Source organism: Phocoena sinus, chromosome 10 (genome assembly GCF_008692025.1).
Source record: "Phocoena sinus isolate mPhoSin1 chromosome 10, mPhoSin1.pri, whole genome shotgun sequence".
In the NCBI taxonomy this organism is placed as follows: domain Eukaryota; kingdom Metazoa; phylum Chordata; class Mammalia; order Artiodactyla; family Phocoenidae; genus Phocoena; species Phocoena sinus.
The window spans coordinates 61,504,786-61,574,349 of record NC_045772.1 but is presented as its reverse complement, the minus strand read 5'-3'; the positions used below and the strand labels follow the sequence as shown (position 1 = coordinate 61,574,349).

General features: G+C 50.8%; 3 protein-coding genes across 15 annotated transcripts; 2 read left to right on the top strand and 1 right to left on the bottom strand.

Moving 5' to 3' along the window:
• Window positions 1–10,081: 10,081 nt before the first annotated feature.
• On the bottom strand, window positions 10,082–26,198 carry KRT8 (keratin 8). 8 transcript variants are annotated; one of them, XM_032645018.1, is made up of 10 exons: window positions 25,736–26,176; window positions 23,163–23,371; window positions 22,476–22,536; window positions 21,852–21,947; window positions 21,103–21,267; window positions 20,702–20,827; window positions 19,899–20,119; window positions 19,702–19,760; window positions 14,260–14,386; window positions 10,082–14,161 (listed from the first exon to the last, which is right to left on the bottom strand). In XM_032645018.1, the coding sequence occupies exons 1-10, from the start codon at window positions 26,078–26,080 to the stop codon at window positions 14,158–14,160; spliced, it is 1,413 nt and encodes a 470-aa protein (XP_032500909.1). In that variant the 5' UTR covers window positions 26,081–26,176; the 3' UTR covers window positions 10,082–14,157. The 8 variants fall into 8 exon arrangements, 7 of the variants coding, with proteins under 7 accessions (XP_032500909.1, XP_032500908.1, XP_032500913.1 ...); XM_032645017.1 differs by having other exon boundaries at window positions 10,082–13,646; XM_032645020.1 differs by lacking the exons at window positions 10,082–14,161; window positions 14,260–14,386 and adding an exon at window positions 19,003–19,406 and having other exon boundaries at window positions 25,736–25,822; window positions 26,048–26,147.
• A 14,105-nt stretch (window positions 26,199–40,303) lies between these two features.
• Window positions 40,304–61,124, top strand: KRT18 (keratin 18). Of its 6 annotated transcripts, XM_032645011.1 has the most exons (11): window positions 40,304–40,474; window positions 41,478–41,613; window positions 54,963–55,151; window positions 57,031–57,071; window positions 57,153–57,955; window positions 58,727–58,809; window positions 59,094–59,250; window positions 59,803–59,967; window positions 60,073–60,198; window positions 60,380–60,603; window positions 60,938–61,124. In XM_032645011.1, the coding sequence occupies exons 5-11, from the start codon at window positions 57,542–57,544 to the stop codon at window positions 61,056–61,058; spliced, it is 1,290 nt and encodes a 429-aa protein (XP_032500902.1). In that variant the 5' UTR covers window positions 40,304–40,474; window positions 41,478–41,613; window positions 54,963–55,151; window positions 57,031–57,071; window positions 57,153–57,541; the 3' UTR covers window positions 61,059–61,124. The 6 variants fall into 6 exon arrangements, with proteins under 6 accessions (XP_032500902.1, XP_032500900.1, XP_032500899.1 ...); XM_032645009.1 differs by lacking the exon at window positions 54,963–55,151 and having other exon boundaries at window positions 40,306–40,474; window positions 57,031–57,955; XM_032645008.1 differs by lacking the exon at window positions 54,963–55,151 and having other exon boundaries at window positions 40,306–40,474; window positions 57,010–57,955.
• On the top strand, window positions 47,541–47,912 carry LOC116760307 (cytochrome c oxidase subunit 6C-like). Its single transcript, XM_032645013.1, has one exon. The coding sequence runs from the start codon at window positions 47,558–47,560 to the stop codon at window positions 47,783–47,785; it is 228 nt and encodes a 75-aa protein (XP_032500904.1). The 5' UTR covers window positions 47,541–47,557; the 3' UTR covers window positions 47,786–47,912.
• Window positions 61,125–69,564: the final 8,440 nt, after the last annotated feature.

Sequence of the window (69,564 nt, the reverse complement as noted above, 5' to 3'; positions counted from 1 at the left end):
GTAAACTCACATCCCTCCCCGCAGCCAGCCAAGACCAAGGGGCAACGGGGATTGTAGCCCAAACACCGGGTAGGAATCTTCGGGAGCTCTGCAAAGTCAGCAACACTCCAGCACCTCTCCTCCAGATACCACTGGATCTGCACTAGTGCCCACCTCGGCTATCACACCCCCATCTTGCAACTCAGGATGGAAGGGCTCGTGGTTTCACTTTTGCAAGAATTTAGGGAACAGAGAGAACTGTGAAGAAGTGGGGAGAAACTCACACCGCCTGTACAGAAGGTGGACCCACCAAGGGGCCCCAGCTCACAGGACTGTAGCTAGCTGGATTGAGTCCAGGCCAGGGAAGGATTTCCCCACAGTAGGTCTCTTTGGGGGCCTCTGGGAGCCACCTAGGTCCCTCCCCATCCAGATCAATTCTGCCCATCCACTTCAGCTGAGAGGGGAACAGGGGAAATGCAGCGACTGCAACATTTGACTAGGGGGAAAAGAATGTCAAAAATGCTCTGAGCCTGCGGTTTGCTTGTTGACAGCCACGTAGGCTCGCAACCCTGCTTTTCCTGTGGGGCTGGCCACCGCCCCTGTCTTGGCTGGGCGTGTGAATGGGGGCAGAAAAAGGGCAGGGCAGAAGGGTGGGTGTGTTAACAAATGAAGTCATTCTCTCTGGGTGGCTCCTTTTAATTCGCACCTGAAAAACCCCCAGCCAGCAAAATTGGGTCTTGCCAAGTGGGAGCCCTACCCTTCTGGCTCACCCAGACCCTGAGGGCAAAAGGGGGCAGGAAAGCTGAAAGCAGGAAAGGAAGGGGTCTGCTTAAGGCCAGAGCATTTGAGAAGCCTTCCTAGTCCTCTGGGGACCCATTGGCAGGACACGGCCACACTCAAGGGCCAGCTGGTCTCCAGGAAGCTTGAACTGGGTTGTGGGCAAGTGGAGGTTGGCAAGGCATTGGTGAACTCATCCCCTCGCCCCCAGCTCCCCCAGGGAGATCAGCCACTGAAGGTGACCAGTGTCCCAGCCCTGGAGGTTACATTACAGGCCATTACATCCACGTCCGGTCCTGGCAAGACATTCTGGCCTCCCTCTGGCCATCTGCAACATTTAAAGCAGAGTCACCTGGTGTCTCATGGCAACCCCCCAAAATCCAGTCCCCACAGTGGGAAGCAGAAATTTACTCCACAAAGGGGACAGAGTAAGCCTCATCAACTCCCCTCAAGACCCCCAGTCCCACGATCCAGAGGCCACCCCCCTGGACTTGCCCATTTTCCTCTTCTCCCTCAAAACCCTCCTCCAGGGGTTTCCTTGGTGGCGCAGTGGTTAAGAATCCACCTGCCAATGCAGGGGACACGGGTTCGAGCCCTGGTCTGGGAAAATCCCACATGCCACGGAGCAACTAAGCCCGTGCACCACAACTACTGAGCCCACGTGCCACAACTACTGGGCCTGCGCTCCAGAGCCTGTGAGCCCCAACTCCTGAGCCCAGGCGCCTAGAGCCTGTGCTCTGCAACAAGAGAAGCCACCGCAATGAGAAGCCCATGCGCCGCAACAAAGAGTAGCCCCCACTCACCGCAACCAGAGAAAGCCCGCGCACAGCAACAAAGACCCAATGCAGCCCAAAAAATAATTAATTAATTAATTAATCCCTCCTCCAGGCAACTGCCTGATAATCTCCCTAAGTCTGTGAGACCTTCCAGTCTGATGGGTTCAGGTCCCACGTATGGCTTGAGCTTCTCTGTTCCCTGGATCTGACACCCTCCTCCCCCATCAGGCTGGAGTCCCTGAGGACAGGGCCCGAGTCCCGTCCTTGCTCGAGTCCCCTCCTTAGCTCCTAGGATCAGACAGCACACAGAAGGGACGCAGCCCTGTGAAAATGGACATGGGGGCTGGGGTGGGGGAGTGGTACAGCCAGCACTGAGACTCGGGCTTTTTTGCCTGAGGAGACAGGAGCCCCAGCTTCAATCCCACTGCTGCTTCTACAGAATCACTGTGTGACCTCAGACATGGGGGCCTCCATCTCGGGTCTTGATTCAGTAACCTTGAGGGTCCCTTCCAGCTCTGACAGCCTATCCTACTAGGGGTATCCTCATGTGTTAATGGGGGGAGGGGATCTGAGGGCAATGAGAACCTGCTTAAGTAGAAGACTAGCTTGCTGTGGCCATGACTTCTCAGAAAAGGACTCTCCCTCCCAGAGCTGGGGGCAGCGTTCCTTCTAGCGTCCCCTGAGACTAGAGAACCACTTACAGATGTCCCCAGCTCTGGGGAGGGCTGAGGGTCTGGCGAGAGCTGGGGTTGGGAAGCACATGACAAAGTAGAGGGTGGTGCAGTTTCCAGATGAGTAAGTTCTAGATGCTACCAACACGGTGCCTGTAGCAATACTATACTGTACACGTAAAGTTTAAGAGGGTAGATCTCGTGTTAAGCGTTCCTACCACAATAAAAATAAAATAGAAAGTAGAGAGAATCTGCCTGAAAGCTGTGTGCAGCCCAGGGGAATCTAAGCCCAGGGGGGATCCCCAGATGCAGGTGGTCCCCTTCTGGCTGCTTCCAGGGCGCAGCAACAAAATCCTCACCATCACTACCCTCCAAAATCCACCGGCCCAGAGAAGCGGTGGGGACAGGGCCACCCTGCCGACCCTCAAGTCCTCCCCAGAGAACCAGGCCGTCATGCGCACCCCTCAGCCACACGGAGCACAAATCATTGGGGGGGCCCACCCTGGGGCTCAGGCTGTTGGGAGAGGATGGAGCCTGATTTCAGGTGACAGTGGAGAGGTGATGGGGTGAGTGCTCTCGGGGACAGAGAGGGGCGTGTTGGAAGAATGAAAGCGTCCTCTCCCAGGGGCTGAGTGGGAGCCCCAGCAGAGCAGGCACCGCCCTATGCGGAGGCCTCCGCCCCTGTCCCACCCTGCTGGGCTGGCTGTTCCCATCACACCCTGGGCAGTAAATTTTGCTTTTATGGTTGTTGCAGAGGTCATGGGTGGAGGGTGGGGCGGGGGGCAGGGGCCGGGGGGAGAGGGGTGCTGTTTGTGTCTGTGTTGCTATGTGCAGACACACCTGGTGCTTGCGTATGTATTGATGTCTGAAGTTTGGGGTGTGTGTGTGTGTGTGTGTGTGTGTGTGTGTGTGTGGGCATCAGTGTGTGTCCATGAGGTGTGTGTGTGGATATATTCTTGTGGGCCTGGGAGATCACTGTAGCTCCCATTTATTGAGTTATTACAATGTACCAGGCACTCTCCAGGTGTTTTTTTTTTTTTTTCTTTAATCCTCACAACAACCCTGTAAGGAAGGGATTCTAGCTATCCCCATTTTACCGAAAAACAGTTGGAGAGATTTGATGATAGACTGAAAGTCAGAAGAGTAGTAAGGGACAGAGCTGGGATGCTTGACTTTCATGCCGAAAATGTGTCTGCATTCCGTGTATATGAGAATCTGGACAGAACATCTGTAGATCTGTCTCTCTGTGTCTGTGTGTTTGCATAATCTCTACCTGCTCAGGTGAGTCTGTGCGTATCTGCCTGTATGTCTGTATCAAGGCCCAGGCTCTGGCCAGGCCGGACTCAGTAGCAGGCAGCACCAGAGTCTTAGGAACAATGACACTCCCAAGGAGTGACTGTATTGTCTGAAGCAGAAGACAGAGCTTGTGATGTGGCTGACTGTGGACAGAGAATTTTTGCCATCAAGACTGTGCAGGAAACACCAGTGTGAAGCCAACACTGTCCGAGAGTCTGAAAAGCAAGGCAGTCTGTCCCCTTCGAGGAAGGGACGATCTGGGAAGAGCTCAGAGGGCAGCAAGAAGGAGGCAATTCCCCCGCCCCCCACCCCATCACTGTCACCCTAACCAGCAGGTGGGAGCGGCAAAGAAGGGGACCCTGGGAGAGGAGCTGAGACTTCCTGGCTGGGAGCTCTGTTCCCTGAGAGCCCCGTGCTCCGTCTCCTGTACCTCCCTCCCCAGGTAGCGACCACGGGCTCCATCTGGCCAGCTGCCAGGTCAGGGGCCGATCAGACTGCCTGGGAGGGGGCCCTGGGAACCGAGAAGCCGGCCGCCCGCTGCAGGGGCGGGGCCAGAGCGCTAGGCCGGGTGGCGGCCGCCGATTGGCTGGGCCCTCGCGCTCCCTCGGCCGCCGTGGGGCCCAGGGCGGCTCCGGCCGGCAGCTTGACGACTGACTCTCCGCCCACCCCTGGAGCTGGAGCGCCGCCCAGCCGCTTCCGCTCAGCCGCTTCCACCCGACGCCCGCCGGCTGAGCGGGGACAGGCTGACTCAGCAGGGGGAGCAGGGGCCTGCCTGCCGCCCTCTGCGCGTCCTCCCCAGGGGCGAGGGGCCGGGGAGTGCGTGTCCATCCCTCTGGGAGAATCGAGCCCTCTGGAGAGGAGGGGAATCTGGTGTCTGGTCTTCCGGGGTCGTCCTTGGGGTGGTGGGGACTTCTGTCCCTCTGAAATGGGAGGCTGTGTGTGTGCCTGTCTTTTTGAGGGTGTCTCTGTCTTCCTCCCCTGGATCTTTGTGTGTGCAGCTGCTGGGCTGTGGCTTTTTGGAGTCTGCATGTTGACTTTTTTGGGGTGTCACTGCATGGCCACCGTTTCAGTATCATCTCTGTGGCCCCCACCCCCTCCACACACACCTTGGATGCCCTACTCTATACCTCCCTCTGAGAGGGGTGCAAGGCCTGAGGCTCTATGAGGCAGTGCAAGGCCAGGTCGGGCCTGACGGGCTACACATTTGGAGAGTTCTCCAGCTCCGCCTTTGCCCACCTCCACACTGCAGGGCCCCTGAAGGTCAGAGACCAGATGCTACCCTGAGATCAGGCTCCAGTTGCCCCTTCCAACCCCTGTGGCCCTTTCCTGCAAGATCTCACAGTGACCTTCAAGTGTTCTCAAAGTGATTCCTTAAATAGGAAAGGACCCCCATTTGTCCAGAGACTACTGCATCTGTTCACCTACTGCTGGGAGCTTTATGTTCACATAGCAACTCCAAAAACAAACAGGAGAAACTGAGGCATAGAGTGCCACTTGTCCAAGGTCTTACAGATGTGAGAGTCTGAATCTGAACCCAGTTCTGCCTGGCTCTGAACATGTGCTCTTTCCACTGGCTGTGGCTGCCCCCTGAGCTCGTAGCTGGTGTGGCCTCCTCCTGGCCCCATTATACTAAAGCAGATTTGGGAGGGGAAAATGCCAACTCCGCAGGAGGTCCTGTTCTCAACTTCACCACCCATGGTTTCCATCTCCAGGGAGGATCCCTGAGGGCTGTGAGAAGGGGTGGGGTGGGGAGCAGAAAGAAGCTGAGTGTCAGCACATGTGGACTTTGGAGGAGGCAACAAGATGTATGTACCAGATCCCCGGGCTGAGGAGGGACGATGTCACGTTGACCCACATACATGCACAGTGATTGTGGGACCCACACACACCAAGGCACATACCCAGTGGCTTGTGGAGTCATCACACAGAGGAACACAGGAGTGTGTGTCACACTTACACTTGCATGTTTCCCATGGTGCACACCTGGTCTTTAGGATTGCTATAAACACAAACATACTGTAAGGGATCAGTGGAATGTTTATACACAGAGTTGCAATGGTTTGGGGGTCATTACACACACACACACTGTCAGAACCATTAAAGGGAGGTGATGGGGGAGTGGAAAGAATATGTGAATTTGTGGCAGGAGCGCGTTGGTCCCAGGGCCTGGCCGAGCCCCAACCCAGGAAGCCCAGACCCCTCCCCTCCCCACATCACCCACCCTGGACAGGCTACTGCCAACCGCTGGCCCTCTGCTGTCTGAGCCCAAGACCTGAACTACTCACTTACACATACACAGAGACCTTCACACACACATACACACACACACACCACACACACACACACAGAGGCCTTGGAGAAAGCCTACACTGACTCACATAGATGTCTGCCACAAACATGACATACAGAAGTCATGTGGGTCTTTCGGACGAGGTGCACACATAGCCATCATGCAAGCACACAGCCTTCTCACAGACACATCCGTGCAAGACCCTTGCACAAACATGCCTGGGTACCAGTCACACACACACAAAACCACCCGTGGCCCTCACACCGACCCATGGATCCATGCATACAACAAGAGAGATAAATGCATAAGCAAATCAATCACATGTACAATAATGAGTAAGCAGGCACAGACACACTGCCCCCATCACACAAGTAATCCCCCGCAGCTGCCCCTCAACCTTCCATCTTGGCCAAACAAGGCCCAGGCTTGCCACATCAGCTCCATCCCCTCCCTGGCCCAAGACATACCTTGCCCTGCCTGCCCTGGCCTGCTTAGGTGGGGCCCTGCCCGCTCCCCGAGCCAGCTGCTGGCTCAACACAGGGCAGGGTGCCCCATGCTTCTGGCTGCCGCTCTGGCTTGTCACCAACCCCACTCCCTCCTCCCAGGCCTGCCTGCCACCTCAGCATCTAGGTCCCAGCCTGGGCTCCACCTAGCCCATTTCTGTCTCTTTTTTTTTTTTAAGTTTTGTTTTTTTTTAATATTTATTTATTTAGACTGCGCTGGGTCTTAGTTGCAGCATGCAGGATCTTTAGTTGCGGCATGCGGGACCTTTTTTTTTTTTAGTTGCGGCATTCGGACTCTTAGTTGCGGCGTGCATGCGGGATCTAGTTCCCCAACTAGGGATCGAACCCGACATTGGGAGTGCGGAGTCTTACCCACTGGACCACCAGGGAAGTCCCCACCTAGCCCACTTCTGCAGGCAGTGGGCAGGGTAACTGACCCCCAAAGCTGGGAGCCAAGAGGAGGGGCCCACAGACAAGACCCTCGGGGGGAAGGGACAGCCCATCCGCAGCCTCCAACAACCACCCCCTTGTTCTTTCTGCTTCTCCAGATTCACCTCTCCTCACCAGCACTGGGTCCCCACAGGAACAGGTGACCTCCTGATTGCAGTGAGCAAACACGCCCAGAGCTACAACTTTCCCCGCACTATCCCCTCACCTGCAGACATCGGTGCGCACACATGGGCTCCCAAGCACGTGGACACAACCAGCCCTTCTCACAGCCCCACACGCACAGCCCTACACACACAGCCACCCAGCCATCCACTCCCGGCCTGTCACACTCAGTGTGCCAGCACCACCAGACACGCCAAACACTGCCACACACACAGGGTTCCAGGCAGTCTCCGTAAAACAGGCACAAACAGTGTCCCTGTGCGTGTCCAGTCACTCAGACCTGCACAGCGTCACTGGGCGTTTATAATTGTCCCAGACACAGTCAAGCCAGCTCCATCCTGGGAGTGCTGGTTTTAGGGGGCAGGTCTTTGTACCCACCTTGTGTTTGCAGTTCTAGGACACTGGGTGGGCTTCATTTATCCGTGTTCTGTCCCTATTCTGTAGTTATAACAAGCCTGGCTGGGGCAGATGTCACTCCAGAAGCCACGCACTCCCACAGTCTGCCCCTTGGGCGTGGGAGAAAAGCACAAACTGGCCATCAGCTGATTTGAGCACAGGGCCATAGGGACCCTAGGGCTCCTGAGGTAGACTGGGAAAAGAAATAGGCCCTGGGCCTGCCGCCCAAGGAGGGGGCCATGCCAGGGCCTGGCAGCCAGGGTGCTGGAGGAGGACGGGCATGACAAAACGGAGGCATTAGGGAGAGGGCCTGTGTTCAAAAAGCAGTCAATCTCCTAGAGCAGCCCAGACCGGAGGGGAGACAGGTGGAAGTCTGAAGGCCCCCAGACTCTCTCCTCCCGCACCCTCTCGCCACCCCCTCCCAGCTTCAGAGTCAAGGCACAGGCCTTTTAAAAGCCCCTACTGTGGACTGCAGGTGCTGGCCCTGCGCTTTCTTGATCTGGGTGCTGGTAGCATGACGTGTTCAGTCTGTGAGAACTCGTCAAGCTGTATACTTTTGACGTAAGTACTTCTCTGTATGTATAGGTACTTCAGCGAAAGTATTTTTAATTTATTTTATTTATTTATTTATTTTTGGCTGCCTTGGGTCTTCGTTGCTGCGCGCGTGCTTTCTCTAGTCGCGGCGAGCGGGGGCTACTCTCCGTTGTGGTGCACGGGCTTCTCATTGCGGTGGCTTCTCTTGTTGCGGAGCACGGGCTCTAGGCGCGCGGGCTTCAGTAGTTGTGGCTCGTGGGCTTCAGTGGTTGTAGCTTGCGGGCTCTAGAGCGCAGACTCAGTAGTTGTGGCGCACGGGCTTAGCTGCTCCGCCACATGTGGGATCTTCCCGGACCAGGGCTCGAGCCCGTGCCCCCTGCGTTGGCAGGCAGATTCTTAACCCCTGCGCCACCAGGGAAGCCCTGTTTTTTTAAAGTAAAGCCCGCGCTGCATATGGAGCTCTGTCTTGCCAGGCCGATGTGCACGGCCTGCCTGCTCCTGCTCACACATTAGCTCCCATGTGAGTTAGTCCTTGTCTCTGCTGCCTGAGGCCCTCTGTATGTGCACTTACCATACACACATATGAGCACACACACACAAACATGCATACACATGCACACCCACACCTGGCTCCCCGCCAGTCTTCTGTGATGACAAGGCTGCAGCTGGAAGGGTGGGAGGGGGGATATAGTCAGGTCTTCCTACCAAGCATAGGGATATAGAATGCATTCCAGGCAGGCTCATGAAGCCCACCATCTGCTGGGGCAAGGGGTGGGGGATGCAACGCAGAGAAAACAGCCACGGGTTGGAGTACAGGGAAACCGGGAACCCAGCCTCGGAAGGGTCAGGAGGACTTAAGATGAGCCAGAGGGAGCCCGCATTGCCTGCAGGGGAAAGCACACACAAAGAGCGAGGGGTGTCAGTGTGTGTGGCTTCCTCCAGGGACCTGCAAGGAGCTGAGCTGCTGGGCCGGGGGAGGGGGGGGGGATGGTGGGGTTGCAGCTGCAGAGGTGGTCTTCAGCCAGGGCAGGCAGGGCCTTGAGTGACAAGCTCAGGGGCTTGGGTGACTCCAAAGAAGGTATTTGGGCTGGGGTGTGACATGATCCGAACCAACCTGAAGGAGTGCTTTGGGGGCAGGAGCACGGACTGGGAGCAAGGGCTCTGGCTCTGCCCAGACGCACGGTGACTTCCCTCTTTGAGCCGCCACAAGAGAGCACCGGCCTCTGCACTGCTGACCCAAGTGCCAGGGGCGGGTGTCCCCTCCTCCAGAACCAGAAATCCCACCCGCCTCCGATGTCCGCTGTGCCCATCCTCCTGGACCCTGTCAAGCTCTCACCGCCCCCTCCCCAGCTTCACCTGCCAGCCCTTGGCAGAGCCTTCTCACCCCAGCCTCAGTCGGCTCTGCCGATGGAGCCTGGAGCCTGCCACCTGCCGGAAAGGCAGGAGCCAGCGACTGGCACCTGGCAGTGTGGGAACCCCTGCCACCTCTCACCTGGAACTCAAAGCACCAGAGCAGCGAACCACACACACCTGCAGGACCGGGGCTGCCCCACTCCAGACCTCGGTCCCCTCAGCCCTCAGCTCCTCCACCACCACAGCAACGCCCCCTGGGTTGCCAGGCGGGTAGGGCATAAGTGGATGGGGACTAAAATCCACCCCAAATTCCACTTATCAAGCCAGACCCTGACCTGGGGCCGCAACCCCCCAGAAGATGAGAGCTTCCTTTGATTTGCATGCAAGCTCTCTGTGGACTTCTGGTGGTCTGCAACGCACCTACCAGGTCTGGCTCCTGGAATGCGGAAGGATGCAGCAGGCCGGCCAGCTCTGCTCTAAGGAGCCGATGGAGCTGCTTCTTCCCTGCTCCTCTGCTGCCCCCCAGTGGACACCTGTTGAACCTCCTATATGCCCACAACCGACCTCCATCCCTCTGAGCGTAGCCCACAATTACTGCCCATCTTTCAGGGGTCCAGACAGACTGAGAAGCAGGCTGCAGGGAAAGAGGAAAATCTGGGGCTCTCTGTGTCCCTTGGGTCCCCACCACTTCACTTCCCCCTAATACCAATGCTGCACTGAGGTGGAAGCTGGTGGTGGAGATTTTGCAGTCCCTTTCATCTGCTTCCCCTCAGTCCTTCTATGGTGATTCGGGCTCCTATGCTATGGGGACTCTGACCTCAGTCTCCCTCCTTTGTTTTGTTTTTTGCTTTTTGGTTTTGTTTTTGTTTTGTTGGTTTGTTTGTTTTTGGCCGCACCATGCAACATGCGGAATGTTAGTTCCCCGCCCAGGGATCACAGAGTCTTAACAACTGGACCGCCAGGGAAGTCCCTCAGTCTCTCTGCTTTGAACCAGAGCCCAAAGATATATTTTCTGTGGCTTGTGAGGTCTTGGCCAGGACAATGTTTTTTCCAAACATTTGAATTAGTTGCCAACGTTTTTAAATCAAGAGATTTCTTGTAAAAATCCAGATTTCCGATTTCTGTTGCAAAGTTGAAAGCTCTGGAATCCCTGCATGTCTTCTACAGCGGGCAGGGGCTGAGGAGAGAGGCCCCCCTGGGCCTGGTCCCAGCATCTGGGGAGCCAGGACGGGTTGCAAAGGGAGACCCACAGCCCCCTGCTCTTCTGACCCAGCTGCATCCTGAATCTCACCCCATATTTGAAGGGCCCTCATGCACAGGCCTGTGGACACCCTAACAAGTCTTCCAAGGGCCCTCTGTACCAGCCCAATAGAAATAGAATGTGAGCTACAAATGCCAGCCCCATATGGAATATTAAATTTTCTAGTAGCTACTTCATAAAGTAAAAAGGAATAGGTGGAATTCATTTTAATAGTACACATATTTAACCCAATACATCCAAAATATTATTTCAACATGTAATCAAATTATGAATATTTTATATTCATTTTTTCTCATACTATCTTCAAGATGTGCTATCTATTTTATACTTACAGCACATCCCAGTTCAGCCTGGCCATGTTTCAAATCCTCCATCGCCGCATGTGGCTGGTGACTGGTGGCTGGTGGCTGCCTGACAGGATGGGCCAGCTCTGGACACCCATCCACCCCCAAATCAACCATCCCATAGCCACTGTCAGAACTAGAGGTTCAAGGGAGAGAGGGCCCAGGGAAGAAGCCCAGCAGTTTCTGGAAGTGAGCTCAGGTCCATCTGGACAGGGACGGGGAGACACAGCTCCGTCTGGGTGGGTACCTCCTTGGCCCCTTGGACTCCTCACTAAGGGTCAAGAGTCAGAGCCGGAGGGTAACAAAGCAGAGCCTGCTAAAACAAGAGCTTCATGGAAGGGGTGCCTCTGGTCCAGGGATTATCAGTAATTCTAGCTGGCCATGGTCCTCACCATTCCCTTTTATTGTCCCAACAATGAAGCCGAATGTCAGATGCCTTTTCTACACTTGGACCACCTTATGATAGAGCTAAAAAGAAAATTAAACCACCCCTGCACCCATCTTTCAATCTACAGTGGGAGAATGAAAGGCCAGCAGGTTTCAAAAAAGACAATGGAAAACACAATTCTTTGTGAGCAGAAGACTATTCCAGCATTTTTCATGTGCAAACAACCTGTGTCTATCCACAGTTTCTTAACCCAGACTCACTTTCCTCTTTTACATTAGTGGTCTGACCCCTGTGGGCATTTGTATTTTGACCTCCTAAACCAAAAAACAAAACTCCAAGTTACCTACATTCTCTGTTCCAATAAGCCCCCAAAATAGACCAGGAGCTGGAAGGAAAGGGAGTGTTAGAGGAAACATCCCGAAGCCAGGAGCAGGCTACAGTGGCGGGAGGTGGATGCACTTCCCAAATCTCCCTCCAGGTGGCGCCAGAAGCCTGAGTAAAGTGACCCCACGGGGACCAACCGTGAACTTATACTGCCCTCCTCTCCACTACCCCAGGCGCACCCACCAGTGGGGTTCACTCCTCCGTCCTTTACTGTAATCCTGCAACTTTCCCCTAGGTTAAAAGAGTCTGGGCAAGTAAAATAATCTGGGAAAAGCTCAGGTTGAGGCCCTTGTTCTGACCCAAGTTCTGCCCCCCGAATAGCCAGGCAACCCTGAGCAAGTGACTCCCTCTCCCCAGCCTTGGGCGTCATTTTTCACCTATAAAATGAGACTTGACGATATTCCAAGTATGTTTCTGAATGAAAGGAGTGACAGTAGAAGGAGACTGAGTTTACAGACTCACTATTGTATTAAATAAAAGAAGCGTCCTGCACAGTATAGTTCTGAGTTGGAAGTATTACTTCATGTAACTAGAGATATTTTTGTAATTAAAACATTTAAGATTTGTAGTTTAAAAAAATTTTTTAATTAAAATAAAATAAAAAGAGACTTGAACCTTCCTCTCAGAGAACATGTGAGAACCAAACGAGGTGAAGCCTTTGTAAGCACTTCGAAAACTGCAAAGCTCAGTACACAGAGAAGTGAGGAGAAAAAAACCTAAGAGAAGTGGGGAAGGGGGCAGGGAGCAGGCAGATGCCTTCGGGCCCCTTTGCCTTCTTCCCAGGGAGGCTCCCTGGTCTTATGCGGAGTGAATGTGGTGCACCAGGGTGGGCGAGAGACACAGAAGGGAAGGTGGGGAATATTCATCCTGAGAGAGATCTGAGGGAAAGAGCAAGTGTCTTCATTTACAGTTCAAAGGACACCTTCACATGCATGACCGGTTCCAGTCTTCACAACCACTCTGGGCCGTGTTGATTGTCCCCGTGTCATGGGCAGCAAACTGAAGTTCAGAGAGGGGAGGCAGCGTGCCCAAGGTCACAGATGCCATGATTGGCAGAGCCAGGGTGTCCACCAGGTCTTCTGACCCTCACCCAGTGCCCGCCCCACTTTAGTCACATGTCCCTGTCAGAACCTGCCAGGTTCATCTTCCTAAAGCACTGCCTCCCATCAATTCACTTCCTGGCCCCCCAACAAAAGAATCTTCAGGGCTTCCCTGGTGGCGCAGTGGTCAAGAGTCCGCCTGCCGATGCAGGGGACACGGATTCGTGCCCCAGTCCGGGAAGATCCCACATGCCGCGGAGCGGCTGGGCCCGTGAGCCATGGCCGCTGAGCCTGCGCGTCCAGAGTCTGTGCTCCACAGGAGAGGCCACAACAGTGAGAGGCCCGCGTACCACAAAAAAAAGAAAAAAAAAAATCTTCAGTGACACCACCACTTCTGAGATCAAGTTCAAATTTCTCAGCTTGGCATTCTGGGCCTCCATGACTCAACAAAATGTCCAGTAGATAAAATGGCAGAGCTAGAAGCTACCATAGCAACCCTAAAGTCTAGCCCTCTTAGTTCAAGAAGAGGGGACTGAGGCCCAGAGAGGGGAGGGGCTTCCCAAACATCCCAGAGCCAGTCAAGAGCAGGAGGCAGGCCGGGGTTGGAAGCCAGTTTGCTTATCCCAGTCAGTGCTCTCTCCGCTCATCCTCCAGGCTCCTCTGGCAGCTACATCCCTGAGACAGGCTGATAGGCTCACTATATTAGAATTAGCTCAGCTGAGAGTACAGGAAAACCCAAAATAAGAGCGGCTCAATCCAGACAGAAGCCTATTTCTCTCTCAACTTTCCAGACATATAAAGATAATCTGTCCAAGGCCAGTATGGCATTTCATGGTGCCATGGACTCAGGTCCCAACTCTCCTTTGCTCTACCAAGGGGAGTTTCCATTCTCCAGGTCACCTCATGGTCCAAGATAGCTGCTGAACTGCAACCATCACATATGCATTCCCACCAGCAGAAAGGAGAGCCAAAAGAAACAGCTCACGCTCTCTCCCTTTAAGAACATTTCCCAGAGATCAGCTCGGTGGTGCTTTGTGACCACCTAGAGGGGTGGGATAGGGAAGATGGGAGGGAGACACAAGAGGAAGGAGATATGGGTATATATGTATAGCTGATTCACTTTGTTATAAAGCAGAAACTAACACACCATTGTAAAGCAATTATACCCCAATAAAGATGTTTTAAAAAAAAGTAAAGTTTGGGCTAAGGTATTGGATAATGCAAAAGTATCAATGCAATTACCGAGCTACCTTAACAATGAAGAATTCTGTAAAAGGAAGTTACCTTCTTCGTGTCCTAGAAGAGAGATAAATGTGCTTTTTACTAGAATAAGCCTTCTTGAGGACAAGGACACTGCTGTATCCCAAAGGCCCCAAATGATGTCTGGAATAAAGTAGGCACTTAAAAAAAAAAAAAAAAGGACACTTCCCAGAAGTTGCACCATCCACTTCCACTTCTATCCCTTTCTCACATGGCCACAACAAACTGCAAAGAAGGCAGAAAAATGTAGTCTTTTTTCCGGGTAGCCAGGTGCCCAACTAAAAAGTGGCATTCTACCTACTGAGGAAAAGAGAGGGAACAGGCATTGGGGGACTAGTAGCAGTCAGTGCTGTACTAAGTCACTGCTAAGCCCACCACACACAACAGCTCCTCACCTTGCCACGTGCCAAGCATCTAGACCTTCTTCCAGAGTCTGGTTCACCCCAGATGGCCAATGAACGTTTCCATGACTGAACACAGCGCCTGGACGTTTCTGGGATGTGTATTGTTTTTCCAGGTAAGCTGGAAGTAGTTTGAGATCAAGGACCCTATGTTAGCTCTTTTGTATTCACCTCTGCCAACCTCCTCCCCAGCGTCCAGGTGCCAGGCACACTGCTAGGCACATTTACGCCAAGCCCGGCTCTAACTCTGCTCTTTCCACTCCTTCCCAGGCCCTTACAGAGGACTGTCTACTGCTAACATGTAGCTAAGTGCACTTGACAGGGAGATGCTTTAAAAGACCAATACATCATCTGCTCCTGGACTAGGCCTGAGCAAATGGATCTATCTTCCCCAAAAGGAAGGAGTTTTAAAAAATTAAAATGGCAGAAAATAAATAAATAATAGATAACCATCAATCTGGAAACAGTTCCCTCATTCTCTTTTTTTTTTTTTTTTGGCTGCACTGCACTTCTTGTGGGATTTTTAGTTCCCCGACGAGGGATCTAACCCAGGCCCTCAACAATGAGAGCATGGAGTCCTAACCACCGGACCGCCAGGGAAATACCCGTTCCTTCATTCTTTGATTTAATTTTTTTTGCGCGCGCGCGCGATACGCAGGCCTCTCACTGCTGTGGCCTCTCCCGCTGCGGAGCACAGGCTCCGGACGTGCAGGCTCAGCGGCCATGGCTCACGGGCTTAGCCACTCCGCGGCATGTGGGATCTTCCCAGACCGGGGCACGAACGCGTGTCCCCTGCATCGGCAGGCGGACTCTCGACCACTGCGCCACCAGGGAAGCCCTATTTAATAATTTTTTTATTGACCACCTGCTATGCACCTGATGCTCTGCTAGGTACCCAAGAATCAGTGGATGGATAAACAAGGTCCTACTGTATAGCACAGGGAACTATATTCAATATCCTGTGATAAACCATAATGGAAGAGAATATTTTAAAAGAATATATAGGGACTTCCCTGGTGACGCAGTGCTTAAGAATCCGCCTGCCAGTGCAGGGGACACGGGTTCGAGCCCTGGTCCTGGAAGATCCCATGCCGCAGAGCAACTAAGCCCATGCGCCACAACTACTGAGCCTGCGCTCTAGAGCCCGCAAGCCACAACTGCTGAGCCCACGTGCCACAACTGCTGAAGCCCGTGTGCCTAGAGCTCCTGCTCAGCAACAAGAGAAGCCACCGCAATGAGAAGCACACTCACCGCAACAAAGTAGCCCCTGCTTGCTCGCCACAACTAGAGAAAGCCCGCACACAGCAACAAAGACCCAACGCAGCCAAAAATAAATAAATAAACATTTTTTTAAAGACTATATATATACACGTATAACTGAATCGCTTTGCTGTACAGAAGAAATTAACACAACACTGTAAATTAACTATACTTCAATTAAAAACAAAAAAGAATCAGTGAAGAGCCAGGCATATGTGAAGGGGTCCTTGCCCCCATGGAGCTTACAGTCTACCAGATAAGGTTAACACTAGTAAAACGCCACTGCAGATGAATAAATGACTGCAATCTACGAGAAATGCCTTGAGAACTTATTCTAGAAGTACCCCACCTGGCCTGTGGATTCCAGGGGCTTTCCTGCAGAAGCTGAATTTGGGCTGCACTCTGCAGAATCCCTAGGAAGCTCGGAAGCCCGCAAAGAAAAGCCGTCACGTTCCAGGCGGACAACAGCATGTGCGATAGAGAGCGCGCGGTGCCGGAGGGGGGGAGGGGGGGCACTGAGGAGGGCGGGGGCTGAGCTGGCCCAGGCTGTGGGCCAAGGCAGGGCTTGGGGCTTTATCCTCGGTGGCAACATTGCGGGGAGTAAGTAGGAGAGTAACTGAATCTGATTTGCATTTTCTTTTTTTTTTTTAATAAAGTGAATGGTTTATTTATTTACTTATTTTTGGCTGCATTGGGTCTCTGTTGCTGCACGTGGGCTTTTCTCTAGTTGCGGTGAGTGGGGGCTACTCTTCCTTGTGGTGCGCAGGCTTCAGTAGCTATGACCCACGGCTCTAGGACGCAGGCTCAGTAGCTGTGACGCACAGGCCCTGTTGCTCCACGGCATGTGGGATCTTCCCAGACTAGGGCTCGAACCCGTGTCCCCTGCACTGGCAGGCGGACTCAACCACTGCACCACCAGGAAGCCCTGCATTTTCTTTTGATTTGCATTTTTAAAAGTGCACCTTGCAGACATAGAAAACAAACTTATGGTTACCAAAGGGGATATGGGAGAGGGGCCAGGGATAAATTAGGAGCTGAGGATTAACAAATGCATACTGCTCTATATAAAACAGATAAACAACAGGTTCTACTGTACAGCACAGGGAACTGGATTTAATATCTTGTAATAACCTAGAATGAAAAAGAATCTAGAAAAGGAGCGAGAGAGAGAGAGAGAGAGAGAGGAATCACTTTGCTGTACACCAGAAATTAACACAACATTGTAAGTCAACTATACTTCAATTTAAAAAAAAAAAAAAGCACCCTGGCAAGGGGCCCAAGGGACTCTTCTGTGACACAGGAAATGTTCTACATTACAGTGTGATTGTAAGTAGAAATCCATCGAGTACTTTCTGCATTCTATTACATTTAGTATTATACCTGAGCAAAAAAATAACAAAGGGGGCTGTGACGGGCCAAGCCTGGCTCCCTCCACACTTGTGGCCCCAGAGAAGAGGTGCTGTGAGGGTCGCACCTACCAAAACCACAGGGTTGGAGCTGGAAAAACAGCTCCTGAAAGAAGAGAGATTTTAATACCTGCCTCACAGGATCCTTGGAAGGCTGAAAGGTGCTGAAGCACAAGGTCTACCACCAAATAGGTATTAAAGAAATGTTAGCGTTCATCCTTCCTCGGTGTCTCCTCTAAATGAGAATTGGAGGTCCAGCTCCTTTACATCATTAAATACTGAAAGGTAGATGAGATGGTGTCTCCTAAAGGCTGAGTGTCCCTGATCACACCGTAGATGCACAATAACCAAGAAAGGAAGGAGGCGGGGGAGAGGGAAAGGGAATTCTCCCTGGAGCTTTCCTGCCTTTCCCTAAGCAAGCAGCAGGTCAGGTCGGGGGTGTGGAAACTCCAGGAGAACATTGGTGGGGCCTTTGGCTGCCTGCCAGCCCCCTCCCCAACCGTGTGCCCACCGCCAGGGGGCAGGGCCCGGTAAGACAGGTGGCTGGCTTCCAGGAGGATCGGGTGGGCCACAGTTGAAAATGCTGACTTGGGTCCTCAGTGGGCAAGAGATCTCTCTCACTGGGTACTGCGCCTGCTCTGGGCTCCAACACCACCCTCGGGGCTCCGGGGACCTGGTAAGACGGCCAGTCACACACGGGCAGAGGGCAGAGGGTTGGTACGGTTTTATGAAATTTTTCTTTCAGTTATATAGATATAAACATTTGCAGGTTGTGATAAAAATGAATTTCGTACTGAGAGCTGCTGCCATAATAGTTAGAGTCACTGCTCTAGATAATGGTACTGGGAAGAGTGAAGTCCTTTATCGTGACAGAGTCCAGAACCCTGGCCCTGGTCCCAGGACTGGGTGGAGGGGGCAGAGGAGGTAGAATGCCTGGGCTTGGTCTGGAAGCAGCTCCATTGAGGTGGGCAGCTAGGGGAGGTAGTGAGATGGGCCCTTGGGTGGGAGCCCAGGGCCTGGGAAGCCTAGACCTCAGGGAAAGGAGCCCTGGGAGACCTCACAGCAGGACCAGAACCTGAGCTTCCTGCGCCAGGCTGTCCCAACGACTGGACCCTCTGCATAGGTTTGTTCATTCTCCTTTAGGGCTTGGGAAAGTCTGAAAATGCCCCCGTCTCAGCCATTCTAAGTAAGGGTATGTTCCACACTTAGTTCAGCACTAAGGAGCCAGCGTGTCTGCCGGGTAGTCCACGGGTGGTGGCAGAGGTGCCACCGCTCCACCCAGCCCCGCTCCCGCCCCAACGAGACAAGCAAAAACCCTTTACACACTTCACAGGACCCATCCACACCCAAATACACACAGCACGCCCTCCACCTGCAAACACAGAACGCACACACCCTTTACACACTCGGCTGTATATGGTACAAACACTGCATGTAAATGGGTGGAAAGGGGTGGTGAGGTGCCATGGGGGTGGGTGTGACTGTGAGTGAAGCACGGAAGGGGCCATCTGTCAATGCCAAATCCTATACTATCTTGGCTTTTACAAATTGTGGGTGTGACACACCCAGCTGCTGAGTATGGACTCTGGGCCTCTGAAGGGACGGAAAACCAGGATTCCTTGTCCCCAGCTGCTAAGGAATGAAGATGTACAAAAACACCTCTGGCCACCGAGGAAATGCCATGTGCCTGGCTGAGGAGGAGGACAGGTTGGAGAACTGGACGGTCCTGGGTTCGAATCCCAGTCAGCCACTTTTTAATTAGGCCAATTACTTGGTCTCTCCGGCCCTGGTCCTGAGGCCGACCTCCTGTGAGGTCTACGGGAAAGGAAATCTCCTGATACTCCAATCTAAAACCTGCTCTGCGCCCCAACAGGGTTTGTTGCACAGATCAAATGAAATGGGGTATTTGAAACCAAGGCATCAACGAGGTTTTTCAGCAAAGTCTCCCTGGAGGAGGTCAGACTTTCCTCCACGTGTCCCCCAACCCCAGCCTTCTGATCCTAGAGGGAGGCCTCCTGACCACCTGTCTCCCACCCCATTGACAGACAAGGGCTGCACACAGCCAAATGTGTTGGCAGAGCCAGCTGAAGCTTTATTCTGAAAAAGACACTTGGATTGGCTTTTTGGGGGGCGTGGGCAAGAGAGGGAGCCCCAGGCAGTTGACTCCCCCAGGGGTGGGCTAAGGACAGGACTGAGCCTCAGGTCTTTGGTTCCAACACTCCCCTGCACAACTCCTTCTTGCAGGAGCAAGTGAGCTGGGGAGGCTGGGAGGGATCGCGGGAGCCTTTCACTTAGGCAGGATGTCAGAGGACTCGGACACCAGCTTCCCATCACGGGTCTCAATCTTCTTCACAACCACAGCCTTGGAACCGGTACGGCTGAAGGAGCCAGAGCCCCCTCCAGAGCCCAAGCTGGACTGGTAGGAGCTCAGGCCGTAGTTGAAGCCAGGGTTCCCATAGGCTGAGGTCAGCCCACCTGGTCAGGAACAGAGGCAGCCACGTGAGCACAGGAGCCCATGCGCACATCAGGGGCCACGCCCCCTTCTCCCTGCTACTCCGGACCGGACGTGGTCCCCAGGGATAGGGAACCGCCCTGGTTCACTCCTCCAAGATGGTGGGGAAAAACCAGGAGCCGGGCGGGAAAGAGCTTTGCTATTAGCTACGTGACCTTGGACAAGACATTTGACTGGGCCCCAGCTTCCTCAGCTATACCGGAGGGAATCGTATAGGAGCTGCCTCCTGCCCTGCCCCCCCAGGACCAGGACACTCACCTGAGTACCCGCTGGTGGTCTTGGTGTGGATACTCATGTTCTGCATCCCAGACTCCAGTCTGTACCCAGAGGACACATGGGATGTCAGGACCAACCCCTGGCCCTAGCCCGGGACAACAGGACTCAAGTCCCACCCCTCCCCACCCCAGGTCCCAGGGATGGGGCGCCAGGGCCGGTCAGAGAACGCCCACACTCACCGGCTCTCCTCGCCCTCCAGCAGCTTGCGGTAGGTGGCGATCTCCACGTCCAGGGCCAGCTTGACGTTCATCAGCTCCTGGTATTCGCGCAGCTGCCGCGCCATGTCCTGCTTGGCGGTTCTCAGAGCGGCCTCCAGCTCAGCCAGCTTGGCCTGAGCATCCTTGACGGCCAGCTCCCCACGCTGCTCGGCATCAGCAATGGCGGCCTCCAGGGAAGCCCTCTGGGGGGGAGGGGACAGGTAAGCAGTTAGAGCAGAGTCTGCTTGCCTCCTCCCCTCCTCCCCCTGCACCCGCTCTCCCTTTCCCCTCCTTTAGGGACCCCCTCTCCCTGACCTGGACTAACCAACTCCACCTGGCTCAATCCAAGAAAATGCTACAGGTGGGCGAGATTCAGGAAGCGGAATGGGGAAATATGAGCAGCTTCCAGGCACTTCCCCACGCAAACTTCTCACCCGGGACGCTGTGCGGTGTTATCCCCACCCCCAGCTGGACTGGATCTCTGCTTTCTAAACTTCCTTAAAGCATCAGAGCCCAATCTTACCCTGATATATAAGACAGATATAATAAAGCAGGCTTGGGGGACCCATCCTGGACCCCCAACCTACCTGCCCGGCCCCTCACACAGGGGCCTCCTCAGCACCCCTCAGCCTCCCAGGAGCAGTCTGGACTCTAGCTGCCCCTCCAACTCCTGACTCTGGTCTAGGATTCCTTCCCCAACCCCCAGACCCCTCACTCCTCCTGCATTATCTCCTCTCACCCGGAGGTGTCCCAAGACCCTCTCCCACCCCCAGCCCAGCCCATACCTGGCCTTTGAGGCCCTCGATCTCAGCCTGGAGTCGGTTGATGTTCCGGTTCATCTCGGAAATCTCCGTCTTCGTGCGACGGAGGTCATCCCCGTGCTTCCCAGCCAAGGTCTGCAGCTCCTCGTACTGCAGATGTGAGACAAGGAGTGAGGTTGAGAGGGGACCCCCCCAGTCCCTCCGAGGGAGAATGCCCTCTCAGCCAAGTCACCAGAACCCAGGTCATCTCTCCCCTACCCGCCTCTACACCTCTGGGCACAGAGACGTCCCTGTCCCCCAGCACTACTTGGCAGCCCAGCTCGCAGCAGGCAGAGTCAGGTTTGAAATCCTGCTCCCTCCTGAAGGACTAGGGCACAGAACTAGCCAGAGGGGGAACACCAGCCTATAGTGACGCTGCCCTTCACCTTGATCTGGTACATGGTCTCAGCCTCAGCCCGGCTGCGGTTGGCGATCTCCTCATACTGGGCCTTGACCTCGGCGATGATGCCATCCAGGTCCAGAGAGCGGCTGTTGTCCATGGACAGGACCACGGAGGTGTCAGAAATCTGCGACTGCATCTCGCGGATCTCCTGTGGTGGGGAAGGGAGGTGGTGAGGCCCTGGGCCCGCATACAAGGAGTTCCCTTCTGCAGAAGGGCCTTCCATAAAGGACAAGACAGTGGGAGTTAGGGCTGGAGAGAAGGCAAAGTTCCTAAAGAAGGAAAATGCGTCAAAGGCCTGGAACTTGGAGGGAAGTAAAGATGAAATGAGGCCAGGATAAAAGGAAATCTGGCTTTGGGTGAGAAACCAGAGGGGCAGACCCCTTCCGTGCTCTCAGCTACCAGTATGGCACCCACAGAGGGCTCTCATTCGGCCCAGAGAATCTAACTAAGGCCCTGGGGACAGAGCAGGCCTGAGCTGCAGCTGGGACACACTCTGTCCATGATGACCTTGGACAGGCTATTTCAGTTCTCTGAGCCCATTTTCTCATCTGTGAAGTGGGATAATAAACCCACCCTCATGCAGGGGGACAGAACATATAGAACATCCATGCCGGGCTACTATTGGCAGCTGTAATTATTCAGTGGTGGGCCCTTGTCTGTTGGTGCGCTGGGGGCTGGGAGGGGCCTCTGATGGGGCTGGGGAACCTCAGTCTCCAGCGCCCAAGAACGTACCTCTTCATACAGTTGCCTGTAGAAGTTGATCTCGTCAGTCAGCCCTTCCAGGCGGGACTCCAGCTCTACCTTGTTCATGTAAGCTTCATCCACATCCTGCGGGGCAGGGGGAGGGGAGCCTGAGCTGAGTGCCCACTCCTGACGCCAAGCCAGGGGCACCCAACGGCCTGGACTTGGAACTTTCTAACTAATTGTCTTCCCCACCTCACTATGTGTGGCCTGACCCAGTCCAGTCTCTGCCCCATCACACCTGCATCCCCAGCCCCAGCACTTTTACCTCTGCTTCCTACACACACCCTTCCCTCTCCTCCACTCCCCTCCCCCTCCCCCTCCCCTCTTCCTTCTCCTCCAGGAAGCCGCCTTTTTTTTTTTTTTTTCCTCCAGGAAGCCTTCTATAGCCAGACCTCAAATTCTACTGCTCCGTTTTCTTAACCATGTTCCAACATTGATGTCCAGAGTTCTGTCCAAATACACCTAACTACCTCTCTATCCTTCTATGCTAGATACCTAGGAGGCACCCGAATGTCGTCCCATTACTTAGAAACATTTAAGAACAGAAAGCCTCTAGCCTGAGTCTCTAAGCGCCAGCCTCCAGTGTCTGGTGGGGGAATGGTACTCCCTCACCTTCTTGATGATGACAAATTCATTCTCCATGTCTGTGCGCTTTTGGATCTCTTCCTCATACCTGGTGAGACAGATATAATCAGAGGATGGAGGCAAAGGTGAGGTTGCTGTGGGTCTTTCCAGGGGGACAAGGATAGCTAGAAAATTCAGTTAATGGAAATGCAAGAAGATATGAGATGGCTGGTCTGGTCCTTCTGCCCCAACCAGCTACTGTTTCCCCACCCTTACTCCATGCTATCATCAGCCAGTGGGGGGCCTGGAGCAGGAAATCTCTCTCCAGATCCACGAATACACTTTGGATTAGGCATAGGAGGAGGGTTAGCAACAGGCACTGACATGAAACCTCAGACAGAACTTTCTGGAATGTGGTGGAAATCGGGGTAAGGAAGAAATAGAGTCTAGGGCTATTAGTATACAAGAGAGCCTGTTGGCTACCTCTGTCTCCCATTTTAGGTTTACTGTGTAAACATTAGCAGATCATTTGTTGATCAAATCGGGACAGCTCTGAGATTGAAGGGGGAAGGGAGGTGCTTTTCACAATGGGCATGAACCTAGACTGTCCCGAGAAAACCTTGTCCTGGGGTCACTCTAATTCTATAAGACTGCACTGCCCAGCAAGCAGAAGGCCTTGGTGTCTTAGGCCTCTGGTCCCAAGGGGCCGGGCAGGGTGGGATGACAGAGGCTCACTTGGTCTTGAAGTCCTCCACCAGCCCCTGCATGTTGCCAAGCTCCACTTCCAGCTTCAGCTTCTCCTGGGCCAGGGTTTCCAGCTGCCGCCGGAGGTTGTTGATGTAGCTCTCAAACATGTTGTCTATGTTGCTCCGGGCTGTCTTCTGCTGCTGCAGGAGGTTCCATTTGGTCTCCAAAATCTTGTTCTGCTGCTCCAGGTGCCGCACCTGCATGATGAGGCAGAAAGGTCCACATCGCACATCAGGCCAGCGCTCAAAGTCTGGCATGAAGCAAGCACTGTCTTTTCCCCTCATCCAACTCCCCAAGCAGTGGGGTCTCCGGAACCCCATTAGTGCCGAGTTGGGGGGAAAGGAGGGGATACATGGTTGTAAGAGGATAGCTAGCGGTTACGTTGAAGCTATATTTGCAAAACAAATGATTCTTATTGACTTCGATTGTAATATTGCAGTCAATAAAAGTAGCCAAGTTTTAATTAACACTTTATATATGATTGAAAAAAATGTAGCTTGTTCACAGCAAATAATATTATCATCATTATTATTATTTGGAGTGGCTTTGAGGGGCTCACTGACTATAAGGAAACTTTAGCCCTACAGCCTGGAGAGCATTCGCCAGAAGACCTAGGTTTTAGCCATCACTGCTACCTGATCTTGAGTTACTTCCCCTCTCTGAGCCTGGGTCTCCTCAGCCCTGCAATGGCTTAGAAGAACTCAGGCGAGCCCTATCCAGAGCCCCACCCCTGTGCAGAAGTCACTTTTAGCCAGGGAAGAGGCAAGAAACAAGGTAAATCTGTCTGCAAACTGAAGACCCTCCTCCCCACAGCCCTTCCTTTGAGCTCAACATCCAACCCCACCCTACCCTACCCTACCCTACCCCGAATCCACAACTCTGTCCTCCTGTCCCAAACACAAAGGTCCTAGGTTCCTTGGGGCTCAAGGAATCCAGATTTTAGGATGAAATTAAGGCATGCTGGAAGGGAAATTTTTAAAAAGAAAGAATAATAAACTGGTTCCAAGAAGAGGAAGGACTTTTTTTCTTTTTTTTTTTAAATCAACCCAAAGTTGGACTTCTTTTAAATTGGGAGGACTTAGAAGGTTATCTTAAGGGTCTGGTCCAGATCCAGCAAATCCCTCTCTGTAAATCTCTTTCTTCCCCAGCTCATTCTGCCCCAAAATTATAAAAACTAAGTGATAATAACATTTAGCCTTATTAGACTGTTTAATGTAGGCCAAACACTGCTAAGCTCTTACATACATTTTATGCTTGAATAGGCAAAACCTCTTTGATTTAGGGATTAGCGTGCCCATTTTGTAGATGAGGAAATCAGATTTAGCAAGGTAGTCCATCAAAGGAAAGGGCAGAGCACTGGGAACCTTCGGCCTGTGCTTAGCTACTCACTGGGAGGACCCCAGAGCTAGCAAAACGCAGTCAAGAAGTAAAGTGAAGGTTGCTTAAAGCCAAGGAACCAGCAAGCACTTCCCAAAATCTGGGGAGCGCCGGTTTCCCGGGGGACTCCAGTTCCTAAAGGCGCTAATCTGCCCCAGGATTTCCCTCCTTCCGCTCCCAAAATGCCTCCCAGGAGCCAGTCAGCAGGGAGTGGCTGAGCCTCCAGCGCGCTGGGGGCCCTGGGGCCCCTGAGGAGGCAAACCCCCGAGGCTGCAAAACCCGGCCTGGCGCCTTCCATGGGAAAGCAGAGCCAGTTCGTTGGGGCGGAGCCGGGGTAGTAGGGAGGAGTGAGAGGGGACCAGGGCCGAGCGGGGAGAGGGCCGTTAGCGGACAGACGCCTTATCTAAAGCCGTAAATCGTGCGGTTTAACAGGACGTGAAACGCAGGTGGGGTGTCGCACGCCCGTAGACTTTGAATCCTGGATGGGCTTTTCTGAAGCCAAGCCCTGGCGTCCACCCCGATACACGCCCCCAGGCAGAGGAGCGGGTCCCCAGTACCGCGGGCCTCGGCCCCGCCCGGCGCCGCCCACATGGCCGGCTCCCGGGGCCCTGGCCAAGTTATGACTCATCTTGATGCCCCCAACACTTGGGCCCCGGTACGCCGAAGGCCTGGATCAATATTTGCCTGTTTGAATCAAGACAGCCGCTTCCTTCTCCCAGAATCCTATCAATCTCCTATTTAAAAAAAAAAAAATTTAAAGCACAGGAGTTCTGTTGAGAAGCCCTCGGGGCCATGCTAGGGAGAAGGGTGAACCTGAGGGAGGAACTGCCCTCCCACATGCCAGTTGAACAGCCGGGACTCTTCCAGAGCTGAAAGCTTTACAGACGATCAGACCTCGAGTTGGGGTGAGATGGGCGAGGGAGGGAGGGAGCCCCAAGATTTAGAGTCAGAAGCCGCCCGGACCCCCTCTCTATCCCTTCCCCAGCCCAAACCAAAGTGCAGGGGGCCAGGGGAGGGCGCCGAGACATCCGTCGGAAGCGGGAGTGGTGCCAGAGTGGGTGGGGCCCAGCAGGACGCCAGGGAGGGGCTGGAGATGTGCCCACCGAGGGTGGGGTGAGCAAGAGAAAGGGCTGGGATCCTGGTCCGGCGCCAGGCACCGCGGGCCACGCAGGGGGAGCCCTCACCTTGTCGATGAAGGAGGCGAACTTGTTGTTCAGGGTCTTGATCTGCTCCTTCTCCTGGGTGCGCACGGCCTGGATGTCGGGGTCCACCTCCAGCTTGAGGGGACTCAGCAGGCTCTGGTTCACCGTGACAGGTGTGATGCCCCCCAGACCAGGGGCCCCACTGTAACCTGCGGCCAGACTCATGCTGCTGCCCAGGCCGCCCCGGAAGCTGCTGCTGCTGCCCAGCCGGGAGAAGCCCGAGGAGCTGATGCGGGTGCCCGGCCCACTGGTGTACGAGCGGCTGCTGAAGGACCGGGGGCCGGAGGTGGACACCTTGTAGGACTTCTGGGTCACCCTGATGGACATGGTGGAGGCTGGAGAGGAGGCGAGGAGGCTGAAGCACACGGAGACTCGAGGAGTTGCGAAGCTGCTCCTAGGTGGGGTGCAGCTCCCCGGATGGCCTCTTATAAAAAAGAGCCCAGCCCAGGAGGAGGGGATCGGCCTTGTAGCTGAGTGGCTAGGCCCTGAGGGGGCAGGGCCTAACCTGACACCTGCCACCTACAGGCCGGACTCAGGTGGGGGCAGCAGAGAGCTGCTCCCGCCCCGGAGCCCACCCCTGCACCACCGCAGAGCCCAGGAAAGGGTAACTCAGTGAATGTGAGAAGTGCAAGGGCTGCCAGCCTCTACCTGTTCCCTAACAGAGCCTTGCGGGGTGGCCCAGCCACTGCAACCCTGAATCCTAGGTCTTATCTCCTTCCCTCCTGTGGGAAATAAATGCACAGACTGAGGAGCAGAGCAGGAAAGGGATCTGTGGCATTTGGGTCTCCTCTGAGCAGCTGACGCCCCAGAGGCACCACCCCGTGTCCTTCGTGTTCTTCTCTCCACCTGGAGTGATTATGAAGGTCTGCCCAGTCTGGAGGACAGGGCTGGGTTCCGAATCCTTGAACCCGAGGTCAACCATTTGCCTAGTCTCTCCTTAGTTACTGCTGTGCCCTCAGCCCTTGGTGCAATGCCAAGAGGGGCTGGGTAAACATTTGTGAAATGAATGAATGAACACACACACACACACACACACACATACACACACACACACACACAGGCTGTCTTCCCTCTGGGGCTGTACATGCAAGTTAACGTGAGGTCCAACACAGCACTTTTCCTGGACACAACCCCGTGTCTTTCTCTCTTCCCAAGATCACAGGATTGAGCTTCCCTGGTGGCACGGTGGTTGAGAGTCCGCCTGCCGATGCAGGGGACGCAGGTTCGTGCCCCGGTCCGGGAGGATCCCACATGCCGCGGAGCGGCTGGGCCCGTGAGCCATGACCGCTGAGCCTGCGCGTCCAGAGCCTGTGCTCCGCGACGGGAGAGGCCACGACAGTGAGAGGCCCACGTACCGTAAAAAAATAAATAAACAAATAATAAAAAGATCACAGGATTCCCTGGGCCGGGCTGAAAGGCACAGAGAAGGGTAAACAAGAGCCAATGGGCAGGCTGGGAGAGCTCAGGAGAGCAGGCAGCTACGTCGGCAGGGACTTCATCTCATCGCTCTCCTTGCTGCTTGGGGGAGTCATTCCCATAGCTCCCAGTGGGTGAATCACAGGAAAGGAGGCAGAACTGTGGAGTAGGGGGCACCGATGGTGAGTCAACCTGCAGCCACCTGGGCCCTCCTCCTCTTTCTCTTCCCAGGACCCCAGATGGCCAGAGGAGAAGGGGAAGAGTCCCTGCACCTGTCTCCACAAACCCATTATGAGAATGAGTCAGGAGAGTGGGTTGGGGCACAGCATGCACCTGCAGAAGGCTGGAGAATGGGGAGCTGAGTAAGGCACCCCAGGCCTGGGTGGGGCAGGCTGTGGGTGGAAAACAGGAGGTTTGGGTCCCCGAGGCAGAGATTCCAGCTTCGATTCTCTAATGGCTGGGGCTAGATTCTCTGAAAGATCCTGCAGGGCATGAAGTGGGGACTGGATAGCCGTTAACTAGAGACCAACAGATCCCCTGGGGGTAGAGGGACAGGTGGCCCACAGCCCCCAACCCCCAACCCAGGGGAGAGGGTGACTTCTACCCTGACCACCTATCACGAGGGGGCAGATGGGCAGATGCCTCCCTATCCTTCTCCAGTAAAGACACCCAGGGTTCCAGAGGACAGGCATAGAGACCCCTACAGAGGGACAGCGAGACCAGAAGCCCCCTCCTTGGAAGAGAGACAAATCCAAAAAGACAGACACACTGGTAAGCTCCCCTCGGATCACACGCACCAGATCACACACACGTACACACAAAAGGACACACTTTGAAGTCCCTTCCGGAAAGACAAAGACAAAGACTCTTAGAGGGGACGCAGAGACCACATCCCTTTCTCCCCTCCCCTCTTTTCTCCTCCCCACCCTCTCCAGCCCTGGCCTCCTGCCACACGGAACCAGGCAGTACCTGTTTGTACCAGGCCCTCTCTCAGCCCCTTTAAACAATGCTTAATTTTCCAAGGAGTGATTTGAATGCAAGCTACCCCTTCCCTGACAAACTCCCACACCGTGCAGGAAAGAGAGACTTCACCTTCCTGAGACCAAAGGGAGGGGTATGGGCCCGGTGCCAAATCAGGCACAGAGAAGGCGGAAGGAGAGAGGGAGGGGCTGGTCAGACAGGTATGGCAGCCCTGGGGAGGGTAGACGACCAGCTCCCCACTTCTCCTCCCCAACAGAGTACACCTGGGCAGACTTGGAGGGGAGAGACCTCACCTGAAGTCCTGAGCACAGAACTGCAGCCCAGAGCCCGCCCTGAAATCTCAGCCCCTCCACCCGCACTCACCTGGTTCCCTGGTTCCAGGACTGCCTTTTGTTTAAGGTGAGGACAAAGCCGGCTACAAGGGACCCTGTGGTTTTCAGGCTGTAGGGTGGCCCAGATCTCACCCAGGGGGAGTCCCTCTTTGCTGGGGCAGCCCAGAGCACTGCAGGGCCGGAAGTGTTTGCATCTCACTTGTCAGCTCCCTATTGCCCAGAGACCCCAGCCAACCCCTCCCCCATGCCCCAAGCCCAGCCTTGGTGCAAGAGAAGAGAACAAAGCTGCCCTCTCCAGTGGCCTCTGCCTGGGATTCCGGGATGGAGGCAATAGGGGGAGGCCCCAGGACGAGGGCCTAGTGGTGAGGGAACAGAAAACGACTAAGGTGGCCTGTGGGGACGACTCCTTGTAAGACTGTCTCTGGCCACTGTGGTCTGCACACTGCTGCCTACCCATTGAAAGGGAAAGTGGTTTTGGTGACTGCCCAACCCAGACGATTCTGCTCCAAACTGCCTTTCCTGGAGATCAGAAGAGGGAAAGAGGAGACGCGTGCCCCCTCCACCCCGATGGTGAGGTACAGGATGACACCGAGGAGGCCCTGAATCCCTGAGCAGTTGTGTCCAGGCTGAGGGCTTAGATGGGTGAGCAGGGTAGCTCTTATCACTACATCACTCACAGTCATCGGAAAAGATGGTCTGAACACGTTCTTCTCAGTGATCAGGAATGGTGACACAAAGACACCACATTCGCAGCGGCGCTATTCACAGTAGCCAAAATGCAAACGGCACAAATGTCCACCAACTGATGAATGGAGAAACAAAACGCCACGTATCCATACGATGGTATATCATTCTCAGTAAAAAGGAATGAATCGCCGATACATGCTACAACGCAAGATCACGTATTGCATGATTCTATTTATGGGAAACGTCCAGGAGAGGCGAATCTGTAGAGACAGAAAGCAGATCTGAGGTTGCCAAACCGTCTCCAGGCTGGGGAGAATGGAGGTAACTGGTAAAGTACGGAGTGATGAAAATGTTCTAAATTTAATTATGGTGATCGTTGTACAGGCCTGTGAAAATGGTAAAAAAAAACATCGAATTGTACACTTTAAATGGTTGAATTGTACAGTGTGTGAATTATAGCTCAATAAAGCTGTTACAAAAAAGAAAAAGCATAAATTAGCCACATATATAAAGTACGGACTTGGTGGGCCAGCAGACGGGTCAGGGGATAGAAGGGAAGATTTTGTTCAGATGCTGAAGGTAGATTCCCTGCCTCTAGGTTAGTAACCAGGGCAGCATCTCCAAAGCACTGAAATCAGTTTAAAAGATGAGCAATTTAAAATCTTATTGTTGGCATGGAAATAGCTGAGTTTAGCACCAAGGCAGCAAGAATAGTTCATCTAAGTGGGAAGCCACAGATGGTGGGAACACCTATCAGTAAGCCACATCGTGAATAAAATAAAGTTGATTTGATTGTTGATTTTTGTGCCATGTGCCTCAAGGCCAAATTGTTCATAGTCAATGCTCAGTAAATGGTGACTATTTGTCTTCGTGATAAACACGGCTCTGATGATTAAAGCCAGCCCAAATGGGAATGGACTGCCTAGAGAGGAAGCAACCTCCTGTCCCTAGAAGTCTCGAGCCCAAGGTGTGCTAACCAGCTGTCCACTGGCTCACTGGAGGAGGATTCCTAAATCAGGTAAGGGTTTGGGCTAGAACATCACAATCCTCTCCACTCTGAGAGCCTTGATCCATATTCTACCATCACAGAGCTTTACGCTTTGATTAGGCATCCACGAATGTTCTCCGAACCGAAATGTTGATTTTGATAGAAGATGTGGTTAGAAATTATTAGAACAAGCATGGGGAGAACCTTCCCCATGAGGTAAACCTTCTTAGGGAGGAAAGGAGACAAGCCTGACAGCCTGGAGATGATGAGGTCTCCCACTCACCTTCCAATCCTCACACCCTCGCTTCCACTGATACCAAACCAGAAGAGGCCATCCGTTGGATGGGCAGTCAAGCCTAGCTCAGCTGTTAGAGTCCTTCCCCTTCATTCTGATTCTCTGTCTGGAGCTTGCACACCAAGATCACCCAGGCTGCACCTGCATGTTTTATAAAGCTTCCTTGGTGCAGCCAGGGTTGAGCACCTGGCTTTGGCTCTGCTCTCACACCAAGACCTCCAGGAACACACTCTTCTCTTCCCCCTGGAAGAATAGGTTAGAGCCCAAGTCCGGTGCACTGCAGGGTCCCTGCTCAGAAAGGCTGATACACCTGCGCCTCAGGGGATAAAATAGAGAGTGGCCAGTCCCCAGAGCCTGACACTCCACTGGGGTGGCCAGGGACATAGAGATGGAGAGAGGACCCGAATGGGTCCCACTCATGGAGGGGAGGACAGCATGCAAGAGGCCTGAGTGATGGGAAGTGGGAAGCAGGGAGTCACTGAAGAAGGCTCCCCGGGAGGATGGGACCCTAAGGAAGTAATCACACAGCCCAGCCCCACTACACAGCTCCACTGCAAGAAAGCTTTCCTAAAGGTGTGTCAGGTAACCAGACAGGAGCGCAGGAGGGAAAAAGGAACAGCAAGGACCTGGGCCTCAGCTACAGCACCCCACACACACATACCACCACCCCCTCCAGCACTGAGAATTACCCGTGGCCTGGGCTGCTGGGCAATGGAGCTATTGTCCAGAGGTCTTTTGTTCTGAATTTCCTGCCCAGCAACCTGAGGACCAAGGTGGGGAGTCAGGGGCCGGGACGCCAGGCCTTTATTCCGTCCTGGTTTTGTTCACTCATTCATTCACTTGTCCACTTATTTACTTAACAGGCAGTAGCCTAAAAAGTATGGTGAGATAGTTTTTTGGTTCCCTTCACACCAGTTCAGTACAGGTAGGCGCCTCCTATGACCAAAGCAAGGTGTGGCCTGAAGGCTTCTATTGAAATGTGAATATTAGGAGTCCTCAGTCATTAATTCAGTATATTAGTGGCTGGCTATACATTGGGCACATGCTGCGAAGGCTCTGAGGGAACTGGGTCCCCAATGGTCTTCACTGTGTGCAGGGAGAGACAGACAGACACATAATGCCACTTATTCTAATAGGGTAATAATAATACTGATATGGTACAAAAATGTCTTCTGAGTATTAATTCATTTACACTACGTAAGAACCCTATAAAGTAAGTGCTATAATACCATTTTTACCTGATGAGCCACAGAGAGGTTAAGAAACATACCCAGACTCACACAGCAGTGTGGCTCTTTCTCCAAGCCCCTAACCACTAGATCACACTTCCTGTATAATGATGAGAAGCAAGAAGAGTGGTGTAGGCGTTTAGCAGCCCAGAGACTGTCCTCAGATCAGCAAACTGGCACTATCAGGGGCAGGGCTTGAGAGATGGGGGCCATACCTTGACGAAAAGAGGAGCAGAGTGTCAGCGTTGGGTCCAAGGGTCCTCCAAGGAGGCAGGAGGACTGGTGAGGTGGAGAAGCATGCTGAAGTGAGCTCCCTCACCGCCACATTGCCTGAAGTTGGTCTTGTCTGGGATGCACTTCTGATTGTCCATTTTTCAGCCCACGCCCCCCAGCCTCAGAGAAATCTAGGGGTCTGCTTGAAAAGGGGAGCTCTTTGTGGTCTGAAAAACACCCGCCCGGCACCCCCTTAAAAACCCATAACTAGGGACTTCCCTGCTGGCGCAGTTGTTAAGACTCTGCGATCCCAGTGCAGGGGGCCCAGGTACGATCCCTGGTCAGGGAACTAGATCCCACGTGCCGCAACTAAGAGTTTGCATGCCACAACTAAGGAGCCCACAAGCCACAACTAAGGAGCACGCCTGTCACAACTAAGACCAGGCACAACTTAATTAATTAATTTAATTAATTAAAATAAACATTTTTAAAAAACCATAGCTAGTGTGGTTAGACAAGAACCTTTGGGGAGGGATAAATTAGGAGTTTGGAATTAACAGATACTACTGTATATAAAATAAATAAACAACAAGGACCTACTGTATAGCACAGGGAACTGTATTCAGTACCTTGCAATAACCTATAATGGAAAAGAATCTGAAAAAGAATATACATATATATATGTATGCATAACTGAATCACTTTACCGTACACCTGAGACTAACACAACACTGTAAATCAACCATATTTCAATTAAAAAAAAAAAAAAGAACCTTTGAACACCCTGATACCCTGTACTTGCCAGGGTCCCAGGGTAGGGCCCACTCTCACACAATAGCTCAGGCACCCCTCCCAGCCCTGGGTGAAGAGGAGGGGCCCTTTCTTGCTCTCCTGATATACAGGAGCAGTGACCCTTCCACACCTAGTACAGAAGAGAAAGTTGCACAACATTGGTGGGGTCACGAAAAGTTACGGGCAAGGCGTGGTCCTCTGAGAGTTCTCCTGGTATCTGGATCTCATTCTACCTCACCCCAGGAAACAGCCACTGCTTAGGCCATTCCCAGCCTTCTCCACAGTCATGTCGTGACTCACAGGAAATGATCATTCGTATATGGCAAGCTGGGGTAAATGAAAAGGTCTGCTTGGGACCAGTTGTGGTCAGGTCAGAGGCTCTGGCCACCCAAGGCCTCCCTCTGACACTCAGAGGGCTGGTGGGCCCAATGTATCACACAAGTATAGCCCACTCTCGGCACAAATGGTGTGACCAGGCACCCTGGCGGGGAAGCTCTGGTTTGGGGAGACCATTCTGTTCTGGTGAAGTGAAGAGCTGAGGTTGAAACAGGAAGGAATGGGACGCAAACAGCTAAGTCCCAGCCCACCTTGGAGAGAAGCCCGGGTTGCACAGTGGTTAAGAATCCACCTGCCAATGCAGGGGACACGGGTTCGAGCCCTGGTCCGGGAAGATCCCACATGCCATGGAGCAACTAGGCCCGTGCGCCACAACTACTGAGCCTGCGCACTGCAACTATTGAAGCCCACGCCCTAGAGCCTGTGCTCCACAACAAGAGAAGCCACCAAATGAGAAGCCCGCACACCGCAATGAAGAGCAGCCCCTACTCACCACAGCTAGAGGAAGCCCGCATGCAGCAATGAAGACCCAACGCAGCCAAAAATTAATTAATTAATAATCAAAAAAATAAAAATAAATGAGCTTGGGCTTGATGGAATTGAGCTTAGAAAAGAAAGATATGGAAATGCAATAAGTTATTAGATGAGAACAGGATTCCTATGGAACAGGAAGGTGGTCATGGGGGCCAAGGAAGGTGTGGGGCAGGAGGGGACAAGGTTAAAGTGGTGCTTTAAGAAGATTCAGGGGGCTGAGATGTGGAGGTTAGATGGTAGGGGCAAAAACTGGCAGGAGACTAGAAAGGGGGCTATTGCAGCACACAAGTGAGAAGGCTTGTGGGGTGCCAGGAGCCATGCAGAGAGAAGACGGTAAGAAGAAAGAACCTACAGGATACGGCAGGTGATTGCATGGCCAAGTCCAACATAGGCATTTCCTGTAGCTCCCTTCTGAACCATAGCACCTTCTGCTCCAGCCACATTGCTGCACACTTGTCATGAGCTGTTGGACTTTCCCGTGCCGTCACATTCCTCTCAGTGACCTCAGACCATAGCTTCTCGCAGACAGGACAGCATCCTCTAGTGTCTGAGTATAGTTCCCATCTCTTGTGCCAGCCTCTGCCTGGCAGGGCCCTGACCCAGAGTACATGCCACAGAGGGAATGTGTAGACCCTCCCCTGAACACACAGTTTACACCCATCACCTTACCTTTGTTCATCACACACGTGCACATGCACACCTTCATGCCAGCAACAGCATGACAAGGCCGCCGGGAAACCCTCCGTGGTCCTGGGCAGCAGATCCAAGCATGGGAAAGCCCATTTCCTCCCCTCTGATCATGCCATGCTTGGAGAACAGGGTTTGGCTCTTGTCTGACTCTTACAAGGGACCTGGACAAATGGGAGCTGATGCAAGGAGATGTCTGGGATAAGGAGATGAATGGGAACCACATTCGCAGACCTCTTAAGTAGTGGCATTTTCGGCTGGCACTGAGTATGTTCCCTGGAGAAGAGACATGGACTGCCAGGAAGAAGAAGGGACATTCATCCCTGTGGCCCAAGGGATACGTCCAGCACCAGCAGGAAGAAGCCCCCAGAGAGAGACTTCTGCTCATTGTAAGTAAGGAACTCCCAAAGCTCAAGCTTTGTAGAAGTGCAAGGTGCAGCGTCATCTGGGAAGCTGTGGCAGAGGGTCAATAGATGGGTTGGCGGAGCCCCAGACGCACATCCTAAGGCCAACTACGTGCACTGCAAACTTCAGCTCATGCAAGCTTGTAAAGACGTCTCCGGGCAGGGATGGGTGAGTGCCCAGGTCCACACAGCTGTGAAGAGCGCTGGAATCTGAACCCCGCGGACTCCTCACCGGTGGGACTCACCAAGCCTGTTAATGCATGTTCACCGGCTCTGCAGCCAGGTGTGACTGAAGGCCAAAGGGTAGTGAATGCAATCAAAAGAACTTTGGAGCCACTTCCCAACGGTGTGAAGCTGGACGCTCTACTTAATCTCTCGGATGTTCCTTTTCCTCAGCTGAAAATGCAACTACCTAAGAGGACTGGTCTGAGCATCAGGTAAGGGAACAGTGCCTGACAGTTGCAGGTTGTCAATCAACGTTAGCTCGACTCTCACCACACCACCCCCCTGTGCAGCCTCCCCCCATCCCTTCACTGTCTTTGAGATCATCACCCCATGGAACTTGTGTTCACACCCGCTTTGACTCATTTGCCTTGTGAGAATTGAAGTCCTTGCAGGATGGGACCCTGTCTCATGCATCTCTGTGTCCTCCGCAGTGTCCACTCAGCCCACAGGAGGTGCTCAAGTGGGAGAGAGCGCTGGTTCGGAAGGACTGAGGCTAACTAGAGAGAGGTGGCAATTGGGATGATAAGAAGGAGTCTCTGGGGCTTCCCTGGTGGCGCAGTGGTTGAGAGTCCGCCTGCCGATGCAGGGGACACGGGTTCGTGCCCCGGTCCGGGAGGATCCCGCATGCCACGGAGCGGCTGGGCCGGTGAGCCATGGCCGCTGGGCCTGCGCGTCTGGAGCCTGTGCTCCACAACGGGAGAGGCCACAGCAGTGAGAGGCCCGCGTACCGCAAAAAAAAAAAAAAAAAAAGGAGTCTCTGGGATAGTAATAAAGGGATAACATGCAAAACTCTGCCACTATGCAAAACAGAAGTTTGCAAATCCAATTCCAAGGGAGCCAGCCATGTAAACTGAGCTCTGCCTATTGACACGCCCTCTGCTTCCCCATCTCCCAACCCAGGGTTCCTTTCCCTGCCGACCATGATGGGTGGTGGTGGTGGTGATGTAGGGAATGAATGATGGTGATGATGACGGCAGCTTTCATTTGCTGGGTTCCCACTAAAGGTCAAAGTGTCAGATCTCTTACATATTTCTAATCATAAAATAACCCAGGAGGAAGGTAACATTATCCCATTTTACAGATAAGGAAATTAAAAGTCCTTCAAGACTTGACCTCAAGTCTGGTGTAAGCCCAAAAGCCTGGGCATGCTGTTTCCAGTGATGCTTTCATATAGAGTCATTGTGGATAACCCAGAAGAAATGTCCCCAAAACATTTTTCTCATTTTATTTAGCAATCCAAAAAATAAATATTACATGCATTCATTGAACATTCAATGACCTCTCCTACTCAGTGATCCAGACAGACCTAGGGGACACCTCCCGACCTAAATGAAATCTCCATGAGAGCGACGACCTTAACTGCCTTGCTAACTACCATATCTACAGCGTTAGAAAGTGCTTAGAAGGCACCGACCCAACATATGATGAATTCACTAAGGATTGACTAAGCCTCTGCCATCGTGTGTGTGTGTGTGTGTGTGTGTGTGTGTGTGTGTGTGTGTGTGTATCTATTAGAAAGGAAGTAAAAGGGAGAGTGGGAGACCAGCTCAGGTCAAGGAAAGCCCTGCTACCAACCACCCAATAATCAACATATCTTCCGGGATCCCCAGGTGTCTAAGGGCTAAGACGACCCTAAAGCAGGACACAGTGTCACAATCATAGGCCTAATGACAAAGCTGCTCACCTGGAAGGTGGGACCGGGCTTGGTCTGGGCCAGCTGGAGCCAATTTAGCCTCAGGGAAGTGTTCGGCAAGCTCCCAGGGCAACAAAACCCACTGTGTGCTTCTGCAATCCCAACAGAATTCCAGCCTGAGGCCAGGATTCCCCAAGGTGTCACACAAGTGCTGCCCTCTCCTTCCTTGCCTCCCCAGGTTTCCCAGGTGATCATCTCGGGAAGCTAAGAGAAGCTTGAACGGCAGAAGCAGCCTCCGGAACATGGGAGGCAGAGGAGAGGGCCGTTTCCCTACCAGACCAGAGCTCCAGAGCTTCTGCTTTAGAAGTATCCCGCTGCAGAAGTCAAACTCCCCAGGCCTCCTCCTACACCCATGGGGCCATGGGAGCCATGGCCGCCACATGAACCCTCTGCCCCCAACTACGCCTCCCCGCCCCATGGCCTGACCCTGTTCACTTGGTAGCCAGCTCCTACACAAACTCTCCACCTGGTTTCTTCACCAGACCCTCCTCCTCTCTGTCGCTCCAGCCTGGCTCCACTCCAAATACCTCCTACAGGAAGCCCTCCCAGACTTTGCCCTTCTGGCTTCTCCCCCAGTCTCCCAGCCTGGACTCTCACCTGGTCTCCCAGAGTTGGGCATGGGTCCAAGTACCCCCAATGATTTAGGAGTTTCCTTAAGGCAGTCATGACAGCTTTTAATCCTTACAGAAACTATGAAATAAGCAATATCTCCATTTTAGAGCTGAGGAAACTGAGCATCAAGGTTAAGAATAGCTTGTGCTCCAACAGTAGAATTGGGCCCTGTCTGCCTCCAAAGCCGGGTCTCGCCTCCCTGCGGTACACCTCCCTCTCTCTGTATCCCTTCAGGATAGTACCATAATGCCAGGCACTCCCTGCACCACAGACTTTTTTTCTTAATAAATTTATTTAGTCAGTTATTTTTGTCTGTGTTGGGGCTTCGTTGCTGCACACAGGCTTTCTCTAGTTGCGGTGAGCGGGGGCTACTCTTCCTTGCGGTGCACGGTGCGTGGGCTTCTCATTGCGGTGGCTTCTCTTGTTGCAGAGCACCAGCTCTAGGCACGCAGGCTTCAGTAGTTGTGGCACACAGGCTCAGTAGTTGAGGCACACGGGCTTAGTTGCTCCACAGCATGTGAGATCTTCCCAGACCAGGGCTCGAACCCGTGTCTCCTGCATTGGCAGGCAGATTCTTAACCACTGTGCCACCAGAGAAGCCCCCATAGACCTTTTATAATCCCATTTAATCCTCACAATTAAACCCATGAGGAAAGTACAGTTAGTCTTATTTACACATTAGGGTATGGAAGTTTAGAAACTTTCGACCCATTTTGTAAGGTCACACAGCACCTAAGTGTCAGGAACAGAATTCAACCCAACTCTTCAAGCTCCAGAACCCAGTTAGGTTTCCCAGTCCTGAGTCTAACCAGACACAGACTGAAAGACGCTGGAGATAGGAAGGCAAATTCTCCAGGCCAGCATGAAAGCTTTGACTCACATCAGCCAGCACCTCTGATAAAGGAAGATGACTTCCAGAAGGCCTGCAGAAGTTGCCCTGCTGATCTGGGGAGGCCTAGGAATCCCAGGACAGCTGAAAGCTGGCTCGCTGGCCAGCTGACTTCCTGGCTCCCCACACTTCCCACGAATCCTGTGAGTTGACACACCCTCAAGCCCTTTCACTTCTGCAAATTCCTATCACCACCTCCAAAGTGCTCTAGGTTTTGTCGTGAGAATTCATTTTTGTTTTGAGAATTGTTTTCAGCAATTCTTGGAACAATACGGACTAGCAGGAAAACATAAATTGGGGAATCAAATAACCTGGGCTCTCGTCTCAACTCAGTCTCTAAATTGCTGTGTGACCTTGGACAGGTCACTTCCTCTCTCAGAGCTACAGCTGTCTCATCTGTACAGTGAAGGAACAGTCCCATTTATTTCTAAAATTCCTTGAAATTACATTTTATTATTAATGACATTTAAATTCATTCAGTTTTTAGAACTTTGAACTTCCCAAAGTGATTGCAATGTCTTGGGGAAAGCATTAAGCTTGAAATCACACTGATTTGAGTGCTCAGCTTTTGTTCTCGCCTCTATAAAATCAATTACATGATGATAATATTTGCAAGAGATTTTCTTTGCCCCTGTGCAGTCCCCATATAGGACTATTGCTGTGATGGGTGAAAACGATAAGCTCTTCTCCAAGAATTCACCCTTCCCCCTGTCTTTTACCTCCCTCTCCTCCATTAAAGGGCTCCTTTGATAAGTCCACTCTCACCTGCTCTCCAGAGTCTACCTCACTGGATACCAACCCCTGAACAAAACAGCATCAGCTCCTTTAAGGAATACTTTCCTTTCAAAGGAGCATTCCCCCTTCCCTCTTCACTCATCTCTACTCCTATTATTCTGTTCCTTGGATTAGCCAGTCCTCCCTTCAGTCTAGCCTTTTCTCCCTTTCAATGTGGCACCAGCGATAGCATTTCAAAACTTTAGCCTTTTCATGCCTCCTCCTTCCTGCTGCAAGCCCTCAAGCCCTGAGCTGTCACCTATGAGCTTCTGACATGTCTACTATTGGGTCTCTTTGTGTTCTTTGTTACTTGGGTGCAATTCCATCTTTCTCTGTGCATCCCATCTTTCAAGGTGTGTAAAGTTCACTTTTTTCTCTGAGGGTGTAGGGGGTGGGGGAAGTCAACATGAATATATATATTTTTTTCCCCAAATCCAAAGTTTTTGTCAATATCCACAGTCTTTTTAAATTGAAGTATAGTTGCTGTACAATATCATATGTTACAGGTGTACAATATAGTGGGTCACGATTTTAAAACGTTATACTCCATTTATAGTTATTATATGGTTATATTTTAATGTAGAAAATGTGACCTGGATATAAAATGAAAATAAGTATTAAATTAAGTGGAAGTTTAATTTAAGAATTGAAAGGGAGAAAAGGCTAGACTGAAGGAAGGACCAGCTAAGGCAAGGAGTAGTAGTAGAAATGAGGGAAAAGGGAAGGGGAGATGCTTCTTTGCAAAAGGAGCTGTGCTGGGTCTCTTTTCACTCGGACCTCGAGTGGGGCAGGCCGGTCCAGAAGCCAAGGCCCAGAGGAGAGAGGGAGTGGCAGGCCTCAGGGGGACAAGAGCAAGGCGAGGCCTGGGTGGGAGGAGACCCCCTCAGGGGGAGGAGGTGCTGAGAAGCAGGTTTCTGAAAATAAATGGCGCTCAGACGCCTGAAATTCCTGGAAAAGACTGTGTAAGGCAGGGTCAGGCCCAGGAGGAATGCAGTTGGAGGTATGTCTGCACAGCCCACCATCTCACAGATAATGAGCCATAAACCTTATCTGCCCACCTCGGGAGAGCTGGGGGAACGATCTCACCATTCCCGGGAGCTCAGGCTGAGTCAGCCCAGGGGGTTGGGAGGATTTTGGGCCTGAGCCACATACCTGAGTCACCCCAGAGTGGGTGGTCCATCCGGAAATGAGGTAGGAGCTAAGGGGGGCCAGGATCACTGGTGCCACCACAGGTTGAGGGCCTCGATTCCTATCAACCAGCTCCCCACCCCCACCCCCGCCCCGGCCAGAAATTTCCCTCCCAAGAAAGTTATGTCCCAGGGCTGGACAGCACTGTATCCCAGGTAGCTCTCTGGGGTTCAAGACAGTGAAGTTCTTGTGGCCTGTGGGGTTTCGATCTCTCTGCCACCATGAACTACTTCTCCAGCTTTAAAAACCGCAGTTGACTCACCCTCTCTCTTAGAGGACAGGAGCAGGACCCAGAAGGGACCCAGATGGGATCCCGATCCTGTCCCCCTCTCCCCCTCCCACCTCTGAGCCAGGCCCTGGGTCCCGTGGAGGGAGGAGGCGGAAGGGGGCAGTGTTCCCGAGAAATTCTCCACCTCCCTGCGATGTTCCCTCCCTCCTTCTCGCAGGTAAGTGAGAAGGGCCCCCAGAGAAAGAGACGTGCTGCTGTGAATGCCCCCCTCCCTGCAGAGCTGCAGGGGAGGTGACCTCACTGCCTGCCTGAGGCTCCTAGACATGTAGGCTCTCTCCCTCTGGCCCAGCGCCCACCTCTACCTCCACGATGGACTCACTTTACTTTGCTCCGAGGTGTTTTCTCCCAGGGCCCAGGCAGACTGATCTTCTATGAACACCACTTGGAACCTGTCACTCCCCAGCTGAGCACTTCCCTTTGCCTTCAGAGTAAAAGTCAAGCTCCTCGGCCTTTCCTGCTTGGCACTAGCTGCCTCCCTGCCCCAGACCCGGGGTTCTGCCCATCCTGCCTACGGCCTTCCCTGAAAGCTGCACCTGCTGAACCCTTACCCTTGCAGCGCACCGTGTGCACTCTGCAAACATTTACTGAACGAAAACCACCCAGCAGGCACCTCCCTGCCGCCGTCACCACTGTGGGAAGTGGCCTCTCCCACAGAGACCCCAAGAACTGGCCTCATTACACCCTGGGCTGGGCCATATTTGTCTGAGCGCTCCTCCCTGACTGCAAACTTGAGCCACAGGCAGGCATCCAACAGGTGTTGAACACCGGCAAATGAGGCAGTGGTCCATATTCATCTCCTTTGATCTGCACGATAACCTTGGGAGTTAAGTATCATTATCCTTATTTACAGATGAGGAACCCGAGGCTTAGAGAAGTGACTTGTCCATCAAGTGGTAGTTGGGGCTCATACCAGGGTCCCCAGATTCCAAATCCAGGGCCCTCACACCAGCACCAAGGCACCTCCTCAAAAGCAGGGTTGTGTCTTACATGTTTCTGTTTCCCTTGGTACACAGCACGGGAATTTATTTGATTCACAGAATGAATGAATGAAGGACGGTTCTAAGATTCACTTCTATCCAGATGAATCACCTTCTCCACTCTGATCCGTATTCTTCTCCTCCACATTTGTTTTTTCTATCTTCTCCTCTCTCTCACCCTAGGCCTTAAGGATCCAGGAGAAACAAGGAAACAAGCTGTAATTTCTCACTGATTCCAGGGATTGGATCTAGGCCCCAGGAGAAACAGCCCAAAGGAAGACAGGAAGGCTCTTCCCTATACCCACCACCCAGCTTGATAGTGAGTTCCAGCCCTCTCCCTATCCCTCCCCAATTCTCACAGGACACAGGTGGAGCAGAAGGGAGCCTCAGGGCCAGCCAGAGAGCAGTGAGGGGGTGGAAAGGGGCCTAAATGCTGTGACTCACCATCCTTGTGCCTTCTGGGAAGCAGGGTGAGGGATACCTGGACGCTGGAAATTCCAACCCCTCCCCAGAGAGACACTTAGGTGTCCGGATAGGGAGAGGGAGAGCTCTGTTTACCCCAAACTAAGGGGCAACCATGGCAACGGAGGCCAGGGCCATCTGAGCAGGGAGCAAAGGTGAGGGCCCTGCTGACAGCCTGCCAATTGGGCTGTTTGCCCAGATCATGCGAAGTAGGCCTTCTCTGGCTGAACACCCCCTTGTGGGCACAGCCTGTCTTGAGAGCTGCGGAGGGAACGTCCTGAGGAAGCAGCCACCCATTTTACAGATACACAAATGCTCCCATCCCCTCCTCACCTCCTTCCTTGAGCCTTCTCTCTGGAGACCAGAGACAGACAGACAGGCAGACACTGAACCAAGGGGAGCTCTTGGCCTCTGTGCTGAGACAAAGAGGGAAGGGGGAGCTGAGGCAGCTGCTGGGAAGGGGCAGAATGGAGTTATCAGTCAAGGAAGGCTTCCTGGAGGAGGACAAGGCCAAACATAAGGAGGAGGGTGTCCAGGCTAAGGAAGAGACAGTGTCTCCTCAGCCAGTGTGAGACCAGATCCACCATCACTCTTTCCCCTCTGCTAGTCACCAGAATCGTAAACTCTTGGTACCCAAAGGGGTCCTCATGGCTGCCACCACCATCCTTAACAATGCCCCCCTCATCTGTTGTCTGTATCCATCCCCACCCTTTCCTCCCTCTTGGAGATGGAGGTGTCCCTCACTGTGCTCAGAGCCAGGCCCGCCACCTGCACTCTGAACTCTATCCCCTCAGAACCTCGCTGCATCAAGAACCATCTCTCTCTGGTCCTGCTCCCCCCAGCCCCATCCCTGGAGGGAATTTTCCCCTCTACCTGTATCCCTGCTCAAGGGCTTTTCTACTTTAAAAAAGCAAGGAAGAAAGGAAGGAAAGAAGGGAGGGAGGGAGAGAGGGAAGGAGGGAGGGAAATTTTCCTTGACCCTTGACCCCTCTCTCTCCTCTTCCCAAAAAAGAGGTCATGTTCATTCTCAATTTTCACCTCATCCTACCTACTCCCACCCCAGCCACCAGCCATGGAAACTTAAAACCACCCGTGATCAACTAAGAGCCAAATTTGGTCGACCTTTTCAAGCTTTCTCTTATCTGACCTCCCTGCAATATTGGACTGGACGCTACTGATTCACTCCTGAATCCTCTTTATCTACCCACCACTTGTATCCATAGCCCTTAATCTTTTTGGTGGACCATGTACACTTTTGAGACTCTAAGGCACCATCACAGATTGCCAGCATCTCTCGTATGCCTCAAGGGATTCATGTACTCAGGAAACCATCACAGAGGCCAGATTAAGAACCTCGGCCTTGAAAGTTAGTATCCCTGGGATGGGTGCCTTAACCTCTTCTGAACAATCCCATCCACTCCCAGGGATGATGGCTCCTGGACCCACATCTCCCAACTCTCAGGAGAGTTTCAGACCCATGTTTCCAACTGCCACCTGGATGTCTCACCCAAGTCGCAAAGTCAGTAGGTTCCAAACAGAAGGCATTGTCTAACACCACCCTCCTGGCCTTCCTTCCTCTCATAATCATTATCTGGTGGACAGCCTCACTGCCTCCAAAGCGAGAAAGCTAGGAGTCACCTGAAGCCCCGGGGATGGTACTATAACCTGCCTCACATGGTTGTTATGAGCCCAAATAATGTGATATGTGTAAAGCACATAGGATCATGCCTGGCACATCATAGGTACTCAGTAATTGTTAATTATTGTGGTTGCTATTCTTCCTTGTTCTTTCCCCTTATATCCAATTAGACACCAAGACCTAACTTCTAACTTCTAAATTTCCCTTGAGTCTATTTTCTTCCCTGTTTTTCCACTGATTCTCCCCTAGTCCAGGCATTCATGTCACTTGCCTAGATGATGGCAGTAATCTCCAGTCTTGTCCCTTCCTGTCTTTCCAAGACATACAGCTAGAATGGTCTTGCCAAAATGCAATTCTGACCATGGCACTTCCCTACTTCAAGCTTCAATGTCTTCCCAGTAGCCCACAGCCACTGGTGCATCACTAGGGAACTTGTTACAAATAGAGGCTCAGACCCCAACCCCCTGCAGACGTGGGTGGTACCTTGGCACATGTGATCATAGCACATTTCCTAATGTATCTGGTGCAAAATAAAATTGAGAAGCAAGGAAGGAAAAACTCTACAAGGCCTGAAATGTCCTCCTTGACCCAGCCCTCAGCAACCTTTCCCATTTCATCTTCTGCCTCTTCCTTTTCTCTGCTACCCATTGACTCTTTACATATTCGACAAGTATTTATTGAGCACCTAATAAGTGCAGGCACTAAGGACACAAGGGTGAGCAAAATAGACATGGCCCCTGGAGCTTATAATCTAGTTGGAGAGAATGATAATAACCTAATAATCACACTCAGGAAAATGTAAATATAAGCTGCTATACATTATTTTAACGAGAGGAACACAATCCTAAGAGAGTATATTGTAGAGCAACCTGACCTAAATTTGAAGGAGTTAGGGAAACTTCCCTGAGGAAGCAATACTTGAACTGAGATATGAGAGATGAGTAGATTAATAGAAAAGGCTGAATAAGGAGAAGAGAGTGATCTAGTTATAGAGAATTGCATGTGCAAAGGCCCCGGGTAAGCAGGAGTACAACATGTTCCACAAACAGAAAGAAAGTCAGTGTAGCCATATCAAGAGGGAGAAAAGGTACAGAGGGAGACTGCAGGGGTTGAGAGGGCCAGACCATGCAGGGCTTCATCAGCCACTTTAAGACTTGAGGTCTTTACCCTAAGAATAATTGGACCTAGTTAGATCTAATTAGCTTTAGAGAGGTGACTTCATTTGTGTGTGTGGTTTTTTTAATCGTGCCTGCTTGCCATGTGGAGAGCACATTAGACCAAAGTGGATTCAAGGACATCAGTAAACTAAGAGAGTAGGCTAAGCAAGAGATACTATAATGAAAACTTAGACTAGGATGATGATTATAGAGCTAGAGAGGAGCTGAAAGATTCAAGGGTCATTTAGGAGGTAAAGTGGACAAGATTTGATAATGGGCTGATATGGTGGTGGAGGGTGGGAAGTGTCAAGGATGACAACCCGGTTTTTGCCCTAGACACCTCTTTGGATGGTGATGCCGTTCCATGAGAAGGGGAAAATTAGAAGAAGGTCACACGAATATCCGACAAAATGGACTTCAAAACAAAGAATATATCTGGGATATGGAGGTACATTGCAGAATGACAAAGGGGCCAGTTCATCAGGAAGCTATAAGAATCCTAAATGTGTATGCACCCAACAACAGAGTTTTTAAAAACATAAAATAGAGGGACTTCCCTGGTTGTCCAGTGGCTAAGACTCCAAGCTCCCAGTGCAGGGTGCCTGGGTTCGATCTCTAGTCAGGGAACTAGATCCCACATGCTGCAACTAAGAGCCCGCATGCCACAACTAAGAGCCCACATGCCACATCTAAGAGCTCACACTCAGCAACAAAAATCCCGCGTGCCACAGCTAAAACAAGGCGCAGCCAAATAAATAAATTAATTAACTTAAAAAAAACATAAAATAGAAATTAAAAGAACTGAAAGGAGAAGTAGATTAATCCAAAATTATGCTTGGAGGCCTCAATATTCCTTTCTCAATAATTAATAAGACAAATAGAAAATCAGTAAAGGGCTTCCCTGGTGACGCAGTGGTTGAGAGTCCGCCTGCCGATGCAGGGGACGCGGGTTTGTGCCCCGGTCCGGGAAGATCCCACATGCGGCGGAGCGGCTGGGCCCGTGAGCCATGGCCGCTGAGCCTGCACGTCCGGAGCTTGTGCTCCGCAACGGGAGAGGCTGCAACAGTGAGAGGCCCGCGTACAGCAAAAAAAAAAAAAAAAAAGAAAAACTCTCAGCAAACTATGAATAGAAGGGAATTTCTTTGACCTGATGAAGAACATTTACAAAAAACTTAGGGCTAACATAATTTTTAATAGTGAAAGAATGAATGTTCTCCCCACAAGATCAGGACCAAAGCAAAGGTATTTGCTGTCTCACCACTTTTTTTTTTTTTTTTTTTTTTTTTTGGTACGCGGGCCTCTCACTGCTGTGGCCTCTCCCGTTCCGGGGCACAGGCTCCGGACGCGCAGGCTCAGCGGCCATGGCTCACGGGCCCAGCCGCTCCGCGGCACGTGGGACCCTCCCGGACCGGGGCATGAACCCGCGTCCCCTGCATCGGCAGGCGGACTCCCAACCACTGCGTCACCAGGGAAGCCCCTCACCACTTTTATTTAACATTGTAATGGAGGTGTTAGCTAGTGCAGTAAGTCAAGAAAAAGAAAATAAGGCATACAGACTGGAAAAGAAGAAATAAAGCTGCCTTTATTCACAAATGAAATGATATTCTATGTAAAAGGTTTCAATCTACAAAAAAGCTACTGGTGTAAGAGAGTTTAGCAAAGTTGCAGGCTAAATGATCAAGATACAAAATCAATCATATTTCTATATACTAGTAATGAAAAATTGGATATTGAAATTGAAAACACAGTATCATTAACAATCAGACTTAAAACATAAAATACCTTCCAATCAAGCAAAACAGGTACAAGATGTGTGTGCTGAAAACCACAAAACATTAATGAAAGAAATTAAAGAAGATCTAGAATGGTGAGATATACAAAGTTCATGCATTTAATGCAGTCCCAATCAAAATTCCAGTAAGCTTTTATTTAGAGATTGACAAACTGATTCTAAAAATTTATATAAACAAAGGGCCTAGACTAGCCAAAACAATTTTGAAAAAGAAGAAAGTTGAAGAACTCACACTACCTGGTTTCAAGACTTACCATAAAGCTACAGTAATCAAGACAGTGGGGTATTAACATAAGGATAGATATATACATCAGTGGAACATAAGAGCTCAGAAATAGACTCACACAATGGTACCAAAGTAAATCATTGCAGAAAATATAGTCTTTTCAACAAATCGTGCTGGAACAATTGGACATCCGCATGCAAAAAAAAAAAATTAACCTCAACCCGTACTTCATGTCATAGACAAGAATCAACTCAAAACAAAAAACCCAAAAATATCCAACTTCTAGAAGAAAACATAAGAAAAAAAACTTAGTGATCTTAGGTTAGGTAAAGATTTCTTAGAACACACACACACAAAAATAAACCATTAAAGAAAAATTTGACAATGGAATTTTACCAAAATTAAAAATGTCATCTATTCTAATGACACTGTTAAGAAAATACAAAAGTAGGGACTTCCTTGGTGGCACAGTGGTTAAGAATCCACCTGCCAATGCAGGGGACACAGGTTCAAGCCCTGGTCCACGAAGATCCCACAAGCCATGGAGCACCTAAGCCCGTGCGCCACAACTACCGAGCCTGCGCCTAGATCCCGTGCTCCGCAACAAGAGCAGCCACAGCAATGAGAAGCCCACATACCACAACGAAGAGTAGCACCCACTCGCCACAACTAGAGAAAGCCCTCACCCAGCAATGAAAACCCAACGCAGCCAAAAAATAAATTTATAAAAAAAAAAGAAAATACAAAAGTAAGCCACAGATTGGGAGAAAATATTTGCCAAACACATTAACTCAAACGAATCTTAGGCCAAAATGTAAAATCTAGAACCATAGGCCCCTGCCCGGGCCGCGCTCGCCGAAAGTCGGGATGCTGGCCCGCGTGCCGCGGCCTTCAGGCCCGGGTCACAAAGTGGGCCCTGTGGGACCTGCTGGAGTGTTCTTGATTGCGTGACCTTGAAATAGTCTGCTGTCAAGGAGAAAAACTACCATGGCTTCCAGTTCTTTGACAAAACCTCAGATGCGTGGCCTTCTGGCCAAGCGTCTGCGATTTCATATTGTTGGAGCATTCTTTGTCTCCTTGGGAGTTGCAGCTTTCTATAAGTTTGCTGTGGCTGAACCAAGAAAGAAGGCATATGCAGATTTCTACAAAACTTATGATTCCATAAAAGATTTTGAGGAGATGAGGAAGGCTGGTATCTTTCCGAGTGCAAAGTGATTTTGGAACATAAGGAATTTCTTTGGGTTGAGTTCCATGGAAGTTTGTCACTTACCTGTGTTCCTGAACTATGAACTACTAATACCTGGGCTAAGGAATAGTTTCTCATGATAAATAAACGATTAACCAAAAAAAAAAAAAAAAAAATCTAAAACCATAAATCTTCTAGGAGAAAACAGAAAAAAATCTTTGTGACTTTCACATAAGCAAAGATTTCTCAAATACAGCACCAGGGCATGATCCTTAAACTAAAAACTTGATAAAATGGACTTCTTCAAAACCAATAGCTTGGGCTTCCCTGGTGGCGCAGTGGTTGAGAGTCCGCCTGCCGATGCAGCGGACAAGGGTTCGTGCCCCGGTTCGGGAAGATCCCACATGCCGCGGAGCGGCTGCGCCCGTGAGCCATGGCTGCTGAGCCTGCGCGTCAGAAGCCTGTTGCTCCGCAACGGGAGAGGCCACAACAGCGGGAGGCTCGCGTACCGCAAAAAAAAAAAAAAACCAATAGCTTCTCCACAAGAGACACCATTAAGAAAATGGAAAGACAACTACAGACTGGAAGAAAATAGTTGTAAATCACATATATGATGAAAAACTTAAATCTAGATATATTTTTTTAAACTCTCGTAAATAAATAATAAAAAAGACAACCCAATATTTTTAATTTAATTTTATTTTTTTACTGAAGTATAGTATATTTACAATGCTGTGTCAGTCTCTGCTATACAGCAAAGTGACTCAGTTATACACATAGAGACATTCTTTTTTTATATATTCTTTTCCATTATGGTTTATCACAGGAGATTGAAAATAGTTCCCTGTGCTATACAGTAGAACCTTGTTTATCCATCCTGTATGTAATAGTTTATATCTGCTAATCCGACACTCCCAGTCCTTCCGTCCCCCAGCCCCTACCCCCTTGGCAACCACAAGTCTGTTCTCTGTCTGTGAGCCTGTTTCTATTTTGTAAATAGGTTCATTTTGCCATATTTTAGATTCCACATATAAGTGATATCATACGGTATTTGTCTTTCTCTTTCTGACTTACTTCACTCAGTACGATAATCTCTAGTTTCATCCATGTTGCTGCAAATGGTAATTATTTCGTTCTTTTTTATGGCTGAGTAGTATTCCATTGTGCATCTGTACCACATCTGTATCCATTCATCTGTTGATGGACGTTTAGGTTGTTTCCATGTTTTGGCTATTGTGAATAGTGCTGCTATGAACATAGGGGTGCATGTCTTTTTGAATTATAGTTTTGTCTGGTTATATGCCCAGGAGTGGGGTTGCTGGATCATATGGTAGTTCTATTTTTAGTTTTCTGAGGAACCTCCACACTGTTTTCCGTTGTGGCTGCACCAACTCACACTCCCACCAACAGTGCGGGAGGGCTCCCTCTTCTCCACTCCCTCTCCAGCATTTGTTATTTGTAGACTTTTTGATGATGGCCATCCTGACCAGTGTGAGGTGGTACCTCATTGTAGTCTTGATTCGCATTTCTCTAATAATTAGTGATGCTGAGCATCTTTTCATGTGTCTCCTGGCTATCTGTATGTCTCATTTGGAGAAATGTCTATTAAGGTCTTCTGTCCATTTTTTGATTGGGTTATTTGTTTTTTTCTTGAGTTGTATGAGCTGTTTGTATATTTTGGAGATTAAGCCCTTTTCTGTCTTATCATTTGCCAATGTTTTCTCCCATTCCGTAGGTTGTCTTTTCGTTTTTTTATGGACAACCCAATATTTTTTAATGGGCAAAAGATTCGCACTGACACTTCATCGAAGAAGAGATACAGATGGCAACAAAAGCACATAAAAAAGTTGCTCAACATCATTAGTCATTACGAAAATACAAATTAAAATGACAATGAGATATTACTATGCACCCGCCAGTAAAGCTGTAATTTAAAAAAAGAAAAACAATAGAAAGTGCTGGTGAGGGTGAAGAGCAATTGGAACCCTCATACATTACTGGTGGGAATGCAAAATGGTACAGTTACTTTAGAAAATAGTTTGAACACAATATTATAAATTAACTAAACTTCAATTGAAAAACAGTTTGGCAGTTTCTTAGAAAGTTAAACATGTACTTATCATACAACACACCATCTCATTCTTAGCTATTTTATCCAAGAAAAATGAAAACTTATATCCACACAAAGAACTGTGCACAAATATTGATAACACCTTTATTCATAATTACTAAAAACTGGAAACAACTCAAACACCCACGTACTAGTGAATGAACAAACTAATCGTGATACCGCCATACAGTAGAATACTGTACAGCAATAAAGAGGAACGAAGTGCTGATACATGCAATAACATGGGTGAAACACAAAAGCATTACGCTAAGTGAAAGAAGTCAGAGACAAAAGGTAACGTAGTCTATGATTCAATCTACGTGGCATTCTGAAAAAGGAAAAATCATTGGGGCAGATTGATGGTTGCCAGAGCTGGGGGTGGGGGAGGGAGACTGACTGTGAAGGAATGCAGTAGGACTTTCTGAGGTGATTAAATGTTTTCTATCTTGATTTATGGTGGATACAACTGTATCCATCTGTCCAAACCCATTGAACCGTATCCCTGAAAAGAGTGAACATTTCTCTCTGCAAATTGTACCTCAATAAATCTGAATTTTTTTAAAGAAAAAAAGATGCAGGAAGATCCAGCCTTACATCTAATAAGCTTGATTTCTTTGGGAATTCCCCAGCAGTCCAGCGGTTAGGAGACCACTCTTTCACCACCAAGGGTACAGGTTCAACCCCTGGTCTGGGAACTAAGATCCCACAAGCTGCACGGCACAGCTAAAAAAGATTTTTTAATAAAAAAGATTTCTTTGAAAACTCCAGCTGGGGACAATATCCAGTGACAGGCAGGAGATACATATCTGAAACTCAGAGGAGGTGACTCTGTTGGATACTGTAACAGATCACAATACCGTTCTATCTGTAAAGACTTCTCCTTGACCCCCTTGTCTCTCTAACAAGTTCTTGTTCATTTTTTTGAAGCTCTGCCAGAGCATTCCCTCCTTCTTGAGGTTCTCCACGATCCCAACCCTTCCACCTAAAATGTGAGCTCCGCAAGAACAACAACCTTATCTGGCTTTTCTTCGCTGTATCCCCAGAGCCTAGAACACGGCTGGCACATAACAGCTCCCTTACAAATTGTTAATGAACGGATGAATTATTCCCTCCTCTGATACTACTTTAGAACTTTTCATAGCACCTATCACATTGTATTTTTTCGGTCCGGTTATCTGTCCCCTCTAATCATCATCTCCTTGATTATTATTGTTTATTTTTATTTATCTCTGTATCCCCAGCTCACTGTAGAACTGAACTAAACTGAGAGACTTGAACCTCCATGCTGACGATTATTGCAGCAGAAGAAGGCAGGGGAGCACCTGCTATGCTCCAGGCCCTATCATGCACATTTAATTCCTGCAACAACAGATGAGGAAGCTGTAGCTCAGAGAAGCTTACTAACTTGGGCACCCGACTTGAACGAGGTCACTCAGCAGGCAAACAACAGAGCTAGAACACAGACTCAGATCTGCCTGACTCCAAAATCTATGCTCTTTTCCTGTCCTTTCTTTTCCTTAAGATCCTTAACTCCATGATTTTCAGCCACCCTTAAATGATATCATCTGCTCTGACCCCAAACTCCGACGATCCCCTCTCTGACATGCCACATCTCGCGCTCCCTTGTTTTCTAGACTGCAGCTGCCATCCATCATGTCAGCTCCCAAGCCCTGGACTCCTCTTCCTCTGAGGTCTTCTGGTTGTCTTTGCTTTCCCATTCAACCCACCCCAAGAGTCTATTTCAACAATGTTGTAAATCTAGATTCCGTTGCCTCTGAGTTTCCACCACTCCCTCCCGCTCATCTCTCAGCAAGAGATTCCCCCAGGATACAGATTCTCATGTGGTTGGTCTCATCATGGAGCCATGCTGTGTGACCTTCACTGGGACCTCAGAACCATTCACGTAGCCTCATGCACCACGGGTAGACCGTGTTACCTCATCACACGTGCCGCAGGCTCCTTCTGCCTCTGTCCTGCTCTTCCCATTGGTAGAGAGGCAGAAGCATGTAGAGGTTACGTATGACAAATCCCAGGTCTGCCACCTACTAGTACTAGCACTCTTCAGGTTTCTGCTGAAATGTCACTTCCCCTAGGCTCTTAGGCTGGGTTAGCAGTTGCTGCTATGGGCTTCCATTGGGCCCTGGACTTGCCGTGGCCCAGCACCAACCTCACTCCATTGTCATTGCTTGTTTAATCACTGATCAGCCTGGCTAAGCAGTACCATCCTGAGGACACCTTCCATCAACCTTGCTACCTACAACAGGGTATCACCCCATTTTCTCCTTTCCTTCCCTGACAAACCTTTTTTTTTTTTTTTTTAATTTTTTTTTTTTTTTTTTGCCATGCCATGCAGCTTTCAGGATGTTAGTTCCCCGACCGGGGATCGAACCTATGCTCCCAGCAGTGGAAGCATGGAGTCCTAACTACTGGACCACCAGGAAATTCCCTAAACTTCTTTTTTTTTTTGGCCACAACACACGACTTGTGGGATCTTAGCAAGGACTGAACCCGAACCCTCAGCCGTGAGGGAGCAGAGTCCTAACCACTGGACTGCGAGGGCATTCCCCCAAACTTCGTAAAAGAAAAGTTTACATTCTGCTTCCACTTAGCACCGACTCCTTGGCCTTTCAGCATCTGGCTTTGGTCTCCATCACTTTACTGGAAGTGCTCTGCTTCTCCACAGCCTCCTTGATCTCTGTGTGCATCTGTCCCTCCTTGAAACTTCTTCTTCTTGGCTTTCATGACAGCCCTCTCTCCTGGTCTCTTTCGGGAGCTGTCAGGAGTCTGGACCTCCTCTCCTCTCTCCTCTCTTTTCCCTCTGTCTCTTCCTCCTCTTCTTGCCTTGGGTCCCTCTATGCAGATTCTGCCCACTTTTTTTGTCTGATCTTTTTCCTTAGGCCATCTCATCCACACCAGGATTTCCCCCAGATCCTCTAGGGGCATGGCTCCAGACAGGGCTACCCCACCTGCCTGTGCAGGTCGGTCAGTGCACAGGCCAAGGAGACAAGGAGGAGGCTGACTTTGTCCAGTTTTTGCCAAGGCCCTGAGGGCTAGTCTTGGCTCCACAAGCTGCATTCCATACCCCACGCCTCTCTCAAGCTGTAGCCTTGCCTGTCTAGCTGCTCACAGGACAGTTTCCCCAGACATTGCTCGTAGATCTGCCTAGTTCAAAGCCAAAAGGAGAGAGACTGGTAGAGACGTGGCCATTGATGGGATGATTTTGAGATGGATTTTCAGCCACTCTACTTTTGCATTTCGCCCCCTTTTCCACAGACTCAGTTTTAGCTGCCCCTGCTCTTTGCCCAAATTGAAAGTAAAGAAATAGTGATGGGGAGGGAGCAGAAGGCTAGAGGGTAGTGAGAGCAAAATAAGGGACCTGGGAAGGCAAAGAGTAGATGGGGACAAACCAGACGAGAGAGGAAATGAACTGACTTCTTCAGCTGTCACAGCCCTTCCAGGCAGATTGTCTCATTTGATTCTCATGAAAGCTCTCGGAGTAGATGTAACTATTATCCTTATTCTACAGCTGAGGAGACCAAGGCAAGTAAATTTGCCCAAGGTCACCCAGCCAGCAGTGGGACCTCGAACCCGGGTCTTTTGACACCAAGTGCCACACTCATCCCTGTGTGCCACACACCTCTTGGCAGATTGGAAAGAGGTGATGGGCTGGGGGATGGCACTGAGGTAACGGGGTTGTACCAGAGGAGGGACCAGGAGTACCAGGGTCAGACGGGGGAAGGGGAAGGGGTCATAAGAATAGGAGAGGCCACGCCTGGTGGGTGAGAGCTGGCTTTGCCAGAGGAGACTGCAGGGGACCCCAGGGAGCTGAGGGGACTCTGGAAGGGCCAGATTTCCTGGAACCCTCTCTGAGCTTTATCGCTGGAGATTCCTGGGCAGCTACATGTTCTTCATGATCTTTCCTTCCTTTATCCCTGGAAAATAACCCAGGATACAAGCCCAGCTGAAGCAATGATATAAAAGTACAGAACATTCTTTGACCTTCCCAACCCTGGGGGAAAGGGCCTGGCCCGAACCCTCAGAACCCCTCCCCCAGTCTACACTAGACAGGCAGGTCCAGGTTCTCCAAATGGGGCAGGGACCCTTCCAGAGACATTCCCAAAAGTCTTGAGGGATTCAGACTGGGCCTTGCTCCCAACCCAGCTGCCACCCCCATCATCCCACCTGCCTCCACAGCCTACCTAACCACACCCCTCGGCCCCCCTTTTCATTAATTGTTTAAATCAAAATCATTTATGGAGCTCTCGCTACATGCCAGACTCAGGGCTGAGCAAGAGGAATTCCCACCCCGCCCCCACACCCCTTTCCCTTGGGTCTCGCCCCTTCCTCCCTCTGTGTGTTCTCTTCCTCAGAGGCTCTGCCCCTAACTCAGTAGCCCTTGGGGTCCTCCTGTGGGAGGTCCGCTGGCACGCTGGGCCCTGCACTGAGGGGAGCTGAGGGGAGCCTCCCAGGCCAACCTCTCAGCCGCCTTGCTGTCCCCTACTGTTCTCACTAAAAAGACCTCTCACTGCCCGCAAGACACTCACACCTTTGGAAGGTCCTTTCCGGAGTCGTTCTCAATCCTTCAACCCTTGGAGACGATGGTGAGAATCCGACTCCCGCCCCCGCCCTCCCCCGCCCCCTGCTGTCTGGTCTATAGACCCCAACCGTCACACTTCAGTTGCTATCCTAAACAAGCCCTTCCTCAGGGTTGGGTACAAAATTTACAGACTAAATGATAAAGCAAAGCCTAAAGGGCTCCAGGCCCCCACGATCCCCCAATCCCTTAATCTCCCCACTATCTAGTTCTCCCAGGGCTGTGGCTCCAGCTCTCCAAGGGAGAGTGTAGGGAAGGGGGAGGAAAGAGCTGACCCGCCCCCTCTTATCAGGGTCATCTCGGAGTTTACTCAGTAGTTAAACCTGTCTCTCAGGTTCCCAGCTCCCCCTCAGCAGGACACCGGAACACAGGGCAGGATGGGGGTGGGGGACCATTTCCCCTCCTTCAGGACCCCCCTCTGCTGAGCTCCTTTACTCGACTCGCCTTCTCATCTGTCTTTGTTCTGGCCTCTCACCGGGACCCTTCCTTCCTCCTACTCCAGGGACCGGCCTCACCATCGCCCATCCCACCACCACCCCAGAGCCCCAGTGCTGGGAACCTGGGGGCCCGAAACTCCCCCCTCACACCCCCTCCCCAGCTCTCCCAGAGGCTCTCAGAAGAGTGAAAAGGCCCTGAATCACAGAGGAATCTGGATGTGGTGGAAAAGGGCAGCTGGTGCTGGAAACCTGAGGTCGGTATTTGCCCCGATGCTGCAAGAGGTCAGGAATGCGGCCACTAACATCAGCTACAGGAGATAAGACCTGGCTGGCAGCTCTCCTCCTCCAGCCCCAGACAGTGCCTTCCTCCCCAGGCCCCAAAATGTCCCAAGCAGTTGGAGTGGGGCAGGAGTCACAGAAAGACCTGGAAAGGAGTTTAGATAAGAATCCTTAGATCTGGGCCTGATCCCTGTTGGAATTCAAAGTCCCCCAAGGGTGTTAAGTGACTTAGAAAGAGTCCTTATATCGTGGAGACATCTTTACAATTACACTGACCCCCTCACAGCTGCCCTCCTGGAGATTTACTCCCCAGTAAGTAAGTAGCATTTGTTCAGTGAATAAGTGAGTAATAATTAACATGCATATCAATTGCCACCCAAGGAGATAGACTGGACAGGCTTTCTTCTCCTTTTACCAGTGAAGAAACTGAAACACAGAATTAAGTGACTTCCCCAAGGTCACACAGCTGGCAAAGCCCACAGATTGTCTGACTTCAAGTTTAGCAAAAACAGCAAAAGCAATACATCACATCTGTAACCTCTACACCTTATTGTGCAATTCTGCACAACATGGCAATCCTGGAACTTCATGGGGGAATGTGAAGGTGAAAGCAGGAGAAACCCCTTTGACTGGCTGGCACTTCTAAGCTCCCAGAAATCCTCCATGCAAAACTAGTGGGCATTCATTTGTATGCTAATTTGCATGCCATTTGCCTTTTGACCTTCAGCAGGCCCTGACCCTCCCCTGGCCAGCTCCCACCCTGACCTGCTCCTAGCCAGCTCCCTTTGGGTGCTGAGGGGCTTTCCTCACCAGAAGGTGCCAGGCCTGGGATGATCCAGGGCCAAGCCCCTCATCTGAGCAGTGCCTCCCCTCTGTCTGGTCCGTTGACCTAGCTACTCCTGGGGCCCCTCCTCTTCCCATTCCTCCTCTCCCATCTGCCTTCACCTCTTCAGTTCAGCTGGCAGCTCCATAAGAATCGATAGGTCCTCCCCAGAGCGAAGAGCGCAGACAGGTGTGTAATGCCAGGCCCTGCCAGACAAATGAGCTGCTGGTGGCAACAGACTTGAACGCCCAGTACCCCAGGATTCCTCCAGCTCATTCAGCAGAGGGCCACCACCCAGCTTCAGGGGTGAAGGGAGCAGGGGGAACTTCCCTACGTCCATCCTTCTCACCCATATCCTGACATAAGCTTCCTGGAGGAGGCAGCCCCCTGGGGACAGGCTTGGGATCCAGAGAGCCTTTGGAGGAGAGGCAGGGGAAGGAGGGGGCCTGCCGAACAGTCCTAGTAAGGAGGGAGAAAGGGCTGGCCACCAGTGCTGAGTCTCGGCCAGAATGTTTGGAGGTGTGCGTGTCTGTCCTCTCAGGCCCCGTAACAAATGGGACACATGACAGTCTCCATGAGGGATTATTGGTCTCTTTCCACTGCTGCTCTCCCAGCAACTAGAACAGGGCCTGGTGCACAGTAGATGCCCAACAAATATGTCGAAATGTAAGTGCTCAGAAATATTTGTTTACCCAGGGTGTGGGTAAGGCTGATACGCAGGTGTGTAGAGGTGAGGACTCCTGTTCAAACCGCAGTGCTTGAGGAAGGCCAGGCCTCAGTGGCAGTGGGCTGAGGGATGGGGAGGGAGTGGGAAGGTTCAGAGTGAACATAATTGGTGAGTATGCGTTTCTGTGGGTAATTGACGATACACGTGCATAGGATAGGGGCTGAGTGTGTGCTAGGGAACAAGTGCAGGAGGACACGATTGGGAACCAAGTGTGTGTGTGGGGGGTCGAGTGTAAACCAGCAGACTTGAGGCTCAGAATCGCGTTTCTCTTCCTCTTCTCCAGCCCCCAACTTTTCTTCCCCAGGACTCCTAGGGTTCCGGGATTCCCCAAGATGCCCCCTGCAGGTGAGAACTTGGGCTGCAGCTGAGGACAACGACGGAGACTCACACCCGACCCCAACACTCATCCCCCAAATTCTCAACCAGGCCTGTACCTCCCCTACCTGGGGGAGGGGGGGTACCATGACGTCATTTCCTGCCCTGAAGTCCCAGCTGCCAGAGCCAACTTCACCTGCTGCCCACGGCTGTCCCGGCCCCACTCACTCACCGCCACCCTGGGGGCTGGAGGGTGACCTTGGCAGGACGGTGCTGAGGGGGCGGGGAAAGGCTGGGGAGGGTCAGGAACCTGTGGCGCAGGCTTCCGCGCTTCCGCGGCGACTCTGGTGGCGGAGGCGGGGCCTGTCGGGGGGCGGGTTCCCACCGGGGCGGGCTCTCACCCACCCCCTCCCTGAGAGCTATAACTTGAGTTGTGGACCTCACACACTCCACGGCCCAGCACCTGAGTCCTGGCCTCGCTCTTTCCTCGCGGAACAAACATGAGCTTCAGCGCCCAGTCCACCTTCTCCAGCTACCGGTCCCTGGGCTCCGCGCAGTCACCTGGCCACGGGGTCCGACCGGTCAGCAGCGCTGCCAGCGTCTATGCAGGCGCCGGGGGCTCGGGCTCCCGGATCTCCGTGTCCCGCTCCACCAGCGTCCGGGGCGGCTGGGGGTCCGGGAACCTGGGCGCCGGGATGGCCGGGGGTCTGGTGGGTGTAGGGGGCATCCAGGGTGAGAAGGAAACCATGCAAGACCTGAATGACCGCCTGGCCTCCTACCTGGAGAGGGTGAGGAGCCTGGAGGCCGATAATAGGAGACTGGAGAGCAAAATCCGGGAACACCTGGAGAAGAAGGGACCCCAGGTCAGAGACTGGGGGCACTACTTGAAGACCATCGAGGACCTGAGGGTTCAGGTAAGGGGACATGGAGGGAGCAGCCCCAACTCCCAGCCACGTTTGACCCTCCAGTTATCCACTCCCCTCTTCCTCTCCCTCCCCCAAGGATAGGAATTTTAGTAGGGTGGGGTGCATGCACTCCTTCCCCTTGTCTATCTCCCGCCCCGCCCCCAACTCCACCCGCAGAAGGTTAGGAATGCCCCGAACTTCCATAGACAATGCCCCTGGTCACAGGGACCCCAAGGGTGGTGAATGGGCACAGGAGGGCCGAGTGGGAAGAGGAGGGGGGAGCTTCGCAGAGGAGTGGACAGCAGAGAGGGAGGTGAAACAAGGCTCAATAAAGAGGGCCCAGACACTCTGGCTTCTGGTGGAGAGGGGACAATTGGAGGGGTTAAGCAGATGTGGCTATAAGGCTGAGTCATCTGGGAGTAAACAGGAGGCCCACCGGTGGGGCGGGGGTATGCTGAGCAGGTGCACTAGGAAAAATGCTGGGAGAGGGCCAGGGAGAGGGCGGTTTAGTAACTGCTCACTTCCGGGCTGGCCAGCCAGCAGAGGCCTAGAAGGAAGGGCAGCAGGAGACTGGGAACGCTGGGATTTGAGACTCCAGGAAAGGAGGGAACAGCGTGAGGGGGCACAGGTAGAAGGGGATAGGTATACAAGGAAAGTCTCTGGTTATTCCAAGGGCTAGGAAGGTTTTTTCACTGAGACACATGACACCCTCCACACACTCAGCCCACCCCATCACTGACTTCCCATTCATGGAGCGACCTCTCTCTACAATCCCCCCAGATTTTTGCAAGCTCTGTGGACAATGCCCGCATCGTCCTGCAGATTGATAATGCCCGTCTTGCTGCTGATGACTTCAGAGTCAAGTAAGGCTGGGGGCTAGGAAGCTGGGGTCCGTTAGGGGGCTCTTGTTCAGCTGTGGGTAGAGCTGGGTGGATGAGAGTAAGGCTCCATCAGTTTATTCTTCACGTAACCCAGTGTAAGAACACTGTCCCCCAAGTGCCAGGAACAGTGCTCAGAGGATTACTGCCTGATTTCTGAATCAGGTGGCTGGTTTGCAGTGGGCATGGGGCTGCTCTTAGTAGGTGGCGTGGGTTGAGAAGGTTCAGGATCAGAGACGGGGCCCTTCCAATCACCTCCACTCCCACAGGTATGAGACAGAGCTGGCCATGCGCCAGTCTGTGGAGAGTGACATCCACGGGCTCCGCAAGGTCATTGATGACACCAATGTCACCCGGCTGCAGCTGGAGACTGAGATCGAGGCTCTCAAGGAGGAGCTGCTGTTCATGAAGAAGAACCACGAGGAGGCAAGCAGGGGACCCTGGCCAAGCCAGGAACCAAGGGACCAAGATGAGTCTGGGCCAGGGACTAGACGGAGCAGGCCGCCTGCAAGCCGCCTTGCAGGGGAGTTTAGGACTACCAGCCTGAGGGCTTCTTCATCAGACTGTTGCCACGCTCGGTGGGTCACCTGAATTAGAGTGTGATGAGGTCAAAAGGCCATGGGTGAGAGGATGAGATGAGGACCACAGTGGAAACAGCTAGCAGTAGAAGTGAGACCTGATGGAGGAGGTGAGGGAGGAAGGTACAGGGAGCAGGTTTGTAGATGGAGGGACAGGGTGAAGCGAGGAGAGAGAAACCACCACCTGTCAGTGACAAGCATGGCGTTGACAGCTGGCATCTTAGCCATCTGGAGTAGAAGGCCCAGAACTGGCAACACCCAGAGAGCAAAGTCAAGAGATTCCCCTGTTCTGTTCTCCAACTGATCCCATAGGCCTCCTGGAAGAGGCAGTCACAGGTGAAGAGGCTTCCTGGAGCTCTGACCCTGAGCACCTCCTCACTTTTGTCCCTTTCTCCTTTAGGAAGTAAAGGGTCTACAAAACCAGATTGCCAACTCTGGGTTGACCGTGGAGTTGGATGCCCCCAAAGCTCAGGACCTCAGCAAGATCATGGCAGACATCCGGGCCCAGTATGACGAGCTGGCTCAGAAGAACCGAGAGGAGCTGGACAAGTACTGGTCCCAGCAGGTACACGAGGGAGAGGGATGGATGCCAGGCTAAGCACAAGAGGCACGAGGGTGCGGGAGGGAGGCCGACAGAAGGAGGTACCTGAGGACCATATCCCCCCCGCAGATTGAGGAGAGCACCACAGTGGTCACCTCGCAGACCGCTGAGATAGGAGCTGCTGAGATGACACTCACGGAGCTGAGACGCACCGTCCAGTCCCTGGAGATCGACCTGGACTCCATGAGAAATCTGGTGAGAGCCCTCGGTGCCTTTCTCTCAGAAAGAGTTGTTTCTCTCTGTATTTTCCACTGCTTCTACTCACTACCCTAGTACCTGGCAAACAGTAGGCACTCAAAGTTTCAAAGAGGGCTGAAAGCTGCAGAGACTCTCCCTCCACCCTGTCTCACCCGACCCTCTCCCTATGCCCCTGCAGAAGGCCAGCCTGGAGAACAGCCTGAGGGAAGTGGAGGCCCGCTATGCCATGCAGATGGAGCAGCTCAATGGGGTCCTCCTGCACCTGGAGTCGGAGCTGGCCCAGACCCGGGCGGAGGGGCAACGCCAGACCCAGGAGTACGAGGCCCTGCTGAACATCAAGGTCAAGCTAGAGGCTGAGATCAACACCTACCGCCGCCTCCTGGAAGATGGGGAGGACTTCAAGTGAGTGGGGCTCTCCTCGGTATAAGCTGGGGTCAAGCTACCACTTCTCCCCAAAGCCTGAGCTTTTGTAAACCCCCCATGTGCCTGTTCATTGGTACCCACTGAGCACTGCGCTGGTGCTCTGCGCGTGCCCCGAGAAGAGAATAGACTAAATATTGCTCCTAGCCGTTCTTGGAGCACAGGTGGAATTTGGCCTTCAGTTTTCCTCTTATGGAGGAAGCAGCGAAGGGGAACTGGGACATGCAGGCGGGGATCGGGAGGCTTTTCTCCACTTCCCTTGTTTCTCTTTTCTCTGCGGTGCTGTTTATAACTGGGGCTTTGTCTTCTGTTACAGTCTTGGTGACGCCGTGGACAGCAGCAACTCCATGCAAACCATCCAGAAGACCACCACCCTCAAGTTCGTGGACGGCAAAGTGGTGTCTGAGACCTCAGACACCAAAGTGCTGAGGCATTGAGTCAGCAGAAGCAGGGTGCCCTGGGGAGCAAGAGGCCAATAAAAGTTGAGACGTTGCTGCATATCACTTTGTGTCTTCCGTGGCTGATTTCATACTGCGAGCGGCTCATTTCATACTGCGAGCGTACGAATGCCCTGACTCCATAGTCCTATCTCTCTGATCAGGCAGAAATCGCCTCTGAGCCCAGAGGTTGCATACGGGTTGGGGAGTGGGCAGAAGAAGGGTCTGGGTTCTTGGAAACACCTTCTCAGAGAAGAAGAAGGGAGCCAGTAGATGGGATGGGCCAACAACAGTGGGGAAAATTACAATAGAATTGTGAATCTTAACCTTAAAGAAAACTGATCATAAAACCCCCACCTGACAGGTGCTCCTTAGTAGAAATCTGAGCCTGAGAAGGAAGTGGAGCCAAGGACAGGGCAAAGGAAAGGGGAAGAGGCGAGACCAGAGCACAACTGGCCCTCCCCATCCCTGCCGCCCTGCACCCATGACCCACGGCCCAGTACTTCACCCCACACACCCTTCCCACACTCAGCCCCAAATCAGTGGTCCCCTGTGCTCTGCTAATTCATTTAATTGAGAATGGGATATGATTTTTAGAGTCCTAGAGGTCTGGCTAGAATTGGAGTAAAGGCAATCATGGCCGGTGAAGGACTAGTCTACACCAGTGGTTCCCATCTAAGTAAGTGGTACCCTTAAGTAACCACCCACTTGGGTAATAATGAACACTTCCAGTTCTGTGCTTTTGTGTGTGTGTGTGTGTGTGTGTGTGTGTAAGTGGTTTTCTTGTAAATAATTGCAATAATAATTATTACCCTGTTAATTGCTACTATGCATTGAAAGTTTGCTTCATGCTTGGTCCTTGGCCAGGTTATTTCATGTAATGCATGATCATCCCAATGGAGTAGGTATTATCCCATTTTTTTTTACATTATATAGACATTATATATATATATATTTTTTTTTTTGCGGTACTTGGGCCTCTCACTGTTGTGGCCTCTCCCGCTGCGAAGCACAGGCTCCGGACGCGCAGGCTCAGCGGCCATGGCTCACGGGCCCAGCCGCTCCGCGGCATGTGGGATCCTCCCGGACCGGGCACGAATCCGTGTCCCCTGCATCGGCAGGCGGACTCTCAACCACTGCACCACCAGGGAAGCCCTAGACATTATTTTTTCATATTCTTTCCCATTATGGTTTATCGCAGGATATTGAATATAGTTCCCTGTGCTATACAGTAGGACCTTGTTGTTTATCCATCCTGTATATAATAGTTTACGTCTGCTAATCCCACACTCCCAATCCATCTCTCACCCGCCACCCCCCAACCCCCACCTTGGCAACCACAAGTGTGTTCTCTATGTCTGTGAGTCTGTTTCTGTTTTGTAGATAGATTCATCTGTGCCATATTTTAGATTCCACATATAAGTGACATCATATGGTATTTGTCTTTCTCTTTCTGACTTACTCCACTTAGTATGATAACCTCTAGTTGCACAGTTCTGTGCTTTTGATTGGAAGTGTGTCATCTAGTAGTGAAAACAAAGGATGTCTAAAACTAATACGCTTTGATTGGAATGATAATTTATCTTTTTAAGTTAAAAAGTATAAAAAACAAGCACAAAGTACAAAAAGAAAGAAGGAAAGAAAATTAAATATGTCCCATTCCACTCCCCAGAGGTAACCACCGTAAAATAATTTCCTAAGCTAGACATATACAAACACATTTTATTGTACGTATGCAGGCTCATACTCTTCATCTTGATTTCTTAAACTCTGCTTTCTTCATTTCGCAGTATAATTTGGACACCTTTCTGAATCAAAATATGTAGACTTACTTTTTTATTTTACCCAGATGAGTGAATTTGGAATTTCTTCTACCTTCATGTGGAATCCGTATGCGTATTCCATTTACTGTAAGGATATTGTTAGCCCAATATTGAGGGGGGAAAATGCAGAATTGTAATGATTATGCATTCTGTCACCTCCCCCGTTTCAGTGCCAATTTCAATTAATTTTTTCCTACCCATTGTCCAGTTGAATGTTTATACCACATAAATCTGCTCTTGATCTGCAATAAAGAATAACTACTACACTCTACAAATTCTTTCTAAAAATCAGAACCTTGATCTGTGTAATGTCCAATCATGCTCCACAGACCAATTTGAGAAATGATATCTAGGTCTTTCCTGACCCTCGCCGTAGTTATTTGTCAACCATCTAGTTTGAGAAACATCATACAAAATATATCGGCTTACCTGGTGGCACAGTGGTTAAGAATCCGCCTGCCAACGCAGGAGACGTGGGTTTGAGCCCTGGTCCAGGAAGATCCCACCTGCCGCAGAGCAACTACTGAGCCTGCGCTCTAGAACCCGCGAGCCACAACTACTGAGCCCGCGTGCCACAATTACTGAAATTCATGCACTCTAGGGCTCTTGCTCCACAACAAGAGAAGCCACTGCAATGAGAAGCCCGTGCACCGCAACGAAGAGTAGCCCCCGCTCGCCGCAACTAGAGAAAGCCCACACACAGCAACGAAGATCCAATGCAGCCAAAAATATAAATAAATTTATTTTAAAAATATATGTGATATAATTTTACATAAAATTTCTATTGCATCTGTATAGGAATGATGTTGGGATCGTTATTTTATTTATTTATTTACTTTTAATAATTACTTTTTAAAATTTTATTTATTTTATTTGTTTAGTTTCGGCCGTGTTGGGTCTTCTTTGCTGCGCACGGGCTTTCTCTAGTCTTGGCGAGCAGGAGCTACTCTTCGTTGCGGTGCACGGGCTTCTCACTGCGGTGGCTCCTCTTGTTGTGGAGCACGGGATCTAGGTGCGCAGGCCTCAGTAGTTGGGGCTCGCGGGCTGTAGAGCGCAGGCTCAGTAGTTGTGGCGCACAGGCTTTGTTGCTCCGCCGCATGTGGGATCTTCCCTGACCAGGGCTCAAACCCGTGTCCCTTGAATTGGCAGGAGGATTCTTAACCACTGCGCCACCAGGGAAGTTTCTATTTTATTTTTTGTTGTTGTTATTATTATTTTCTGGCCGCGCCATGTGGCATGCGGGATCTTAGCTCCCAGAACAGGGATCAAACCCATGCCCCCTGCAATGGGAGCATGGAATCCTAACCACTGGACAGCCAGGGAATTCCCTAGGATCATTATTTTAGAAGGAACTTCAATAATTCTCTCTCAGGTCTCGGCAACAACAACCAAAAAGAAAACTGTTGTTTGGTGGGAAGGGAGCTATTATATTTAATTTCACATATACCTCATTCTTTTTCATAGCTGCCTGGTACTCTAGTGTGTGGAGTACAAATTCACTTAACCAAGGTCTTCTAGCGATGCGCGTCTTGGTCTCTAGTAGTTTTGCTTTCGCAAAAATGCTGCAATTAATATTAATTAATATGCCCTGTGTGAGCATATCTAGGAATTTATCTATAAATTCCTAAAATGGTATGCTGGACTGCCATATTAACAAATATTTATGAAGTGCCTACTTTGTGCCAGGCCCTGTGATTATATACGCGGTAAAGAAGATTGGTATTGCCTCTACCTCGTGGAGGTCACAACCTAATGGTCAAAAGTATTTGCGTTATTCATTCCTCACACAAAAACTTACTGAGCCTCTATTATGCACCAGCCACTCTTCTAGGCACTAGGGATTTTCAGTGAACAAAACAGACAAAATTCCTATCCTCATGGAGTTTATATTCTGGTGGCAGGAGACAGAAAATAAATGTGATATAGCATGTTAACAGGTGACAAGTGTTATGAGTTGGATAGAGCAGGCAGGGAGAATTGTAGTCAGGAAAGTGAAAAGGTGATGATCCCAGGATAATGAATCTTCAACTAATGGAAAACTGAGTTTTTACTTAAAAAATACAGTGTGTCTATTCCGCAGTCTCTAAAAACGTGAGGGTCCTTGGAGAAAAGCTAAAGACAGCATTGTTCAAGCCCCTTTGTTCTTGAGAGGCCCAGAGGAGGATGAGGCCAGGACAGGCAGCCCCTAAGGGTGCAGGGAAGCCCCCAGAGGGAGGGGGTGGGCGTCTTTATCACTGTCAGGCCCCAAGAGAAGATGAGTCAGAGAGGCTGCAAAGTGAGCAGAGCAAGGGCCGCTCTTCCTGAGCCCCACGAGAGGTCACCTGGGAGCTTCTGCAGGCAGGGAACCCCACTGCCTCTGGGTGCCTGGGTTCTACTACCTGGAGGAAAACTTCCTACCTGAAAGCAAGGCGCCCTAGTGAGGTGCGTCTCATCCTTCTTAAACCTACCTTCCCTGAATAAGCATAACAATCACCTATCCCACTTCTTCCTTCCCAATATCTCTTCAACCCCTACTTTGTCCCCTGACCCCAGTCTTTGCAGGAGTCTACAGGATATGAATCCTTGGGGCAAGATGGTAGAGCTTTACTCTCTGACGTTTGTTTTAGGAAAGCCATCGAGGTAGTATTCTTGCCCCATCTGCCATACCATTTTCCAAATGTGTAAGTATGACATGGCATGTGCTCCCTCTGACCACATAGGTGCCCCGGAAGTCTGATGAGCCCCTACAAAGGGTTGCGCTGCCCTGGCTGGCCATCACTGGAATTTAGCCAGGAGGAATCTATCTACCTGGGCCCTTAGCCAGGAGAAACTGATGTGGTACGGTGAGCAGACAGGCCTGAGACTAGACTGACCCCAGCCAACATTATGGGATGTGTACCTGCCCGAGGATGAAGCAGAAAGTCCCTGGCAGAGGCTGAGCAGTGTTTGCAACTAAGTTGATCAAAGTAACCCGAGATGATGCGTCGGGTATGACTAGCCCTCCCATCGGACAATGTCTCACAGTTCCCAGGGCCCTTATGCATTTGATCCTCATCACAATCCTGTGAGGTATGCAAGGCAGTGGTTATTACTGGCTCTGGCCCAGAGACGTGGGCGTACAGGTTCACAGAGATCATGTGACTTGTCCGAAGCTACAGAGCGAGAAGCTTAACGCAGGAAAACACATCTCCAGATTCCCAGTCTCAAACGCTTTCCTGTATGGATTACAACTTAACCCAGGGGTTCTCAGCCCTGGATGTACATTTGAATCACCTGGCGAGATTTATAAACAATACCAAGGCCAGATCCCATCTCCAGAGATCCTGACTCAGTTGTTCTGAGGTTGGGGTGCAGGCCTCCAGGCAAATGTTAAAAGAGCCCCTAGGTGATTCCATTGGGCAAGCAGTGTTGAGAGTCAGACCCAAGCTGTACCGAGGGTCAGCACCAAGGCCTTCCCTCCTTTCCTCCCAGAAAGGAAAAAGGAGATCAAGGACTCTGGTGTGGTCTGGCTGCTTTGGCTGTGCTAATGAGCCTAAGAAAAGGAAATGGAAAGCTTGACATTTTAAATTCTTTTTAAATTTAAATTTTAAATTCTTGTCTGAAGAGGACCGGGCTGCTCCTAAGAAAGACTTCCCAAATGAATCTCTTAACTCCTATAGCCACAGGGCTGATGCCGCTGAAAGCTTACCAGGTCTCCTGGGAAAAGCCAAGAGATTAAGGAGGAATCCTAAGAATGGGCAAAGGGGCTTTGGGATCTATGTGAGGATGCGGAATGCCCAGGCCCCACTAAATCTCACTGTCTGGCAGAGGCAGCGTCTAACGAGGCTGGTCCTGTCTTGCTTGGAGACTCTGTAAAAGGCTCACCTGAGGTGGTCAATGTGCAATGGGTGCTTCAGACACGTAACTAGGGGGACAAGTACAAAATCTGACCCTAGAGGAAAAGACTCACAAGATTAACAAAGATTTTGCTATATTATTAAACATAAACTTGGGGAATATGGGTGGGGTGGGATTCTAAAGACGCTAAACCAGAGAGGAAGGAACACAGTTTTAGAATTGGGCTGATTTTTTTTTTTTTTTTTGAGGGGGGGTTCTCGCCTCGCAGTTTGTGGGATCTTAGTTCCCTGACCAGGGATTGAACCCAGGCCCTTGGCAGTCAAAGCACAGAGTCCTAATCACTGGACCACCAGGGAATTCCCTGGGCTGAATTTTTAAATATGGGTTCAGAGATTCCAAGCTCGGTGTGCTAACTCCAGCAGTTAGGAATGATTTTATCTCTTTCCTTAGTTAATTTGTTAAAATCTGGATTCAGGAGTGGTGTACAACAAATGAGGCTGCAATGCAAGAAATCCTATTGCATAATGCAGAGAAAGGAATCCAAAGACTTAAAGAGAGAGGAATGTTGAAGCGGATTTATCATGTACAATCCACTCACTCATCCCTAAATAATTCCCCCAAGAGGGCCTAGGGGAAAAGTCCTTCACTGAGGCGTTGAGAAATATACTGGTAAGAGAAGCACAGCATGCTTAAAAAGGGCTGTGCTGATTTTTCTCTGCACTCAGGAATGAAGATGGACAGGCTGCTATGGAAATGGGCTTCCCGATTTCGATAGCAATGATGGATCCCAGCATGGAACAGCCAGGGGCAGCAGTTGACCACCAGAGGCAAGGTAGGTTTGGTTGCCTTAAAAGGCAACCGGGCCAGCATAATAATCAGAATGGTCTGACCCACAGGAATCTTCGGCAGTAATTACCTGGTCATAGGATTCTAGTCCTAAAATAAGCAGGCAGTCTATTAAAGTCATCTTTTGTTTTTCTCTGATAAATGTGTCTATAAGAAATTCACTTCAAGTCAAGGATATAAAAGTAAAAGAATGAAAAAAGAAGATATATCATGAAATATCAATCAAGACAAAGCAGAAGTGGCTAAAGTAGACTTCAGAGCAAAGAAAAATTGCCAGAGATAGAAAGAGACATTACGTAATGATGAAAAGTCAATTCACCAAGAAGATATAGCAATCCTAATGTATATGCACCAAACAACAGAGCTGTAAAATATGTGAAGTAAAAAAACTGATTGAACTGAAAGGAGAAATAGACAAATCCATAATTATAGTTGGAGACTTCAACACCCCTCTCTTGTTAATTAATAGAACAACTAGACAGAAAATCAGCAAAGCTATAGAGGAACTCAAAAACAGCATCAACCAAGACCTCATTGTCATTTATAAAACACTCCACCAACAACAGCAGAATACACATTTTTTTCAAGTGCCCACTGGACATATACCAAGACAGGCCATATCCTGGGCCACAAAACAAACCTCAAAAAATTGAAAAGAATTTAAATAATAGAGAATGTTTTCTCTGACCACAATGGAATCAAACTAGAAATCAACAGCAGAAAGATAACAGGAAAATCTCCAAACACTTGGAAACTAAACAAAGCACTTCTAAGTAATCCGTGGGTCAAAGAAGTCTCAAAGGAAACTTAAAAACACATTGAAGTGGGCTTCCCTGGTGGCGCAGTGGTTGAGAGTCCGCCTGCTGATGCAGGGGACATGGGTTCATGCCCCGGTCTGGGAAGATCCCACATGCCTCGGAGCGGCTGGGCCCGTGAGCCATGGCCGCTGAGCCTGCGCGTCCGGAGCCTGTGCTCCGCAACAGGAGAGGCCACAACAGTGAGAGGCCCGCGTACAGCAAAAAAAAAAAAAAACACATTGAAGTGAATGAAAATTTTAAAAATGGTAGGATACAGATGAAAAATTAAAATTAAATTAAAAGTGGTAGGATACAGATGAACCAGTGTTGAGAGAGAAATTTATGCTCAGCTTCCATTTCGAGAACCTAGAAAAAGAACAGCAAAATAAACCCTTAGCAAGCAGAAAGAAGAACATAACAAGGAGAGCAGAAATTTTGAAAACAGTGACACCGAAAACAGAAAAGCAATGGAGAAAATCAGTGAAACAAAGAACTATTTCTTTGAAAACATGAATAAAAGTACAAACTTCTAGCAAGACAGACAAATTAAAAAAGAAAGAAGAAACAAATTGCCAACATCGACAATGAAATGGGATTTTTTTTTTTGTACACGGAGACAAGATTATTCTAAAATTCATATGGAAAGGCAAAGAAACAAGAATAGCTAAAACAATTACATAAAAATGGGAAAAATCAGTCTACATGATTTGAAGACATTATTATCACTATAGTAATCAAGATTGTGTGGTATCAGTGGAGGGACAGACACACAGATCAATGGAACACCATAGAAAACCCAGAAATAGATCCACACAAATATGCCCAAATTTTTGACAAAAGCATTAAAATAAATCAATAGAGAAAAAAATAGCCTTTTCAACAAGCAGTACTGGAGCAACTGGACAATTACAAACAAAAAACAACAACAACCGTCTTGACCCATATCTTACACCTTATACAAAAATTAACTCAAAATCGATCACAAACTTAAGTGTAAGACATAAAACTATAAGGAAAAAAACATAGGAGAAAATATTTGAGATCCAGAGCTAGGCAGAGCTCATAGACTTGACGTCAACAGCATGCTCCATAAAAGGGAAAAATTGCTAAGTTGGACTTCATCAAAATTAAAAGTGTTTACTCTGTGAAAGAAGCTGTTCAGAGGATGAAAAAGCAGACTAGGAGAAAATATTTGCAAACCATACATCCTACAGGCACCACTGT

Excerpts from the sequence above, each read along its gene's own strand:
- LOC116760307 (XM_032645013.1), top strand. The coding sequence starts at position 47,558 with ATGGCTTCCAGTTCTTTGACAAAACCTCAGATGCGTGGCCTTCTGGCC.
- KRT18 (XM_032645011.1), top strand. The coding sequence starts at position 57,542 with ATGAGCTTCAGCGCCCAGTCCACCTTCTCCAGCTACCGGTCCCTGGGC. Across the intron at positions 58,810-59,093 it reads GCTGATGACTTCAGAGTCAA|GTATGAGACAGAGCTGGCCA; the intron begins GTAAGGCTGGGG and ends CCACTCCCACAG. Across the intron at positions 59,968-60,072 it reads ACAAGTACTGGTCCCAGCAG|ATTGAGGAGAGCACCACAGT; the intron begins GTACACGAGGGA and ends TCCCCCCCGCAG.
- KRT8 (XM_032645016.1), bottom strand. The coding sequence starts at position 26,080 with ATGTCCATCAGGGTGACCCAGAAGTCCTACAAGGTGTCCACCTCCGGC. Across the intron at positions 23,372-25,735 it reads TCGCCTCCTTCATCGACAAG|GTGCGGCACCTGGAGCAGCA; the intron begins GTGAGGGCTCCC and ends CTCATCATGCAG. Across the intron at positions 20,828-21,102 it reads AGACCATGTACCAGATCAAG|TACGAGGAGCTGCAGACCTT; the intron begins GTGAAGGGCAGC and ends TCACATCTGCAG.